The sequence below is a fragment of the Procambarus clarkii genome, chromosome 83 (assembly GCF_040958095.1).
Source record: "Procambarus clarkii isolate CNS0578487 chromosome 83, FALCON_Pclarkii_2.0, whole genome shotgun sequence".
NCBI classification, from domain to species: domain Eukaryota; kingdom Metazoa; phylum Arthropoda; class Malacostraca; order Decapoda; family Cambaridae; genus Procambarus; species Procambarus clarkii.
Window position 1 is genome coordinate 3,153,172 of NC_091232.1, and position 72,089 is coordinate 3,225,260.

General features: G+C 41.0%; 1 protein-coding gene and 2 long non-coding RNA genes across 12 annotated transcripts; 2 read left to right on the forward strand and 1 right to left on the reverse strand.

Moving 5' to 3' along the window:
• The first annotated feature begins 2,425 nt into the window (after positions 1-2,425).
• On the forward strand, positions 2,426-16,429 carry LOC138358429 (uncharacterized). 2 transcript variants are annotated; one of them, XR_011225361.1, is made up of 4 exons: positions 2,426-2,762; positions 5,647-5,810; positions 7,057-7,155; positions 16,331-16,429. It is a non-coding gene; the product is annotated as an uncharacterized lncRNA (long non-coding RNA). The 2 variants fall into 2 exon arrangements; XR_011225362.1 differs by having other exon boundaries at positions 2,428-2,758.
• LOC138358430 (uncharacterized) lies at positions 16,255-35,878 on the reverse strand. 2 transcript variants are annotated; one of them, XR_011225363.1, is made up of 4 exons: positions 35,766-35,878; positions 18,046-18,266; positions 16,959-17,034; positions 16,255-16,398 (listed from the first exon to the last, which is right to left on the reverse strand). It is a non-coding gene; the product is annotated as an uncharacterized lncRNA (long non-coding RNA). The 2 variants fall into 2 exon arrangements; XR_011225364.1 differs by lacking the exon at positions 35,766-35,878 and adding an exon at positions 18,373-18,729.
• LOC123768756 (SAC3 domain-containing protein 1) lies at positions 31,599-51,951 on the forward strand. Of its 8 annotated transcripts, XM_069316277.1 has the most exons (9): positions 36,018-36,185; positions 36,479-36,605; positions 38,169-38,257; positions 38,514-38,702; positions 43,214-43,375; positions 44,072-44,620; positions 45,038-45,178; positions 45,696-45,885; positions 47,986-51,951. In XM_069316277.1, the coding sequence occupies exons 3-9, from the start codon at positions 38,172-38,174 to the stop codon at positions 48,073-48,075; spliced, it is 1,407 nt and encodes a 468-aa protein (XP_069172378.1). In that variant the 5' UTR covers positions 36,018-36,185; positions 36,479-36,605; positions 38,169-38,171; the 3' UTR covers positions 48,076-51,951. The 8 variants fall into 8 exon arrangements, with proteins under 8 accessions (XP_045615481.1, XP_045615482.1, XP_069172378.1 ...); XM_045759525.2 differs by lacking the exons at positions 36,018-36,185; positions 36,479-36,605 and adding an exon at positions 31,599-31,756; XM_045759522.2 differs by lacking the exon at positions 36,479-36,605.
• The last annotated feature ends 20,138 nt before the right edge of the window (positions 51,952-72,089 follow it).

Genomic DNA, 72,089 nt, shown 5'->3' on the forward strand with positions numbered 1-72,089 from the left:
ACTGCCTTATATCTTTCAGCCCGGGGGAGGTGAGCTACGCGACAAAAAATCGACGCACGCTCCGACTGGACCAGGTATCGCTTACATGGTCAGGAATCAACACTCTTCGGATCCTACAAGCACAGATCCTACAAGCGCTCCTGTCACCAGGCGAGATTTCTCCAGGATCCTACGCGCTGCCCTCTCGGCGCTAGGCTTGACTTCAGATGACTACGCTCCGCACCCAGCTGTCTCGGGACGGGCTCGCCACATCAGAAATAATGGCAAACGGCAGGCGGAAGAGTAGTGCTCACATCCTACGTCAGACGGGACGTTGTTGCTCTGCTACATTGAGTGCCTCACGCGGCCAGCTGGCACTCGCCCTTCGGGGGGGGGGTCCGGCCGCTGGCCTGCGGTGGGGGTGCAGCGCCGGTCCCCAAGTGTCCCGCTGTCCGCAGCTAATACTTTGCCCAGTCTAGGTGCTAGTAAGCCCTACTTGTAGTCACACCCCCTTCTCCTTATCCATTAGGTCTTTTACGGCCTCTTGGCCGGGTACATTACGTGTTATGTGGTCTCTCACTTATTAGTTATTCTTTGTGTCCTGCCTGTTATATCCTAGTGTTATATAATTACTACACATTTGCACTCGGCCTTAATTCTAGTACCAGTTAACCTTTAGGTTTCTGCAGAATTAGTTTCCATGTCACTATAGGCTAAGGTCTCATACTTACTACGGGTGTACCTTTTAAGTTAAATCTAGTCCTTGGAATTGTTACTGTTAATTCTTACTTTATATATTTACTTTATATATTTACTTTATATATTTTAATATAAACGTTATATATTCCTTAAATTATATTTGAAACTTTGTATATTTACATGTTCAATATTAAGTTTTATATAATATCAACTTTGTTAAGTCTATAATATAAACCGTGTTTAATATAAACTTTATATAATTACTTACTTTATGTGAACTTTATATATTTACATGTTCTGCAGAATTTAATCTTCAATAAACTGTAACGCCCCATACTGCCAGTATCTTTCTCCCCCTGGTCAGAAAATGGTCACTGCTTGCATCACAAGCGGGGATGTTTCTGGCGGGGGAGAAAGAAACAATTGCGCAGCGCGTCCCGCGGCGTTGCGCGGGCAGTTTGGGGCCGTATAAATACGGGCGCACAACGGGGCTCCGCCTCACTCCGCTTGCCCTCGCCGCTGCCCTCGCAAAACCCCACCCTCCCCCCCTTTTGCAAGCGGCTGCTTTTGTACCCCCGTCATGCTTTGCACAGTTGTCCCGATTGTCTCCCCACTGCATGTGGGAAGGGGGGTGCAGCGCCGGTCCCCAAGTGTCCCGCTGTCCGCAGCTAATACTTTGCCCAGTCTAGGTGCTAGTAAGCCCTACTTGTAGTCACACCCCCTTCTCCTTATCCATTAGGTCTTTTACGGCCTCTTGGCCGGGTACATTACGTGTTATGTGGTCTCTCACTTATTAGTTATTCTTTGTGTCCTGCCTGTTATATCCTAGTGTTATATAATTACTACACATTTGCACTCGGCCTTAATTCTAGTACCAGTTAACCTTTAGGTTTCTGCAGAATTAGTTTCCATGTCACTATAGGCTAAGGTCTCATACTTACTACGGGTGTACCTTTTAAGTTAAATCTAGTCCTTGGAATTGTTACTGTTAATTCTTACTTTATATATTTACTTTATATATTTACTTTATATATTTTAATATAAACGTTATATATTCCTTAAATTATATTTGAAACTTTGTATATTTACATGTTCAATATTAAGTTTTATATAATATCAACTTTGTTAAGTCTATAATATAAACCGTGTTTAATATAAACTTTATATAATTACTTACTTTATGTGAACTTTATATATTTACATGTTCTGCAGAATTTAATCTTCAATAAACTGTAACGCCCCATACTGCCAGTATCTTTCTCCCCCTGGTCAGAAAATATGCATTTGATACTGTACAGTTTCTTGATGGCTTGCTCTAAGAGTGTGAAGCCCTTCACACCAGCCTATAAATTGTGTAATTTATTTCCATATATGCTAATTAACCTTAAAATCTATATGTCAGAAGGAAGGAAGATGTAGACGTTAATGTGACAACATTTCAAGAAATATCTCTCTCTTTAAAGTTAAATAATACAATCCTATCGCCGGTGTCCGGACACATGAAAGCTACTTAGGTATCAGTGGCCAGCCAGGTGGAGATCACAGGCTGTACAATACTGATAAATTATGTAATTCACAGAGATACGTTGATAAATATTAATGTTTTATATTTTATTAAAAATACAGATATATACTTTGTTTCATACGTTAAATGTAACAATATTTCAGTATATATTATATAAGCATAGTATATATAATTCAGTATATACAATATATAATAAGAGTGTCAGACCACGGAGGAAGAATTGAAACAGGAATTTCCTTTAGTACTTTCTTATATTAATACATCTTCAGAGCGAACCATTCCTTCTGAAGATGTATTAATATACGAAAGTACTTAGAGCATTCTATTGTGGTTTTAATATTGAACAATTATACATATACGAAACAGACAAATCTGGTGTCCGAAATAGTAAAAATATTAGTGTGCGATGTGAGCAATGTAAGGGGGATATTGGGTGTGCCTCGTATCCCCTACAACAACAAGAAGTTCGAGAGCGATGAGGCCGCCACCTACTAGCTTCAGGATGTCGTCGAATCTAAATCAACAATATACTACCGCCGCTACTTTCTCGGAAACGTAAGTACCTGCCGCTTTACTTCTCTCACCCTGCCTAGCCTGGCCTGGCCTGACCTGGCCTAGCCAGACCTGACCAGACCTGACCTGGCCTAGCCTTACCTAGCCTAGTCTGACCTGACCTGGCCTAGCCTTACCCAACACTAATCACCACACGTGACAGCCCAAACGAATCGCAAATAAGTACACATAACAAGTCATATGCCCAGACACTCTTTCACCTTGGGGACTGAGTGGTAACTATTGTATAGAAGAGCCGGCTCCCTGAGAGTGGTAAGAGGGCGTGATAAGAGGCTAACGTGTGGTCTTGAAGGAAGTCGATAAAGCAGACAATTTTCAAAAGGAAAGGCAGCATAACGAGCAGACAGGAATGGACAGACAGTCGGTTATCCCATAATGTGTAATACGCCCCGCACAGCATGGGTGGAGTGGGGGGGGGGGTTGTAGCAGGGCACAGTATGGTGATGGTGCGGGTGAAGTACACACCCACTGAATTCCTGCCATCAATAATTGTTTTCATAACCATTAGAACAATGGCATCCCTCCAGCCACCATCCTTCCACTGACCCCCTCCTCTGGTCCTCCACCTCAGACAATAACCCCCCACACCCCCTCTCCCTTCCAGACATCAGCATGTCAAAATCAGTACCATAATGTGTTTAAACTATTTAAACTAAGTCATTGTGTATCTCAAGGTATCTTAATTCATTTGAAAGTGTACATGTGCATTCGTTCATATACTCGCCTAATTGTGCTTGCTGGGGTTGAGCTCTGGCTCTTTAGTTCCACCTCTCAACCGTCAATCAACAGGTGTACAGGTTTCTGAGCCTATTGGGCTCTATCATATCTACACTTGAACCTGTGTATGGAGTCAGCCTCCACCACATCACTTACTAATGCATTCCATTAGATATAATCATATATGATTACACATAATCATAATCATTCTATACACATAATCATATATGTGTACGTCAACGTATACATACATGCGTATATATACCTCATATTAAAATACTGATAAACGAATGACCATGAACAAATTAATTTATAATTGTAGCATTTTATATAATTTTAATAGACTAATTACGTGTTTATACATTTGAATGGTCCAGACAGGTGGCCAGCCTTGGACATATACACTTCTGGTAGGCACAATGACCTCATGTTAGACCCTTGATAGATTATGTGAGAGAGAGAGAGAGAGCTGGGGCAGGGAGGTGCGTGCCCCAGGGAGATAATCCATGCCCATGCCCCGCCTCGAGGTCAGTTCTCGAGTCACACCAAGAATAACAATCGAGCAAGTTGTCCTGACCAGGATGTGGCATATTAGGGAGGGTTGAGGAATAGGAAGCCTGTCTGATAGGGCTCTTGGCAAGCAGCTCTCCCTCAGTCTACCTATCTATATGGAAGAAATGTATCTAGGCCCTCCTCCCCCCTGCCTATTCTCTCTCCCCCACCTTTCTTCCTTCATTTCCTCCCTCCTTCCCTCCCCCTCACTGGTGAGAGAGTAGGAGTGTGAGAGTAGTTAGAGAACTCGTAGTTCTCACGCTCGTGAAATTGTCTGCGACCCTGGAGGAGTAGAGCGGAGGGGGGGGGGTGAAAGTAGGTGACGATGGAGGAGTAGAGGGGAGCATTATATGCAGTGAACGTAGGTGTCTATGGAAGAGTACATCATAGAGGAGGGTGAAAGGAAGGTGACGATGGAGGAGGAGAAGGGACGGGGTGTGAAGGTAGGTGATGATGGAGGAGTAGAGGGGAAAAGGGGGGCAAAGGTAGGTGTCTATGGAAGAGTACATCATAGAGGGGGGTGAAGGTAGGTGGCGATGGAGTAGAGCAAAAGGGGTGGGGGTTGAAAGTAATCCTGAGTTTAATTTTTTAGTTATATATAGTGACACCTCGGCTTACGAATGAATATTTATGAACTTTTCGGGTTACGAGCCTAATTTCTTCGAAAAATTTTAATCAGGTTACAAACTTTGCCTCGGGAAAGGAGTTCGTTGATATACGTATGGGCTGACCTAGCGCGTGGTGGCATGGTGATCGCGCCTCAGTTTACCAGTGTCTCCTGCCTAGTAAGTATCGCGCCTGAATTCTTTGTAAAGCATTACATTTGTTTGGGGATTTTTGGCTATTTGAACATAAAATTTGTTATGATATATCTTGCCATGAGTCCCAAGAAAGCCAGTGGTAAGGTTCAAGCCAAGAAAACACATGTGAGAATGACCATAGAGGAAAAACAAGAGAGCATTCATAAACATCAAAATGGTGCACAGGTTGTTGAACTAGCTAGGCAGTACAACAAATCTATGTCAACAATATGCACTGTACTTGCTAAGAAAAAGGACATTATGAACATTAAAGTGGCAAAAGGCATATCAACAATCCCGAAACAAAGAACACAAACACTTGAGGATGTTAAAAAGTTTTTATTAATTTGGATACACAACAAGGAGTTAGCAGGTGATAGCATTTCAGAGGCCATCATTTGTGAGAAACCAAGGCATTTGCATGAAGACCTTTTAAAGAAAACCCCTGGAACGAGGGGGGGGGGGGGGGGGGAAAGATGAATCAAGTTTGAAAATGTGAAAAATTTGTGTGACAATAGAGCCTCGTGGAAAACTTTTGCTGTGGTCATTACCTGGTGGAATGCACCCAGGATGCAGTATTAGGGATATACATCTTTTAAATCATAAAAGTAATAAACATTTCCCATCAACCTTACAAACAATATTAACCTATTTTCATGTATTTCCCCCATGTGCATTTTAACAAAGTTGCTAAATTGCCTTTATCATTCTGTAAAATTTCAATTACAGTACTGTATGTATAATTTTGTTAGTATAAATGGACTGAATATTCTGAAATTGCTATTAATTTTACAATTTCAGATTCAAAGATGATCTGGACACCCAATTTGGTCAGACAGGTGAAGAGAGCATTTAGGATAGTTCAAAGAGATGAAGATGATCACAATTGTGTTTGAAGAGGCAAACGCCCCCCTTTGCTCCTGACATTATGTTCAGCCTATTGACCCCTGCACACCTAACACAAGGTAGGTTGAAAACTCCTCCTTCATGTCATTGGTTCATTAGCCAGAAACTTAGGGCCCATGCAGGAATATCCCTAAAAAAAAAAAAGTGGTCCCAACAATGCATCCTCCAAGTCTGGAGGATGAGCAGGAGCATTGTCGAGAAGCAGGCCCTTTAGTGTCAAACTTTTCTCTTGCAGATATTTTTTGATGGCAGGGCAAACCACTCTACATCACAGTTTTTCTGCACGTTATATATTTTTTAAAACTCTTGGATTTTCGGAATGATACAGGAGCAAGGGTTTAATTTTCAAATCGCCACACAGCACAAGAGTTAGCCTATCCTGACACAAGTTAGCCCAAGTTAGCTTGTGTCCGGGCAGTGACGTCTCCTCTTGGGTGATGTATGTCCTCTTCGGCAATTTTTTCCAGAATAGCCATGTCTCCTCACAATTAAACACTTGTTGTGGAATATATCCATCAATACAGTATCTACAAAATCTTTAAAATCACGAACAAATCTTTCAGCCCCTACTTTGTCTGAGCTGGCACCCTCACCATGCCTCACAACACTATGAATACCACGTCTTTTTTCAAAATTTCTCAAACCATCCCCTACTCACCTTAAACTCTTTCGTATCTGCAAAACTCGTTCTAGGGGTTTTCTTTATAAGGTCTTGCATGAAGATTTCATTGTTGACCAAACCACACACTGGAAATTGAATAGACGACGACATTTCGATCCGTCCTGGGCCATTATAAAGTCGATTGTGATGAGATGAGGGAAGCAAGAGCATTAAGTAGGCAAGAGAGAGAGGTGAGGAGATGGCAAGTATGTACGTATGTACATGAATAAAACATGTACATACTTATACATAACGTGTGTAAATAGTGTAATAAACACAATAACAGTATTTTGGGAGGAGGAATGTTGGCGAGTAATGTGTTGGAGGAGGGAGGGAGGACTGGCAGGGTGTGGCAGCTCACTCATGTTTTTTGGGCTCACCATACCAACATAGTGGATCGTTATGGTGAATACATATGTAGATGGGTATATACAATGTGTGTATATAGTGTAATAACAGCAAAAACACTGTTTGATTGTAGAATATGTCGCATATATGAGGCCCATAATTTTGAGCATAGCGATGTTCTATACTTTGAATTATATATATTCCACAAATTACACACTTTTAAATAATATTACAGCAAAAAAAAAGAAGAAATGAATGAGAAACTTCAAAATAATTGCGCAACATTTTATTCGCAGCAACTGCCGTCGCATGGGGTGGCGGGGCCGACAGACCCCCATCGCTCCAACGCTCAGCACCCATAATTTGCTCAACTTCCCAGCTCCATCGCAGCTAAAGTAAGTCACATACAATATTTTTTGTTTAGTTTCCCCATGATCAGACTGCATTTTAACAATATAAGAAGAGAAAAAAAATTTTTGGAAAGAATTTATTTCTTGTGCACCAGGGTGTTATTTGGAGACAAAGCAGTTCAGTGGTTAACTATTAAATTTTTTTTTCTCCCACACACGCACCCCCCTAGGAAGCAGCCTGTAACAGCTAACTCCCAGATACCTATTTACTGTTAGGTAACAGGGGTCATCCCCTTTTGTACAAAGAATCTGCTAAAGCTTTTAGGGCTAATCTTTGACACTCGTTTGTCTTTGTCGCCCCATATTTTTTACGTCCGAGTTGAATGCTCTAAGGCCCTTAACTAACTTTAGGTCATGTCCCATATTTCTTGGGGAGCTAATCGACACTGCTCCTCTCTTTACATTCCTCTCTCGTTCTGTCTAAACTCGATTATGGCCCTGTTTACTCGTCTGCTTCTCCTTCTACCCTTCACCATCTGGACACACTGCATCATACTGGGTTACGGCTCAGCTCTGGTACCTTTCCTTCGACACCTACCCTAAGCCTGTATGTTGAAACTGGCGTCCTGTTTCTACAGGATCGCCATGATCGCTACTGTCTTCTCCATCTTGCACGGTCCTTACAGCACCCTCACTCTTGCTTATGTCATGCCTTGACCTTTACCCATCCTGTGGTTCCTGTTCCCCTTCACCACCTATCTCTTTCTGTACGGTTGTCTCTCTTACAAAATACTCTTTCAGTTTGTGTTACCAATATTTCCCCTCGTGTCATTCCGTCTTTGCCCCTATGGAGGGGTCCCCGTTCCTAAATTCTGTAAGCCTTGACCCACATGACTAAAACTTTTACCCCTCCTACAGTTCTAAATCACCTTTTCCTTGAACACTTTTCTTCACACTTCTACTCTATTTCCGTCTTCACCAATGGGTCTTAAGTCTGCAGACGGTGTAGGCTACTCTGTTGTTTTTCCTGACTGCACCTTTGTGCCTCCTGCCTCCGGAGACTAGCATCTTCATGGCAGAACTTTATGCTATTCTCTATGCTCTTCATCAACTCTTTTCTCGCTGTCAATCCTCCTCTGTGTTTGTAGTTGACACTTGCAGAGCCCTCATGGCTCTAGAATCCTTTAATCCAATCCATTTTTTGGTAGTTGAAATTCAACATTGGCTGTTTCTTATCTCCAGTAGATTTAAGACAGTGGAATTTCGCTGGATTCCCACCCATGTTGGTGTGTTCTTAAATGAGCGTACGGACACTGCCGCTAAGGAAGCTATCCGCACCTGTCCCATCTCCCGTAAAGGTATTCCTTATTATGACTTTTACCCAGTTATTCATTTCCCCATTCTTGCCCGTTGTCAGGGTTGTTGGTCTTCTGTTACTGGTAACAAATTGCGTGCTCTTAAGAGTAGTGTGTTCCCGTGGCCTTCCTCCTACCACCGTAACCAGTGGTGGGAAACGGCTCTGGCGAGGTTGTATATTGGTCATACACGTTTAACTCACGGGCACTTAATGGAGCGCTGCCCTGCTTCTTATTGTCCAAACCGTTGTCTCTACATGTCCTGACTTCCAGGACTTACGTGTCTTGCTTCCCGACCATCCCTCACTGTCAATTGTCCCTCGATACAATTCTTGGTAAATTCAATACCTTTGATATTGTTCACCGTATGCGTTTTTGTTCTTGTATTGGCGACGTTAGTGATATTTAGCGCACTATGATTATCCCACACATTTGATGGTTTGATAATTACTGTACTGTACAGTACTTTGGTTTGTAATGTATCAAATAAAGTTGTTTCATGTATTCAAATGTGTGAGAAAATCCACTGGGGCTGTGAGATGAAGCGAACCTGTAACAAAGGCATTGCCAGTTGCATACTCTACCACCACTGATGGTAAAAGTCTTACAACTGGATATCTTGTGTGACGGGTTATGGTATCACAGCTATACTGAACCAAGATGGTATGGCTCTCCCTCACATAAATGAAAGAAATGCTGCTATTGGCCTTGCAGTGTGTAAGTTGCAGGTGGAAACAAATGAAAATTATCAAATAAATAATTAAACAATTTACTGAAATAGTAATGAACAAAAATAACACATGACAATACTTGACTATCATGTAATGCAAAGGTGAACAAGTTAGTATGACCTTAAATGCAAAAAATAAACTATAAGCAATGAATAAAAGTATGAAGATATACTGGTGTTCTGAAGACAGCTACCATACCACCATGGCATCAGTCACACGATGTTGGCTGGAAGTGGACGACGGGTTAGAGACACCAAGGTGATCCTAGAGCACTAAGGGAGAGAGTGCCTCTCCAGGGAGGCAGCGCTCTTTATATAGTCCGGCGGTGATGACTCATCCAGTGTCAACACGAGGTGGACATCTGGTCAACTAGCAAACTGCTCGTTGTGGCTGGCGGTGCCTTTGTGTTGAGCTGTACCACTGTCAGTTGAAGGCGGCTAACTGCTTGTTTGTGGGGACAAACTGCCAGTTAGCAGTGGCGCCCGGCTTGCCTCTGAGTCGTACCAGGCCGTGCCAGGCCCTGGGGGGTATGGAGAGGTGGCAGGACTGATGACTCTTCTGGGCTGGTGTAGATGTATACTTCCAGTCCAGAGGCATTGAAGGTGAAAGGAAAAGGCAGTTTCACTGCTATGCAGGGGATTCACGTGACACTTGTGAAGCCACAGAAAGTCTGGAGGCCCTACTGAAGCCAGTCCAAGTATTAAATAAAACCCCTGAAGTACGCCGGTGAAGGGTAAAGTGAAAGGTGAAGCAAGACCGTATGCCCCAACTACAGGCACACACAGAAAATCACGTTTTGGTCCCGCCTGTGTATTTGAAGTTGGGGCGTATGGTGTTGAACTGCTTCAGCCTTCACCCGAGTGCTTGTAGGTCTTACGTAAGACGTTGACTCAAGGAGGGGCCTCAAAACTTGCTGTGATTTATGGGGAAATCCGGTTGTAAGACTTTTAGAAAGTCAGTAATATACTGTGGTAGAATATGCAGCTGCCAGTGCCTTGGGCAAGGGTTTACGTCGCCTCACAGCTCCAGTGGATTTTCTGCTTGGTGTATATCAGGTTGTGATTTTGTGTGTGTACCGTATTGTTATGATCGCCGTCTGATAAGTCCTTTCTGGCCTCAAGAGTCATTTTTACCCACCTAGAAAGATTGCAGATGGCCAAAGCAGTTATTTAAGTTAAGAAGGGACAAGTCTTAAACAGAATTTTGCATAATATTTGACTGTAAAGGGGTAAATTGAGGTAGATTGAAAAACAAAATGGTGAACCGGGCAGGCGGTACTCACAATTAGGCGAGTACACTCGGGAAGTTTTAAAGTGCAACCAAACATGCTTTAGGCTCTCACAACAAGAGGTGAGTGGTGGTGGCTCAGGTGCTCAGCCAATCAGAGCACCTAAGGAGGGAGGGCAGGAGTGAGAGGGGGGTGGTATGTGGAAGTTTGGTGACAGTTGTGTGTAGTTTGTTCATCTTCATTGTAAGTTTCATGGCTTGGTGTGCATTTCCCTAGTAAATTTAATTAGGGAAAATTCAGGTGTTTGATTTTTTAAATCAACTTTTTAAATGTTGAGTTGTTAAAGCCTCAAAGTGCATGGAGTTGGTTTGGGAGTATGGCATCCTCATGCTGTTGCGTGCTCGCGTGAGGTAGCAAAGGTGATGTAAAGTTGTGGGGTGTACATGCTTGGGACGTCCTCTCTCGGGATGGCTGGTGTTAGACCTGCGTGTTTGTCGGTTGTTGAAAAGCCGTCATCCTTTGCTGTTGTGGTATTGATTTTACATTGTTCATCTTGTAATTAATACTATAGTGCGATATCTAGGGCTACCATTTGTAGGTTTAAAATGTCTAATACAAACAGTTGTCCAATGAGTTTTAATAGGAAATATCATCCACCAAGCACCATTGTACAATTATATTAATTGATAGTATATGGATTGTGCAGAACTGCTTAGAATGATCTTTAACACTTGGCAATATTGGTCATGTCAAATACCTGCACGGTGAATGCTCAAAGACCCTTTCTTTATTCAGTGTTGTCACATACCTCATGGGGGTATAGATAGGCAAACACTCATTCGGTTAAACTTGCCTTGTTGTACTTTCAGAGCTCAGTAATTTGGAATCTGGTTAGCACTTTCCAAATAAATTGACCTTTAAAGTAAATTCCTATTTAGGTTTAAAACATTATACCGAATGAGAAACTCGGATTATATAGCCGAACACCAGAAATGTTGTTATTCAATTTGGTTGCCTAAAGCACATTCAAGGACTACACATTACATGGCATTCCAGGATTCCTCTATACCTTGCCTTATGCTGTAAACATTGCCACAACCCTGTGTTTTATTGATTTAAATGGCCACAGGGAGGCATACAACACTGCAGATTATGATGTCATTAGTTATCCACTGTGCTGACAAGTGGGCTGACTGATGTTCGTTGACACCTGTATCGTGCTTCAATTTAATCGCCAGGAGATCACCCTCTCACTAGACTCGTCTGTAGGAAGTACAGTATAGTATCTCAAATTACCTTGGATCATAAATAGCATAAGACTTGGGGGTAGGAGAGGGGTTGCAGTGTTTGTCATGGCTCTCAGTTGTTCCTGGTATTAGGCAATTTAGTTCTGGAATCATTTTTGTTGGCCAATGTTAAACTTTTTCGAAAGTAGATGTTTTTCTGAAAGGGAAGGGGGGGGGGAACCTCTATGCTTGGATACAGTTATCTAAGTGAATACTTAGATTTATACAGTAGAATAACTACCTTCTTTTCCTTAGTCAAAAAGGTTGCTTGTTTATTTCTAGGGACTTGTATTTTCTTTTATTTTTAACTGCAGCAACTTTCAGTGAATGATAGATTCTTACTGAAAGGACCTTTACTTCATTGTTGTTGCTTTATAGTCATCTCATTGTGTACAGGGATTCCGCGAAGCTTTTGAGGTTAGTCTTTGACACTCGTTTGTCTTGGTCAGCCCATATCTCTTGCCTCCGAGTTGAATGCTCTAAGGCCCTTAACCTCCTTAACCCTTACACTGCTCAGGGGTCCTTGGGACATTTACACCCCTGTGCACAAGAAAAAAAAAAATTCAAAAATTTTTTTTCGTCTTCTAAACATGTTAATTTGTGTCCCCTGAGCACGGAAAAAATAAAAAAAAATCGTAGGTGACATATTTTGGGCGCAATTGACCGAGGAAGTCTGGCAAAAAGTGGGCGTTGACAGAGCGGTCGTCAGACCCGGTCAGCGTCACCCGCGTTGACAGATGGGAGTTGCCACAAAGATATTATTACCTAATTGTTTCAATGTCTCCGATTGATTTTTTCTTAGTTTTTTTGCAGTAATATTATTCAATAGTGTGTATTGTAATATATTTATATAATAAAAGTGGTTAATAATCGCTATACTCAAAAGTATGATGTGCATATTAGTGATTCAATTATTATGTTTATAAAACTATAAACAAATAGTTTTGCTGCTATTACACTCTATACACAGGTTATATATAAGTATTGGCATGTTTTGGTCACCATAACGAACCACTAAGTTGGTATTGAGTCGAAAAGCAACGAGGAGTTACCGCCACACACCAGCCAGCCACTCGCTGCCACTCCCTCAACACACGCACTAAACTTTCTCCCCCAACAATACCATTTGTGGTGTTATTACACTATATACAGACGTTATATATAAGTATGTATATATTTTGTTCACCACAACTGTACAGCTAAGCTGATATAGTTAGTTCAGGCACTAAGAGTCGTCGCTATACACAGATGGCGGCTGGCGGCTCCCTCACTCTTTCAAGGTCACACGCACTAAACTTTCTCCCCCAACAATACCTTTTGCAGTGTTATTACCCTATATACACATATTATATATAAATATCTACATGTTTTATGCACCGTAACTGTACACCTAAGCTTGTAGTGCGCTCAAAGAGCATAGTGGCCACCCTCTAAACAGCTAGACAAATCATGCAGACGACGTCACCTCCGTCACCCATATGGCTCCTCCCAGCATAATCCTTTTGCTGTTATTACACTAATACACACATTATATATAAGTATCTACATTTGTGTTCACCATAGAGAACCACTGACCTGGTATGGTGAATGCAAACAATAACAGGTGGCCACACAGTCAGTAAACGATGCTGTCTCCCTCCGTCTCTCAGCATCACTCCTCCCACAGCACTAATTATTACAACAATCCTGCTATTATCACAACCCTGGTTATTTATATCACAGTCATGGGTCATCTGTAATATTGTCATCGCTAAATAATAACAATTATATATTTATTTTGACATTTTTCGGCGATGCTGTGGTCACAAGCTGAACATCAATGCTGTTCGCTCATGCTGCGTGCGCCGGCCTTGGTTGCTCCAACAGTACTGTGCCTCTCACACTTGAGAATATTGCCCACGATTTTTTTTTTAAATGACATCTGTTTACAAGAGCCCTGAGGAAGCTACTGTGAACCCCGTGTAGCCGCGGGCCATTTGAATCAGGCCTGGCACCCTATGGCGCATATATACGCCATGCGCACCATGGGACATGTTACTCAGGGCGTATATATACGCCATGCGCAGTTTAAGGGTTAATGTTTTGTCCCATACTTCTTGGGGAGCGGATAGGCACACGCTCCTCTATTTGCACTCCTCTCTCGTCCTGTCTAAACTCAATTATGGTTGCCCTGCATACTCTTCTGCTTCTCCTTCTACTCTTCGCCATCTTGATGCTTTGCACCATACTGGGTTGCATCTCGGCTCTGGTGGCTTTCGTTCGACTCCCGCCCTTAATTTGTATGTTGACACTGGCTTTCTCTCTCTTCAGGACTGCCGTGATCGCTACTGTCTTCGCTATCTTGCGCGGTCCTTCCAACATCCTTCCTCTCGCCTCTGTCGTGCATTGACTTTTCCTCCTCCTGTGGTTCCTGTTCCTCTTCATTGTCTCCCACTTTCTGTCCAGTTATCTCGCTTACAGGATTCTCTTTCTGTTCATATTTCTAATGTTTCTCCTCGTATTGTTCCTTCATTACCTCCGTGGAGAGTCCCCCTTCCCAAGTTTTCTACGTCCTTGACTTGTATTACTAAAGCCTTTACCCCTCCTACAATTCTGAAAAGCCTCTTCCTTGAGCACTTTTCTTCGCACTCCCACTCTATTTCCATCTTCCCTGATGGGTCTAAGTCTGCGGATGGTGTGGGCTACTCTGTTGTTTTTTCCTGACCGTACTTACATGTGTCGCCTCCCTTCGGAGGCTAGCGTCTTTACGGCAGAACTTTATGCTATTCTCTATGCTCTTCGTCTCTTGCTTTCTCATTCTCATTCCTCCTTTGTGGTTGTAGTTGATTCTCGTAGTGCCCTCATGGCTCTAGGGTCCTTTAATCCTGTCCATCCGGTGGTCATTGAGATTCAACATTGGCTGTTTCTTATTTCTAGTAAATTTAAATCAGTAGAGTTTTGCTGGGTTCCCAGCCATATTGGTGTTTCAATGAGCGTGCGGATGCTGCCGCTAAGAAAGCTATCCGTTCTTGTCCCATCTCCCGTAAAGGTATTCCTTATTCCGACTTTTATCCTGTTATTCATTCTTCCCCGTTGGCAGGGTTGTTGGTCCTCTGTGGTTGGTAACAAGCTGCGTACTCTCAAACTTAGTGTGTCCCCGTGGCCTTCCTCCTACCACCGTAACCGGCGGTGGGACACTGCTTCGGCACGGCTGTGGGTTGGTCATACTCGCTTAACCCACGGTCACTTAATGGAGCGCCGCCCTGCTCGTTATTGTCCGAATTGCGTTGTCCCTCTTACAGTTGTGCATATCCATGTTGAATGTCCTGACTTCCAGGACGAGCGTGTGTCTTGCTTTCCGACCGTCCCTCGCAGTCACTTGTCCCTCGATAGAATTCTAGGTGAATCGGATACTTTTGATATCGTTCGCCTTATGCGTTTTTGTTCTCGTATTGGCATTCTTGGTGATATTTAACGCCCTCTGATTATTTCGCACTTTGGTGCCTTCTTTTGGTAATTACCTTACCTTCATTGTTGTTTCATTTTAATGTGGTAGTTGTGATATGGATTGTTCTGGCTCACGTGTAAGGTCTTGGATTTTTTTCTGTTTTATAATAAGAAATTGCCAGTCTTGTTACTATTTGTAGTTAGAGAGCTGCATTAAGGCCTCAATATTATATTCTTTATAACATGTTATCAGCAATTTTTGTGGTTGGTAATATTTAGATTAATGTCAGTGATGTATATGACAAGGGTTAAGACCACTTGTGGTATGACAGCATTTTTCCCAGTCATTTCTTTAACAAATGAAAGGGTCCTCGTAACCATTCTTTTGTCCTTTCTACCATGTACCTGTTTGTTGCTTCTTGGTCTTTCATTTGGTACTTTGGCTATTAAAACAATGGCCTTTGGTAATGTTGCAATTACCATTTATAAAAAAAATGAGCAGGTTCATTAGGCAGGGTTTGTTTTTAGCAAACAAAGTTTTACAAAAAAAATTCCATTCCTTCAGGACCTTGCAGATGTTAGGTCAAACTAATTGACAGTAATCTGTTTTGCCCTTTCAAACAATGATGGTTTTAATCTAGGTAAAATATTTCAGAATATCTGAAGTTTGGCAGACAAATCATTTAAGAGCTTTGATTAAATTTAAGTTACCAAAGACTTTGTGAAAACCATGTTGTATAGATGCTTCAGTGTCACTTTTCTAATGTTTTGTAAATTTAACAATGATCTTTAGTTAATTTAATCAATTTGTACAAAGCTTAGGTGTTGCATAGCTTTAAATTTACTTTCAAATATGAAGACTAAAATATTGATTAAAGTTTCTTCCACTTTAATATTTCAGACTAATTTGCAATATTTGTTAGTTTATGTAAATTGAGTAGGTAGTACACTTTTACATCTTTTCAATGCATTTTGCATGCACCTATGTAACAAGTTACAAATAGGTGTAAATTTTACCAAGTATTTATTTTCAAAGTAAAAATTTCAGATGTTTAAACATTGCATCAATAGTAGTAAACAATAATTTCCAGCATAATTTCAGGATAAGGTATATAAAGTTTCATTAAAATTGTTTTATTTAATAAGTTTTACATATAGTATTTATAATACATCTAATATTTATTACTGTTTCAGGTTGTGAGACAGGTGCTCCTAGATGAACAGAAGATCCAAAAGGCCAAGACAACTCCAGAGACAATCACCTGTAAAAGAAAAATAAACATTAAACAGGGACACTACTTTTATTATCACCAATGCCAAATAATAAGCCCCAAAAATCCTAACAGCCTATCTTTTAAAATAGGCTCAGCAGGCCTATCCCTTCCTCTGATTTCAGTGCAGAGCTTGTTCCCTGAATGGGTGCATTACATCCACCACTTTAGTGCCATCAACACATTGTACATACACTTTACTGAAAGCACTGTAAAATGCATACCAGGCACTAAAGTTGTGGAGGCATCCACCCATTCAGCAAACAAGCCCTGTGAGAATTAACAATGTAACCATTGTTAAGGGTCCCTAAACCTATGCAAATCTAGTCCATTTATTAGATGGGTAGTAGAGCAAAGCTCTGAAAAAGCCAAGCCAGGGAAATCTGCAGGACTGCCTGATCCCCTTTTATGAAATGGAGTAGGATCAGTACAAACTGCATCATCCCCTGTGGGTTGTAACAGTAGGACATGGTTACACACCTATAAATGGACTAGATAAGAGAATTACAATTAGGTCATTGATATAGCTAAAACATCAAATTCAAACTCACCCACTTTTGTAGATTTTCTTTTGCAGAGTAAAGGAGCCTCACTCCAAGCCAGTCCATGCATCATAATCACTTTCACCTGAAAAATATTTCAACAAATTAATTTCAGATTTAAAGCCAATCTTGCTTTACTTTTCAAATTAGCATTCATTACTTTAAAAATTCAGATGGAAAAAATTTCTAACAAATTTACCTTTCCTACATATTCTAGTAGCAGTAGTAAAGATCTAATTTAGCAATATAAATATATATGGCATCAATTTGCAAAGTTTCAGTAAATGTCATTTGAGAAACTATCCACAACTGCACTTCAATGGCAATTTACATTTATCTTTAGCCAATGCTATATTGTTTAAGTTATTACTATATTTTTACTTTTATGCAAATCTATTCAGATTAACCTTTACTACAACTCGCCTGATTCTGTTTAACTCTTCCAACTGACAGAGGGACTTCTGGACTTTCCAAACCCCATTCTGGAAAACTATATAAATTTAAAACCAAGCTAAAGTAAACATTGAATATTTTTTTTTTACTTTCAAGGGAAAAATACCATCACTTAGAACAAAAATTTTCCTGCCATTAACTTTATTTGACTCATGATTACCCTTAACAGTGTTATACCTTTATAGATTAAAGCTTATTTAACAAACATTTAATGTTAACTAAACAAGATTTTACATTTCATTAAAATTATTAATAAAACACCCTCAACTATGCTGTTTAAGATCTAATGCCCCACATTACAATTTTCACAATTTCAACATACCATTCTATTCAATACATTCCTGAAAGGACTAAACTTGCAGATATGGTACCCACTAGCCTAAGCCTAGACTTCCATACCCTAATATTTAATAGGTTTTTAGCAATTAACTTCTACCCTCCAATTCCAATGTACACAACACTACTTTATTCTATACTTCATTCTATATACTTTATATATTCTATACTTTATTCTATACTTTATTATTATTTAAAAGATTCTGTAGCAATAGAACTATAAGCCACACTTTCTCCCCCCCCCCTTCCTCCCAACTGTTCAGTGTCAAAAGGGTGGGGGGGGGGGTCCATTTACTGTACCACTTACATTTTAGTGTGGGCTTCATCCACTATTCTGATGTTAGCTGGAACATTTGTGCCAGCTGCTGGTTTGAAAGGGAGGCATACCATGTGCCAATTCAGGAAGCTTTCCACGTTCCTCACTGCATGTCAGCTCAGGACCTCACTACCATGTTGGGAGGCAGTTGAAGACTAACCAATCAACATCCCAGGCTGGAGAGCAGTGCCAGCTCAGGGAGAATTTACCACCTGCAAAAAATTTAATACTCTTAACAATCTACACCATCTATCTCATCTTTACCTAGCCCCCAAACCTTACATTTGTCAGCATTAAACTGCATCTGGTAGTACCTACTCCTCTAGTGAAGCCAAATATGTGTTTATGAAGGTCTCCAGTCTTCCACAGTAGCCTATTTAAGACCATCCGTTCTGCAGTTTTACTAACGCATGATGTTAATGAAATGGGTCTGTAATTGCCAGGTTCTTTCGGCTTAGGAATCGGTATGATGTCTGCTTTCTTCCAAGAGGTTGGTAGTGTGCCTTGCTGCCAAGATGCATTGATGACGTCCAATATTCCTTGTTCTCCAGCAGGACCTGCATGTGCGATCATTGAGTATGTAATGTTATCAGCACCTGGTGCAGTGTCCTTACCACCTTTTTTGGCTCTGATTAGTTCCTGTTTGGTGAAGGGACAGTCACATTCGTCAGGTATAGCTATGCCCTCATGAATGACTGTCATCCTCCACTATCAACTGGCTGGTCAACAGTGGCCATAAGATACAGCTTACGCCATCTGTTGACATCAAATTACACTTATAACAAATTACCCCACAAAATACAACTAGCGCCATCTCTTTTTTTTCCAACGCACTATAAATAGCCAAACAGCAACCCATAAGGTGGGTTGTTGTGCTCGGGTAGGAGGTTCCAAGCTCCGCCCACAGATGGTATGGGGTGCATAATAAATGGCATATCATTGGTAGAAACTCTTTGTTGACATTCTCACAATAGCCAATCATAGGAAGGGATCAGCTAAAGGCTCCATCCACTTAATAAATCACCTTTATTCAGCACACCATCCTTACTTATGACATTCTGCTTCAACTTTAATCTACATAAAAAGTGAAGGGTTAAGTATTTAAAAGCATTAATAAAGTGATAAATAAATACTGCAGGATGTAACGAGTGTTACAGAAACATGGGCTGGCTACCTAGCTTGTGACGTCATCAGTGGGGGTTGCCTTTCGCAAATAATATCGATGATACAATGCTCCGTTCTCTTACTGACGCGATTATTCAGTTAGATGGAAGTTTCTATCTTGTACAAAACAAAGAGGTTGTGTTTGAAATAAAGATATTGTTGTGCAAAAAGACGTATTTCTTAGTTTGCATTTAATTATAGAAAGAATGTTGGCATTCCCAGCAACAGCCAATCACAGGAAGGTATTTGCTAAAAGTTCGTCTCCTTACTGACGTCTTCAGGAGCGACACACAGATCTAGCTTATGACTTTCTGTTTCATCTCTTGTATATAAAAAATATGAATATTTCGGTTACTATGATTATTAAAGGGATGAGATTATAACAGTTGTGACAAAAATGGCTAAATTTTGCCATCAAAAAGAGCTCATAGTGGATTTTGTAATAGTTTTATGGAAAGCGTTGTTAGTCTAGGTCACTTATTATGCACCCCATACCCATCCTGTGGGCGGTAGTGGAAAGGGTTACAGAGGCACATAATGGGCTCAGGGACTGAACCCCACAATTCATTTAGCTAAGCAAGTTACAGTCTTGATGAGCTAGTTACAAAATTCAGTATAAGTCGTCATATCATTAATGGGTTCGAGATCGATCACAAGTACAGTTTCTAAATTAAGCAACTGACATATGTGGAGAGCTAGTGTCACAATTGACATGTTTGTCCTGCACACCGCCCCCCATCCAATGGGCAGCGGTGGATAGGCTACTATCACTTAGTTACTACCTACAAATGGAAAACGGTTCCTAATGGAAAGCGTATTACACAATTTTTCTAAATATCTTCTGATATGGGTGTTGATTTCTCAATTCGTGTACCTAATACTTGAAGGCTTTTCTACAGTTCCTTGTAGATTTTATACCAGTCAGGACAATGAGTAAGGGCTCTGAGTATAGTTGTGTTTAATACACTATTCTTATATCTGTCTGACCATTAATACACATTCCAGTGTTGGTGGGTTTAGTATAATCTTCTGTGGTGAAAGTTGTCTTAGGTCCTCACGTAGACATGGAGGAAAGGGAGAGTACCATCGATGCCTAGTTAATGGGTAAAGTTAAGCACTGAGTTGCGGATAAGTAGATCCTTTAATCGCGACAATTCCAGGAGGGTTTTCACACATACAAATATGTCATCGCTGTATCTTCAATAGATGCGATGTTTCCCTATGGTATTTTTGTGTTTTTAATACAACAAAAATTAATTTGTAGCGAGTAGATTATCCCAATAATATACTCGCTCCAAATATAGTGTTAATATTCCTGTCAACCTTTGGAGATGAATGAGGTGAGGCGTTGCCCGGGCAACACGGTGAGGTGTTGCCCGAGCAATATAAGCAACAAGAATAGCAAACATTAACTAGTCTACTTTCAAGTGTGGTCTAGAGCAGACACTTGCGAGATACTGTACCAACGCTCAGTGCGCTCAACTCACACCAACGTATCACCTGTGTACTTCTGTATATTCGACCAAATATATATATAGTATCTTAGTGTTAGTATATTAGATATTAAGTATATTAGATATTAAGTCACTGCACATTCTCTCATGTGTATTATACATATATAAAACGCTAAACTATAATGCCAATCCTGATCTTAAAAGCTTCATAGAAGGTTGTAACAGAACCCATGAGCACCACACCAGAAATAAATACAGTTTTGATATTCCTAGAGTACGTCTTAATCAAACTAGAAATGCTCTGCAAATCAAGGGGCCCAGAATGTGGAATGACCTTCCCAACCATGTTAAAGACTGTACCTCTCTCAACCAGTTTAAGATAAAAACTAAACACTACCTAATAAATTCCCTGTAATCTACCTCACTCCTCTATTGTCAACCCATGTCTGTTATTTTCTTTTTTTTTTTAATCAACACTGTTTGTCAACCTATTGTATTTGTGCTGCTTTTTCAGTCATGTTCCCCCTTTTTTTATCTTTATTTGTATTTGTTCTCAACACTTTTTATTTTTTATGCTCAATTAGTATTAAGTTCTAGATATTAATGTTTTTCTTGCCCGAAACGCATTGCGTAATAGTGGCTTTAGGCATTGTATGTACTAGCTCTATCTATATATCAATCCATTAATGTAACATCACTTGTATGTATATACCTTACCTGAATAAACATCTGAATCTGAATCTGAGTGTCTGTGTTTATTTGTCACCATACTTTACGTAACAATAGAACCGTTACAAATTATTATAATGTTTCGATTATTTCCGAGTGGGCCCAAAAATTTATTCCCCTAAATAAATGCACATTATTATCATTATGATTGACTAAATCTAGTCCTTGCAGGCGAGATCAGTTGTGAACGCTAGCTAGCGCACAAGTACAAGAGCGCCCAAAATTAACACACAAGATATGTAGCGACAGGCGTGTAGCTTCTGACTTTGCTTTTATTATTATTACATGTTAAGCGTTTACTCTTAATACATATTATTATATACAAGTATAACTATTACACAGTAAATGTAAAGGAGTCCACCCAAAAATTGGCCACATTCAAGTATTTTGTGCGTTCGATCATGTTTGTGGGCCTGTCGGCAGAGGAGAACACTATCAACTGGCTGGTCAACAGTGGCCATAAGGTACAGCTTACGCCATCTGTTGACATCAAATTACACTTATAACAAATTACCCCACAAAATACAACTAGCGCCATCTAGTTTTTTTCCAACGCACTACAAATAGCCAAACAGCAACCCATAAGGCGGGTTGTTGTGCTCGGGTAGGAGGTTCCAAGCTCCGCCCACAGATGGTATGGGGTGCATAATAAATGGCATATCATTTGGTAGAAACTCTTTGTTGACATTCACACAACAGCCAATCACAGGAAGGGATCAGCTAAAGGCTCCATCCACTTAATAAATCACCTTTATTCCGCACACCATCCTTGCTTATGACATTCTGCTTCAACTTTAATCTACATAAAAAGTAAAGGGTTAAGTATTTAAAAGCGTTAATAAAGTGATAATTAAATACTGCAGGATGTAACGAGTGTTACAGAAACATGGGCTGGCTACCTAGCTTGTGACGTCATCAGTGAGGGTTGCCTGACGCGAATAATATCGATGATACAATGCTTCGTTCTCTTACTGGACGCGATTATTCAGTTAGATGGAAATTTCTATCTTGTACAAAACGAAGAGGTTGTGTTTGAATAAAGATATTGTTGTGCAAAAAAGACGTATTTCTTAGTTTGCATTTAATTATAGAAAGAATGTTGGCATTCCCAGCAACAGCCAATCACAGGAAGGTATTTGCTAAAAGTTCGTCTCCTTACTGACGTCTTCAGGAGCGACACACAGATCTAGCTTATGACTTTCTGTTTCATCTCTTGTATATAAAAAATATGAATATTTCGGTTACTATGATTATTAAAGGGATGAGATTATAACAGTTGTGACAAAAATGGCTAAATTTTGCATCAAAAAGAGCTCATAGTGGATTTTGTAATAGTTTTATGGAAAGCGTTGTTAGTCTAGGTCACTTATTATGCACCCCATACCCATCCTGTGGGCGGTAGTGGAAAGGGTTACAGAGGCACATAATGGGCTCAGGGACTGAACCCCACAATTCATTTAGCTAAGCAAGTTACAGTCTTGATGAGCTAGTTACAAAATTCAGTATAAGTCGTCATATCATTAATGGGTTCGAGATCGATCACAAGTACAGTTTCTAAATTAAGCAACTGACTTATGTGGAGAGCTAGTGTCACAATTGACATGTTTGTCCTGCACACCGCCCCCCATCCAATGGGCAGCGGTGGATAGGCTACTATCACTTAGTTACTACCTACAAATGGAAAACGATTCCTAATGGAAAGCGTATTACACAATTTTTCTAAACAACAGTCTTACCTGGGACGCGGTCGGGTCAAGATACCTGCTCCGCACCTTCCCCCCCCCCTCCCCCCATGCTGGGTACTGAGATGGAGACTCAGTCACCAGAAGACATGGCTACTTCTCACGGCGTTATTAACATGGACTCTGAAAGCAGCCAGTCAGACGAGGAGGGCGAGTATCTAGAAGTTCTGACAAGGAATAAGAAGAAACGAAGAAGACAGGATGCAAGGCGTAGTGTGGACAGTAATGGTACACTGAACGGAAATGACAAAAGAATGAAGAACGACGCCGAGACTGATGCAGACAAACGGACGGAACGATGTGAGGAAGGTGAGGGTCAGCGGAGGTGGAGGCTTCTCTTCCCTGCCTCATGCACGCTGGCTTGTCATCAGAAGCTGCTGTGGACAGTCACACTTGGAAGAGAACACCGCAAGTTCGAGCCCCTGCTGAAGGAAGGTGTAAACAGACCTTACTTAACGGTAGGTTCTATGGAGGCAGTGATGTTTCTTAGCCAGCAAGGATATGATGGAATTGTTATGGAAATACCGGAGGGGAACGAGAAGCTGACAAAGGTAATTATTTACAAATACCCTCAGATTCTAGACCCCGAGTTCATCCTCGACGACCAACGATTTGTGTGGGCCAAGCGTCACCTTATTAAAGGTGAAGCTAGGAGTCAGGTGGTGGCTCTAGTGAGAGGTGAAGTTCCCGAGAAAGTGTTCATCACCGGGGCTGGCTACAGGCATGTAGCAAAGTATGTGGAAGAGCCCATAATATGCCTGAAATGCTGCAGATGGGGCCATAAATCCTGGAGCTGTCAAAATGATCCACGATGTCGGTTCTGCGGAAAGTCTCACCTCTCTAATGTGTGTAGAAGCAGACTTAATCTGGGGGAGAAAATAGTTCCCAGATGCTGCAACTGTGGAGGTGTTCACAATGCCAGCTCGGCTGTGTGTAGCAAGAGGCCGAGTATGGGTGTTATCCGCCCGGTGAATGTTACAGAGCAAGCAAGAGCTCTTACACAGACACCGGGAGCACAGCAAAACAGTCTGAACCAAACAGTGCCAGTGAACCGGACGAATGCGTGGGTAAAGGAGTCACCTTTACTTAGGCAGGCTCCAGCAACAAGCAGCCACGCCACCACTCAGGACTCCGGCAGGGACAGTGTAACGGTGAGTGAAGTGGCTACTGTGGCTCAGAAAGAGGGCCATAATGATACGGTCAAGGAAGTGTGGGCTGAACTCAGAAAAGTTGGTGAGTTCCTCCGACATCTTGGGCAGAGAATCGAGTCCATCGAGGCGAAATTGAACGTTCAGGAGGTCAAGGAAAATCGCAGAACGGTGAAGGATAATCAGGATATAGTGGTTGAGGACAAGAATGAAATATTGAGTGATGAAATGAAGGAAAGTGAAGTGTGTGTGAATGATGATAGTCGTAGTGAAAGGAAGAACCCTATAATTACACATAAAATGAAGGAATCATTTGGGCCAATAATGGACGTCTCAGGGCTGAAAAAATCTCTTGAGAATCGCAATGTCGCTTTTACTGGTGAACTTGGGAGGAGGTGGGAGATGTTATACAAGGTATGGCTATCATTTAGTGAACTTATTGGGGATGACTTAAACAGTGAATTGATTAATAATGGATCACCCTAGACTGAAAGTGTTGTCATGGAATGTTAATGGTTTAAGAAACAGGGTTACAGATGTTCATTGTTATGTGATGGGAAATGATATTGATGTTGTAGCTCTCCAGGAGACAGGGGATAGGAATGAAGGATTATTGAAATTAAATGGCTATAAAGGGTTTGACCTCTTCGCCGCAAATAACGTCAGAGGCACGTCGATTTATGTTAAGAACTCCATACCAGCAGAGTTAGTAGAACCGCCATCAAAAACGCAAGGTATAGAGAGTGTCTGTGTTAAATTATCATTAAGGGAAGGGGAATTTATTGTAGTTAATTTGTATGTATCCAGGAACTGCTTCGACGCTAACTATTTACCTGACTGCATTTATACTAATCCTTCACTGGTCATTGGGGACCTTAATGCTCGGCACACAAGCCTTGGGACAGTGGGTAGTATTAATACTAATGGGGTCAAGTGGTTACAGTTTCTACAAGATCATCCAGATACCTGTCTCTTGGGAAACAATGAACCAACTCACATCAGGGGAGGACGGCTTGACTATGCCTGCCTTTTAAACTCTCAGGGGATTATGGGGGAGGCTCGGGTTGTTCGGGACCTACTTAGTGACCACTTTGCCTTGAACGTGGAATTACCACTGGGGAAAAAACAAGTCCACTTTCAAAGGAAAAGGCTACATATTAATAAAGATATGAAAACTTATTTTATTCAAAATATGGGAGATTGGTATCAACATTACATGCCGCTCTGCGTTGATAGTTTTTACGAGGACATGGTCGAGAACATAGAGAAATTAGTACAGAGGGAAAATAACGGGGGCAGGGGAAGCAAGACGCATGGACCTAAGAAATTTAAATATTCCAATGATCAGCAAGTCAAGGGGTGGGAGAGAATGCTACGGAGTGCACATAAAGAATGGTTAAAATATGGAATGAGGGATGAAGAGAAAAATACAATGTTGGAAGTGGCTAGGGAATGCAGTCAGGTGAGGAAGGAGGCGCGGGACAGATACTGGCAAGACTGCTCAGTCCATTGGTAATACTAAGAACCTTAAAGACATATGGAGAGCAGTAAACAAAGTCAGGGGTTGTAAGACCAAATTCATTGCTCACTCAGATCCAGGGAAAGTTGCTAACGAGTTAGTAGATAAATGGGCAAGTGCTGCTGGTATGGAGTCCTTACCTGCAGACACGAGAGTCACCATTGAGTCATGGGAAAATATTAGAAATGGAGTAACTTTATGTGCCTTAAATACAAGATCTATAACATGCACTGAGATAACTCACGATGAGCTACTGGATGCTATAAAAAGTGGCAGCTCTACTGCTCCGGGAAAAGATGGAGTAACGTATGACATACTTAATTATTTAGCCGGTATGAAACCTAGTCCCTTACTTGATTTGTTTAATATGAGTTATAGAGAGGGAAAGTTACCAAGAAAATGGAAAGAGGCTGTCATCATTCCTATCCCTAAGTCTAACGGAGGCTACAGACCTGTCTCCTTAATATCCTGCTTTTGTAAAATGATGGAAAGGATTTTGTTAAATAGGCTACTCTACCTTATAGGTGATAACATGTCCAGTAATCTCTTTGGTTTTATCAAAGGCAAAAGTACTGCGGATTGTCTCTTAAAGTGTTTGTCTAATGTGGATGACAATTGTAGAGTTTTTGTTGATCTACAAGGAGCATTTGATAAAGCCAATGGGGAAGTAATCTTATACGAATTAGCCAATCTGGGAATAACAGGGAGATTGCTACACTGGATAAGGGATTATCTACAAGGCAGAAAAGGTCAGGTGTATTACCAGGGTTACATGTCTGAGGAACGGAGGTTTCAGTTAGGTACCCCACAAGGGGGAGTATTAAGTCCCACCTTATTCAATGTATTAATGAACAGATTAGCATCAGAGATGTATCCTCCAGGGGTCACGACGATCATATATGCTGATGACATTCTTATACAAGGCACTTCTGGGAACAAAATTCAAACTGCTCTTAACATACTTGGTACAACCTGTCACAAGTTAGGCTTAGTTATAAATGCAGATAAAACCAAATACGAGTATAGGAAACGAAGAAATATAACACTTACTCTAAATGGTGTGGAACTGAGCCGTGTGCAGAAGTACAAGTATCTGGGCATGTATGTTGGATACACATGTGAGAGTAAAAATGCTGAAATAAATCATATCAGCACCTTATGTAAAGCCCGTCTGCATCCTCTGAAAGCACTGGCTTTTTCTGGTAAAGGTGTTGGGGTACCTATCTTGCGGATGTTATAAATAAGTACTGTTCGGTCCCTGATAGACTACGCAGCACCCGTATTGTCTTACACAGGCCAAGGCAGAATTCAAAAAATAGAGCTGATACAGAACGAGGCTATGAGGATTATTCTTGGATGTCAAAGAAATGCAATGATTGAAATAATGAGAATGGAATTAAATTTACAGAGTGTGTGTGATAGAGTCCGTGACATTAACACTAGAGTATCTATTCGTTTCATGCGGAGAAAAGGAGGGGATAAGCTGTTTGAGAGCGTTCAGACCTGCTTGAGTGACGTACACACTTCCAGGAAACTGAGGGAGACACGCTACACGAGGGGATTAGCTCATGACCTCAGGGAATACGACGTACTTGACTGCTGTAAACCCTCTCGACAGTGTAATATGTCTGCTCCCTGGAAAGTACAGAAAATAGACGTCGAAATTGTACCCCTCAAGGCGAAAAAGATTCATCATGAACCGGGACAATTACGGTGTTTGTATGGAAGCATGATATCTCGGTTACCAAGAGGCAACAGTTTACATGTATATTGCGACGGGTCGGTGGCGGAGGATGGCAGGGCCGGGTGTGGTGTCCTAATAAGGGATTATACGGAGTTTGGGACTGTGGACAGGATAATTGAACTCCGGCTTAGTAATTATATATCATCCACACAAGCTGAACTGCAGGCCATTCTGGCGTGTTTGGAGGAAGTACGTCATAACGACAAAAATGTTTTTGTATTTGTCGATAGCCGAGGAGCACTGGAGTCCTTAAACAGTCGAAACCCAGTCTTCATGTCTATAGTTGAGGACTGTAAGAGAAGAATAACTGAGATACAGCTGAAAGGTTATAGTGTGAAATTCATGTGGATTCCATCTCATGTTGGAATAGTGCTCAACGAGGTGGCGGATGACTTGGCCAAACGTGCCACATCAAAACCACAAGTTGACATTGAATGTGAATTCACAATGAGACAAATAAGAAGCAAAATCAGAAATATTCAGGCACAGGCGGGAGTGGAGAGGAGAGAGATAATGTATGAGAGTAGTCAAACCATGCAACACTACATGTATGTGAGTCAAAACACCCATTTCACTTATGGTAATAGGAGAAATGCTTGGAGTGACTCTGTGTACATGCGGCTCAGGCTTGGGTACAAATATTACTGGGAATATGGGATAGATGTTCATGATAATGACACGAAGTGTAAACTATGTGGTATGTTAAGGTCTCACACCCTGGCCCATTATGTTCTTGATTGTCCGTTGATTAATGTATTTAGAAACACTGAGATAAGGACTGTTCCTGAACAAATAGCCTGGATGTGTCACAACGGAAAGGTTGATGATATTCTTGAGAGACATAAGAATTTTGCACCAAGATTGTAATATTTTGTTGAATTATCTGCATGTCTCTTGCAAATTGTCTATACAGTATACCTAGGTCATAAAAGTATTTGTGTCTACGTCTGATAACATACTCCTTGTGAAGGAGGAAATGTATATGTTTACCTCTCAGAATGTTTGGCAATATGTTTATTTGTGATGTGTGTCTATGTATATATTAACACGTTGTACTGAATGGGGTGAGAATAGCTTGAGCTACCTCATCCCTTTGTGTGTATTTTACCTCAATAAACTTATTTCAATTTCAATTTCATACAATGCCTAAAGCCACTATTACGCAAAGCGTTTCGGGCATGATAAACTTAAATGACAAGCTTAATACTAATTGAGCATAATGAGTAGAATGAAAACAAGAAATGAAAACATAGATGACAAAGCAGCACAAATACAATTATGTCGACAAACAGCGCTCTTTAAAGAAAAACAGACATTGGTTGACAATAGAAGGGTAAGGTAGGTTACAGGGAATTTATTAGGTATAGCTTCGTTTTTAACTTAAACTGGTTGAGAGAGGTACAGTCTTTAACATGGTTGGGAAGGTCATTCCACATTCTGGGCCCCTTGATTTGTAGAGCATTTCTGGTTTGATTAAGTCGTACTCTAGGGATATCAAAACTGTATTTATTTCTGGTGTGGTGCTCATGGGTTCTGTTACAACCTTCTATGAAGCTTTTGAGATCAGGATTGGCATTATAGTTTAGCGTTTTATATATGTATAATACACATGAGAGAATGTGCAGTGACTTAATGTCTAACATATTCAGAGATTTGAGTAGGGGTACCGAGTGATGTCTGGGGCCAGAATTGGATAGTGTCCTAATAGCAGCTTTGTGTTGAGTAATTAGAGGACGTAGGTGATTTTGGGTAGTACAGCCCCAAGCACAAATACCATAGTTGAGATATGGATAGATAAGGGAGTAATAGAGAGTCACCAGGGCAGGGCGTGGTACATAATATCTGATAGTTATATTTATGACAAGGGATTTAAAATTTGCCTATATTTCTGCTTCTCTGATGACATTAAAAACTTTCGTTTATTACACTATCTACATAAAATTAACATTTATCTTCATTAGGTTGTAGTTCTCATCAATAGGGAGAGCGTCGGTAAAAAAAAAAAATTGTTTAAATATAAATATCTTTCCTCTCTCAATAATATGCCCGAAACGCTATGCGTACTAGTGGCTTTAGGTATTGTATGTACTAGCTCTATCTATAAATCCAATATTATGTTTATAAATCGACTATTTATGTACTTTCCTGAATAAAATGAACTTTACTTTACTAATATCTAATCTCTGTGACTAAAACGTAAGAACGACTTTATCTATGCCTTTTTGATAACATACAATTATAAGCTTTATTAGTGAATCTCTATTAATTAAACAATATATCAGAGAGTGTGTAAGGTTTGGTGTTCCATGTGCGAAGAGACATGGGAGATTTTACATCAGTACAGTAAATGTTTTAAGTAGCGAACGCATACTAACGAATAACGATTAGTATAGACCAACACTATTGTTCTATGAAGTCGATTTAACTCCCAGACATGTATTTTTCAATAAGTCTTAAATATTTTCTGGCTAGTTATGTTAGATATTATTAGAAATACGTATTCTACTTGTTAATATAATAAACTAAATTTGCGATCATTTAAGGAGAGAAGTGCGACGACTGGATCACTATGTACAGAAGGTTGATATGCCAACAAACACTTTCCAGACAACAATATATCTTGGATAAGTCGCTCCACAACATTGACACCTGGACCGTTGACTTCCTATGAGGCCACATATTTACTTATTTCATAATGGAAGTATATTATTTTATAGTAAATATATGTTTTCTCGTGTTCTGCATTAAGCACCAACATTATAGTGAATAAATATACCATATTTCTTCATTATTTAAGTAATGCTAGGAGGCTTTGGGTCATTAGGTGAACAGAATCTCCAATAGATGGGGCGAGAGTCGCGCTATCTCTCGCCCGAGCGAGTCGAAACTTATTTTAGAATTGATATATCTTTGTCCTCCAACAAGATATATTTCCTTTGGTGCACTCACAATATCGAGCATATCTCTGTCTTTCTGAAGGCATATAATATTTTAGGCTTTATAAGCGTATCTCTGTTAATTACACACTATATTGGCAAGTGCGTAGGCTTCTGCATTCCATGACCGACAAGCGGGTCCATAGAATTACCCAAATCGGCCCAAAACTACACAAATCGTCCTAGCATTACGTAAGTAATGAAGAAATATGGTATATTTACTTACTATAATGTTGGTGCTACACGTAGAACATGATCAAACCTATTTTTACTCTGAAATAATCTAATTTCATAACGAAATGAGACGTAAATATGTGAGAGGTGACGCCATAGGAAGTCGACTGTCCAAGCGACAATTTTGTGGAGCGACTTATCCAAGATATATGGTCGCCTGGAGAGTGTTTGCTGCCATAACAGCCTCCTGTACACAGTGATCCAGTCGTCGTATTTCATGGCTCAAATTGTCGCTAATTTAATTGGTAATATTAACAAGTAGAATGTGTATTTATAATAATATTTTTCATAAACAGCCACAAAATATTTAATATTTATTAAAAAAAAGTGTCTGGAAGTTAAATCAATTCCACATGACAATAAATTTGTTATATAGATACTAGCGTTATTCGTTGGTATGCGTTCGCTATTTAAACTACTCCAGTCCTTTTCGTTCATAGAACACCGAACCCTACACGCTCTCTGATATATTGCTTAATTAACAAATATTCACAAATAAAGATTATATTTATATATGTTATCAGAAAGGCAGATATAAAATAGTTTGTGTTCATGCATCACAGAGATTATACCTTATTAGAGAGGAAAAATATTCATATTTTAAACGAGGCTTCTTGGCCGACGTTCTCCCTTTCGATGGGAACTATGACCTTTTGAAAATCAATGTTAATTGAATCTAGATATTGTAAAAAACGAAGTTTTTTATGTCATCAGAAAGACATATAAGCTGCATGTTAATACTTTGGAATAAATATAACTGAAGTGAAAGTGAAGATATATGCCTTTTTATAGTTATTTGATGGCTCGCTCAGGGAGTGTGAAGGCCTGCACACAAGCCAATCCATTTTATAATTAATGTACATATATGCAAAGTAACGTCAAAGGTTTTTATTTCAGAATAAAGACAGATGTAGACGATAATGTAAATACATTTCAAGGAAAACATATCTTAAATGAAAGCAAAGATATGGTCAAATAAATAGGCAATACCACACCATCGCCAGTGTCCGGACACATGAATATTCGCATTAGGTAGGTGAAAGGAAATGTACCCAACCATTTCCATTTACGCGACCAGTTTCCGTTCTTATGTTCTTACTTACATTTATTGAAATTTATCATCATCATCATTTACAGAAATAAATTAACATAAAAATGTAGTAATTTTAATACACAAAACAGAAGTAGATATGTATGTAAATTATGTCGCAGGATAGGATCACTATTGCAGAACTATTCGCATACTTTGCGTCATTATATACAGTACTGGAATTTAAAAAAAATCGCGGAATTCAGAGATAACACCATCATTGGTGTCCAAGAAAAGTGTAAGTACTTCATTTATAATGATGTGCTGCCCAAAATCTTAGTGAAGTATCTAAAATTTGCTTACTGTAAGTAATTCATGCAAATGATTGTAAAGCTGCCGCCCAGTTGGGTGGGTGTGGAGCACATGACTGTAAAGCTGCCGCCCAGTTGGGTGGGTGTGGAGCACATGACTGTTAAGCTGCCGCCCAGTTGGTTGGGTGTGGAGCACATGACTGTAAAGCTGCCGCCCAGTTGGGTGGGTGTAGAGCACATGACTGTTAAGCTGCCGCCCAGTTGGTTGGGTGTGGAGCACATGACTGTAAAGCTGCCGCCCAGTTGGGTAGGTGTGGAGCACATGACTGTTAAGCTGCCGCCCAGTTGGGTGGGTGTGGAGCACATGACTGTTAAGCTGCCGCCCAGTTGGGTGGGTGTGGAGCACATGACTGTAAAGCTGCCGCCCAGTTGGGTGGGTGTGGAGCACATGACTGTTAAGCTGCCGCCCAGTTGGTTGGGTGTGGAGCACATGACTGTTAAGCTGCCGCCCAGTTGGGTGGGTGTGGAGCACATGACTGTAAAGCTGTCGCCCAGTTGGGTGGGTGTAGAGCACATGACTGTTAAGCTGCCGCCCAGTTGGGTGGGTGTAGCGCAAGACTAGTAATTGGACGACTCACCATAGATGTAAAGTGCCTAGTATAGTGACTTGTGAGCCTCTTGTTGAATCACTTGTGATACAAAGATTATTGATGTGTGTATTTGTGTGGGTGATTGAATATGTATGTGAATGTATTTGTATGTGAATGTATTTGTATGTATATGTATATATGCAATTGACGATCACGAAACAATAATCATTTGTATGCGGAAAATTCCATATTTCATTTCTCTGGATCTACAGCATATGTATATATATATATATGTACATGTATGTATGATTATGTGTACATGTATATATATAACATTAATAAGAAGAAATGAAGATGAAGAAATGATAAAAAGAATGGCAATAGTGGATAGTAGTAACACACTTAAGAATTATTCAGTAATAAACACAAACTCGTCCTTCACCTATGGTAACGGAAAGTCAACTTGGAAGGATTCAATTTACATGAGATTAAGATTAGGATACAAATATATCTGGCAATACGGTGTTGATGTCAGTGAAAAAGATAAGGAGTGTAAATTATGTAGTATGCCGTACGCCCACACCTTAGAACATTATGTATTAGAGTGTCACCTTATTGAAAAATATAGAAATAAGGAAATAAATAGTGTACCACATCAAATTGTTTGGATGTGTGATAATGGTATAATAGACAGTATACTTAGGAGCTACAAGAATTTTGCCCCAAGAATGTAACAATTATATGCTGTACTTGCTGTATGCAATGTTAAATGAGATTCTTGTACTGTTATATGTCTATTTGTACTCACTGAATTTGTGCGCCCCTTGAGGGACTTGAAGTAGAGGGGGGTAGAAATAGCCTAAGCTACTCTATCCCTTTGAGATGTATTTATTGCTTATCTCAATAAACATACTTGAACTTGTAAAACTGTAAATTGAAAAGTGAATTGAAAAACTGTAAAACCTTTGCCTTATTTAAAAGCAAAACCAAAAAGTACCTAACTTCATCTTCTTAGTTTCCTACACTGAGCTTTAAATTTGCTCTGTACCTAGTGTTACCCAATCTCCTAATTTTTATGTAATATCAAACAATTAACCTTATCATTGTGTTCATTGCTGTCTTCTTTTATGTGCTAGCCATATGCTGTATTGTGACTACCAATTTTTGTCAACTACCATTCAAGCTGTCATTGCAATCAATCTTATATTGTTTCTGCTGTATTGTGCCTACCAATTTTTGTCAACTACCATTCAAGCTGTCATTGCAATCAATCTTAGCTACCTATGTGCTTTAATATACTGTACCTACAATTTTCTCTCATCTTCTTTTTTCATTTCATGTAACTGTTATCATTTTTTGTCTATAAATTTTGCAAGTATTTACCTCCTTAAAATTTTCTTAGATTAAGGACCTGCCCGAAACGCTGCGCGTGCTAGTGGCTTTACAAGACTGTAATTACCATATTTGTATCATCACATTCCTTATGTACATTCTTGTATATGCATAAATAAATAAATAAACTTGAACTTGATATCGCGCAGAGGATGAATATGGAGAGCAAAGTAAACAAAGATTCACACGATGAGAAAGGGTTGCGCAATGTCCTATGACTCACAGGATGAGTATTAGCTGCACAATAAACTACAGGTCACAGGATAAGTATGGGTTGCACAATAAATTACAGGTCACAGGATGGGTATGGGCTGCACAAACTACCGGTAACAGGATGAGTATGGGATGCACAATAAATTACGGGTCACAGGATGAGTATGGGTTGCACAAACTACTGGTAACAAGATGAGTATGGGGTGCACAATAAATTACCGCACAGAGGATGAGTATAGGGTGCACAAACTGGTTGGGTAAATGGAAATGGTTGGGTACATTTCCTTTCACCTAATGCGACTATTCATGTGTCCGGACACCGGCGATTGTGTGGTATTGGCTATTTATTTAACCATAACTTTGCATTCATTTAATAATTATATTAAGATATGTTTTCCTTGAAATGTAGTTACATTATCGTCTACATGTCTTTATTCTGACATAAAGACCTATGGCGTTACTTTGCATATATGCAAAGTAATTATAAAATTATAATAATTATAAAATTATATAATTATTTGCAGTCTCCGTGGTGTAGTGGTAAGACACTCACCTGGCGTTCCGCGAGCGCTATGTCATGGGTTCGTATCCTGGCCGGGGAGGATTTACTGGGCGCAATTCCTTAACTGTAGCCTCTGTTTAACGCAACAGTAAAATGTGTACTTGGATGAAAAAACGATTCTTCGCGGCAGGGGATCGTATTCCAGGGACCGTAGGCTTAAGGACTTGCCCGAAACGCTACGCGTACTAGTGGCTGTACAAGAATGTAACAACTCTTGTATATATCTCAAAAAAAAAAAAAAAAAAAAAAAAAAAAAAAAAAAAAAAAAAATTGATTGGCTTGTGTGGAGGCCTTCACACTCCCTGAGTGAGCCATCAAGTAACTATAAAAAGGCATATATCTTCACTTTCACTTCAGTTATATTTATGCCAAAGTATTAACATGCAGCTTATATTTATGTCTTTATGATGACATAGAAAACTTCGTTTATTACAATATCTAGATTAAATTAACATTGATCTTCGGAAGGTCATAGTTCCCATATCGGTAAGGAGAGCGTCGGCCATGAAGCCTTGTTTAAAGTATGAATATTTTTCCTCTCTAATAAGGTATAATCTCTGTGATGGATTCACAAAAACTATTTTATATCTGCCTTTCTGATAACATATACAAATATAATCTTTATTTGTGAATATTTGTTAATTAAGCAATATATCAGAGGGCGTGTAGGGTTCGGTGTTCTATAAACGAAAAGGACTGGATCACTGTATACAGGAGGCTGATATGGCAGCAAACACTCTCCAGGCGACCATATATCTTGGATAAGTCGCTCCACACAATTGTCGCTTGGACCGTCGACTTCCTATGGCGTCACCTCTTACATATTTACGTCTCATTTCGTTATGATATTAGATTATTTCAGAGTAAAAATAGGTTTGATCATGTTCTACGTGTAGCACCAACATTATAGTAAGTAAATATACCATATTTCTTCATTACTTACGTAATGCTAGGACGATTTGTGTAGTTTTGGGCCGATTTGGGTAATTCTATGGACCGCTGTCGGGTAGTCTGTGCGGGGTCGGAGCTTGGCGATTATTAAAACACATGTAATCCACATTATATATATCTTTATTAATCCACATTATATCCACATTATATATATCCACATTATATATATCTTTATTATTATATATCTCATATTATATATATCACATTATATATATCTATGGTAAAGTATTTAAAATGAAGCTTATATTTCTATCTTTCTCAGCACATATAAAAACATTTGCGTTTATTAACGAATTTACGTGAAATAAGCATTGTTCTGAGAGTGTTACTCCGTTGCTCGATCTGTGCGGGATCGGAGCTCGCCGATTAGAAAAATACACGTATCTTCGCTTTAAATACAAATATGCCCATGGTAAGGCATTTAAAATGAAGATTATGTTTCTATCTTTCTTGAGACGTATAAAAATCTTACGTTTATTAACGATTCTGTGTGAAATAAACATTGTTCTGAGATGAATATTGCGGATTTCCGGCTCTACGACCAATGAAAAATGCAACTTTTATACAACTACAAATATCTTTAGTTTTACTTTAAATTTTGTCCTGAAAGAGTTTTCATATATAGATCCAGTTTCTGCCGTTCTTCTGACATAAAAAGACCTTTGGTTTAATAAGTTATTAAGATGTTTTCAACAATATTACTAGGGCGTTCACCGATTCTAACATGGGCGACCCTTTTGGAAACGCAACACATGGGTTGACCTGATTGATATATGGGTCAGATTCCATTAAGGTTCGGAACATAGTCAAGAATTCTTACTAAACAGAAAAGGTAAAATATTAAGCTTAATTGTATATAACATATTAGTTAGTCTGTTCTATGTTAATCAGATGGTTTAGTTTTTAGCCAGAAATATAGTAATTTTTGTTATACATGATAAAGCAGTGTGTTCTCCGCATCTTGGAAAAGAGCACATGGCTTAAAGTTTTTCATGGAATTAATTGGATAATTGCCTGAATAATAAACCTTTATAAAGGCCTAACACAAGATTTGTTCGGGTTACATTATTGGGTATCCTAATTCTCATGAGCTAGTATCCTAATGGTGCATCGACTGATGGACCTGCGTCCAAATAGCTCATCATTGCATGGGTGCGTTAACTAATACAGGTACAGTACTCTACTGTAATACAATACTCTATGGCCCTTTATTATAGTGCAGCACCCAATGTATTTAGGTGTATGGTCAAATCATACATAGGCATTCTGACAAAGCTCGTTTTCTAATTGTGGTAACCAACACATATCGTTAAGTTACTCACTGTTAGCTAGGGCGAGACTGTTATGTTCATTTGAGCTAGATTGAGTTATGTTGGGTTAGGTTAGGTTAAGTTAAGTTGGATAAGGTTAAATAGGTTTTAAAATTAGTTATAAAAACAATTTGCCAGCTAATTTTACAATTTGGTACAATTGATACCAAGTTGTAAAGTCTCTTGGTACAATTTGACTTGTATCCATAATTTAAGTACAGTATCAAATAGTGATCTTCTTATACTGTGTTTCTCACCATTTTTCCTCTGAAAGTAACAAATGATCAATGATAATACATATAACATGTATGATAATGTATGTTTGTATATGTAAATAATATATGGGTGTGTAAATATGCACTACGCTGCATTTGACATTTACTGTTAGGGAAAAACAAAAAACCTGTGAATAAATTTTGAAAAATTACATAAATTCAGTTCAATAGAAACTTAGAAAACTCATAGCTGGTCCAATCTCAAATATAGTAGTCCATTTTATTGAGATTATACTTCATAACCTGAGGCTGAGTTCAGTATTCGTGTAGAGCAAAGCTTGGGTATATTTTTAAAAGGATATACTTAAGTTACGTTTGCTTTAGATTGAATAAACTGTTTTTTAGATGCAGATGTGTTGGCCTATGCAAAGTAAAGACAAAACATGTACACTAATTACATTTTCTCTCTTTTTATTTTGTTTTTACCATTATAACATTTAGGTTTTGTTATATATGTTTAATATGGATCTTATTTTGTAAGCACATGTCCTTGGTGAGTATAATAGTCTTTAACAATGTTTCCTTTGAAAATTATAATTGCAGTTTGTAACTCAAAACATTGCTCAACTCAACTCAATGGGCAGAGTTTCTTTCCTGTGCCCTTGTTACCTAGCAGTAAAATAGGTACCTGGGTGTTAGTCAGCTGATACGGGCTGCTTCCTGGGGATGGAGGCCTGGTCGAGAACCGGGCCGCGGGGACACTAAAAAAGCCCCGAAATCATTTCAAGATAACCTCAAGAAATTGGCTGTATGTACTATTTGTTGGCTCTAATCCTTTGTCAAGTGCTCTTATCAGAGTCTAATTTGCAGATAATGGCTACTGACAAAAAAAAGGAGGATACGCCAAGGTTCCTGGTGGGAGCATGCCTAGGAATGTGTCCTTATGCAGAAGTTCGACTGTGAGTTGTCTTGAACACTGTTCCTGTGCTCTAGAATAATATGGGATAATATTTTTATTTTTATGTCATGACTATATGAGTAGCTTTTAGTTTTTCATGTGCAGACCATATCTATAGGATAACCCATTGAATTAGTTTGAGATTTTAGGCAATTGTGCAATTCCAAATGAGCTTTTAAAATTGAATTTGCTCTTCCATGAAATTTGATACATTCAGTACATAATTAAGAATTCTATATAGTTTTTATTCTCTGCAGTCGGCAACGAGAAAACTTGGTTCATCCTTTGGAAATGGCAGTTGATTCCAATGGTGGAAGGCTGAATTACGTTCAGCCTAGAGCAATGGTTAAAGAGTTTTCTCGCTCAGCAGCTGGTCATGAGATAAAGGCATCTGATATTCGCCCTTTACCTGTGTTGATAAAAACCATGAAATATTTGTTAACTAGGTAAGTACATCATTAATTTAGTCCATTACCCTAGTAGGTAGCACTGTATAAGCTGTTCCAATTTTTATGCATGTACAATGTACTGTACAGGTATTTTACTTTTTTTTTGGGTCATCCATACAGTGCTTAAAGGGATCATATTTCAAGCTAAGAATGCCTTTATTTATCACCACAGAAATACTAAAAATGTCAAGCACAACTCTTAGGTGCCTTACAGAAATTTGACAGATATGTATAAGATAAATATCTTTAATAAATCTTTATAAATGAGGTGGTGACCTGAGTCAATTGATTGTGTGTATCTAAAAGATTATGGAATATTTGTAATCAGTATAGCTGGGATGGAGTGTGCTGGATTTAATAAATTTATCATCATTATTTTTGGCATCTGTGATTAAGGTGGATTATACTTCAACTTTCGAGCAACTATTCCTAAAATTTGTACGTGAATGAGGTTCTGTGGGCTCTTCCCAAGCTCGGCCTCGAGGCTTGACTCATGAGAGCTTGTACAACAGGCTGTTGCTTGGAGTATCCTGCAGTCCCACATAATCACTACAGCCTGGTTGGTCTGGCACTTCTTGCAAAATGAGTGTCCAGTTTTTTCCTGAAGACTTCCACTTTTGTTTTTGACAATATTTCTTATACTGTACTTGCTGGGAGGATATTGAACAACTTTGGGCCTCTGATGTTCATACAGTGTTCTCTGATTGTGCTTATGGCACCTCTACTCTTCACTGACTCTCTTCTGCATTTTCTTCTATATTATTCACTCCAGTATATTGTTATTTTGCTGAGTAAGTTTGGGACCTGTCACTCCAGTAATTTCCCAATCCAATAATTTAGGTGTTTGACCCATGTTTAAATTATTTGATACCTCTCTCATCTCCTTTCTAGAGAGTACATTTTGAAAGTTTTGAAACGATCCCAATAATTTAGGTGTTTGATCATGGCTGAACTCCTATGACTAATGCACTGGTCTAATGAATTGCATATTAGCCCGATAGCTCCAGGGAGCCTCCAGAGCTCACCCAGAAAATGGTGTTTCATTACATTCAACTTTGGTTTTTTATAAATACCTGTACAAACGAAACAGGAGTTGAAATTCAAGAAATGGCTTTATCATTTTAATCACAGAAATACATTTTCTTAGATAAATGATTATATGACAGAAATAAAGATTTTGGTAGAACATTTAGGTTCATTCTCAACTTGGGATCCCGGTTTGAGTCCCAGTTGGGACAGATATAGTTCTGTTCATTTACAACCAGAAGTTCGGAACATTTCCTATCACCTAATGCCTTTGTTCACCAAGCAGTAAATAGGCACCTGGGAGCTAGTTGGCTTGTTGTGGAGTTGCATCCTGGGGAGGGGATCAGTAGTTTGACCTGGCGGAGGGGGCCTTGATATAAGCCTGGACCATTATCAGGGCCAGCTGTATCAAACAAATTGATAATGGTTCAGGATGGACTGAAACTTCATTACTATTTTTATTTATAGATATGGCTTGGGGGTGTAATTTTCAGCCATGCTTTTTGTGGCTTATTGTCTGCATTTATTAATTGTACTGTAGAAGTTCGCTTATCCGGACTGCTGTATATGGGAAGGACTCCGTGCCAGATGAGCACATTTTCCAGATTAACTGATTTTTTCACCCCAGAAGCCCAAAAGTGAACATTTCAAACAATTTTTATACCACAAACAACATAATTTGAATTGCCACATATAATTATAAAATATTCAACCAGACACCTTGACTTACCTTGTTGTAGTTCATCTTCTTGATTGATACTACACATGTTGAAATTTAGAATTCTTGACAATTTACGTAACTTATTTTAACACAACACTAAAATTAACACTTAAAATTACTGTACCGTTCATGAGACAAGGTCAGTTTTGACTGCCAACTGCTAAAGCCTCACTCGTTGATGGTGCTTGGACTGCCTGTGAGGCAGTAACTGGTTGAAGGCGCTTGGGTTGCCTGTGAGACCTCACTGGTTGAAGGCTTTTGGACTGCCTGTGAGGCTTCACTGGTTGATGGGCCTTTAGTTGCTTTTCTTACAAATTAAGAATCAAGTTTAGCTTGCCTTCTGTGTTCATTGGCATCTTTTATGATCAGCTCTTTGGTTTGCCTCAGGCACTGATACATGTTTCCAACTTCTGGATTAGCACAGTTGGAGGAAAAATTAATTAATATGTCAACAGAAGACATGAGTAAACTGTATTTTGTTGTCTGTGGTGTTGGTTCCTCACTGCCTTTTTCATCCTCTGCCTCTTTGTCGACCTCACCAGTAATAGACTGGAGAATCTCTTCTTCATTCATCACACCATATTCTGGGTCATTAGCATATCTTTCAAGCTAATCAACCACATCCTGTCTTTCTAAAATTTTTACAGCAAGTCTGAACATTCCATGGATTTCAGCTGTAAATCCTTCAAAATTCATTTCTTCATCCTCCTCATTGTTGACCGTACATGTGAGGAGTTTTTTCCGGGAATTCTTCGAAGTCAAGTTCTTTACTTCTCTCCACATCTTAGCCCAGTTATAGATGGCTTCCTTGATGGAATAGTTCTTCAAATTCTCAAGGGTTCTTTTAGCCCTGTTATTCATGCCAAGTTTCACAGCTTCCTCTAGAAGCAAAATCACCAAAACTTCGCTGATCATCTTTTTGGTGTACAACCTCTTCGTGGCACAGATAACTCCCTGATCCATAGACTGGGTAAGAGAGGTTGTATTAGGAGGAAGTGCCATACACATTATCTTGCCATCATGTGAGGTTAACGTGTCAATTCTGGGGTGGGCAGGTGCATTATCGAGCTTCAGCAAAGCCCAAAGTTTGCTTGACCTCACTTTGAGTTTCTTAACTTGATGGTCACAAACTTCCTTGCAGAACCATCATGAAACCAAGAAAGATCTCCTGTGTAAACCATGCATTCTTTGAGTTATAATATTTTACAGGCAGTCTGACCAAGCAATGCTGCAAGGCTCTTGGTTTCTTTGACTTACCAACAATTGCACACGTGATTCTGACTGTGTCATCAGCATTGGCATACATCGTGGCCGACAGCCTGTTCTTGTTAACCTTACGCCCTGGCACACAACCCTCTTCATAGCTAAAGTTTTTTCAGGTAAATTCCTCCAATACAGCCCAGTTTCTTCAGTGTTATACATTTTATAAGAATATAAATTATTTGACAAAATGTATTTTCTTAATTCATGTTTAAATGGTTCTACACTGCTTGTATCTGCAGTCAATTTTTCACCAACAATTTTCCTCTTCACAATATTGTGCCTCACTTTGAACCTTGCAACCCACCCATCACTTGCTTGGAAATCCTTTATTTCAAGGCTTGTTGCAAACCTACTTGCAGCATTTCTTATTTCTGGGCCACGAATTGTCACCCCAGCTGTGCAGTGCTGAGCAAACCACTTGTATACAGCCTCATCCAACTGTACATGCTTTGAAGGCTTCAAAGTTCTTCCACCACACCCTCTGCTGGTGCATGCACCTTCACTCTCACTGGTTGAAATATATTTCAGGTATTGCTCTTTTTGTTTCCTTATATCAGAAACAGTACTAGGTCCTATACACGTATTTAAGTCCTTGGTAACACTCGAAGTCGACCAGCCACTTTCACAACGTTTTATAACACGTAACTTGTCTTTAATTGTTAGGACAACCTTCTTCCTCTTAACACCTCCAGAACAATTGATGCTGCTACCAGACATAATCTTGGCCAAAAATGTTCAAAGTTACTATGAAAACAAAAAATTATTTAAACAATTATTTCACTAATGGCATGGCACTGTGATATAACATGAGGGTTGGCAGCACATGGGTTGTTTGGCTTGACCAGGCCTCAACGGGTCTACATGGGGCAGGCAGGAACGTTATGTAGGCCGCCAGGTGAAAAAATATTTTAGGAGCAAACTTCAGCCTGTGCAAATTGTTTTTAGGAAACTTGTATATTTGTTATAATACAGTATTATTTAATATTTATTTTGTTTTTGACTGTGATGAATTGTTCTAAAATTATTAGTAATTACTGTACTGTATAGGCCTCTTATCCCCCAGGCAGTCCCTCCCAATGCTTCCCTCTCTCCCGACACCACCCATCTTCCTCCTCCCCTACACCATGCACCTCGAGCCACAACCGTATGGAATTAATACGGTAAGGCCCGATGCCTGCCTTTCTGATTCTGAATAATCTCCACTTGTCCAGCTTACTGTCCTGATTGGGCAGCATCGGTAGCAAGTTAACCATCTCAGATTTCAACTTTCTAACAGTAAATGCTGATCCGGCCAAGTGTCAGCTAGTCCGACTTCTATGGACATTTTGGCCAGATAGGGAGATAACTTTATCCGGCCACGATTTTTGCCGGATTAGGGCATTTTTCGGATCGGCGTGCCCTAGAATTATCGAGCTGCTACAGTACTTCAGTTCTTTGTTAATGTGAATACACCGCTTAACATATTTTCATTTGAATTGCCTAGCTTTATTTATTTCAGTGTATGCCAGAGACAAGATGTGTCTTGGGCTGTAGTATACCAGTTCATTAGTGATCGACTGCGAGCTGTTCGACAAGACTTGTGTGTTCAGGGACTCAAGAATTTCACATGTATACAGCTTTATCTTGCTGCTGTTAGATTCTACACATATGCTCACTATAGGTATGTTGTTTGTTAAGATGCCATTACCATTCACAAGATCACCATTAATGAAGAAAGCATTTGTTGAACTAAAAAATAGTAGTTATTTCTAGGTTCTAGACTATATAATGCAATAAAATTTTCCATGTCTTTAATTTTACTTTCAGAACAGGATTTTATTTTTTGCTGCTATAGTAAATATATATATATATATATATATATATATATATATATACTGTTATATATATATACATATGCTGTTCTGTATGTCAATGGTCTTTTGTGTAAAACTTGTCAAGAATGACAATACTGTAGTAGTTGTAATTACAATATTTATGGTTGTCCTGCTAAAACTGTAAAAGTTTAATTAAAATGTTATTGGCTGCATTAATTAGAAGATGTGCTTGGAAATATTCATTTAAAGTTATTCCCTATTTGTCTTAATAATATAATATTGTTTATGATTAAAGATTGAACCTCGCATGAAAGGCTTGGAAGGCTTAAAGGACGGTTTATTTCTGTGGATAAAATGATTTTATATTTTAGGTAAGATTTACCTATTACAGTCTTTGGTGTTTAGTATGGGGAATAAAAATTGACAATTTTAATTCTAATGGGCTTTGGTGGGTTTTGTTTTATTTCTTGCCTCGACAAATTTGTTTTATGGAAGACAACCCATTAATTGTTATTTATTTATATATAGTCTTCTGTTTTCAGAACTTGCGAACATGACTTGAATGACTTTGATCCATATCTCAATAAGAAACACCTTATTGAAACATTAACACTAGTTATCTCACTCTTCCAAGACCAAGACACCGAAGAAAGAGAACATAAGATAAATAATGCAAGTTTTAGAGATGATGAACTATTTTCTAACAATTGGGACGACAGTGATGAAGAGGAACTTTGGAGTAATGGCAGTGAGGATACTAGTGAGAGCAAGATTGTTCAGGATGCAAAAATAAGTGAAAAGAATAGTATCCCCAAGAGAACAGAAACAGAAGAGTCGCAAAGCCAAAGCCAAAGCTCAGAGGCAGACATAGAGGAAGTAGTAAGAGATTTGAATGGAGCTGGGATTTCAAAAAGTTCTACGGATACTGAACAAGCATCATCATCACTATCAACAGATAGAAGAGAAGAGCGTGAACATATTATGATTTCTGGTTATTCATCAAGAGAAGAAGCTGAGGCATTATATTTATTGGTAAACTTTGGCAATGAAGAAGTTCTGAAACATGCAATTGAACTTCGAAAAGATATAAGGTAATATTACTATTTATCTTACTTAGCAATTAATAGCTATTTAATTAATTTCACTTCTTTTATTAATTTTGCATTTATTATCTGCATAATTTTAATTACACTCCTCATACTGTATCAAGAATTACTTTTAAGCAGCTTTACTTGTGCTTAATCTTTCGATATATTATGTACACCATGCTGCCACCTACATGATTAAATTGTTCTATGGTGGAATGAGATGTTTACAACTTATTTATCTATGATAGAAATTTTAAATTCAATTATTGCTATTATTTCTCTGAAAATTAAATGATAAATTAATGTTAATTTAGCATATGAGATTGAATTATATTTTATTTATTGTTGATATAGCATGGTTTACATATTTTTTTGGGCTATGGGTAATCTCGGGAGTTAGTGTTAGTTGTTATATTACAGGTGTTCAGAACTCGTCTCTCTAGCAATCAAGATGAATATTGCATGGATCTCCTGTAATTACTGCCGTGTTCTCCAGCTTTCCACATCTCTACCGCCATTATTCCTTTGCGCCTTCCACGCACACATGACCATGATACAGAGGTATGCTTCATATTAATAGCACGAACCAAATTTGATGAAACGTTAATCCTTCATTACTGTTTTAACTAATTTGTTTACAGAATGTTTACTATCATACTTCTATTTTCTCAAGTTATTCTCTTGTTATCTACAGACTCTTTTGTTTACATTTTTATTTTGTGCGCTTGCCATGTTCTTATTCCACCAAGCAGTTACAGTGGTTTTATTATAAAATTCTAAGTCTCTGAGATGTAAGATGTAGGCAGATAAAATATACATATGTATGGAAGCAAATTTATGGATTTCCACTTAGGGTGGACGGTAGAGCAACGATCTCACTTCATACAGGTCGGCATTCAATCCCCAACTGTCCAAGTGGTTGGGCACTATTCCTTTCCCTCTGTCCCATCCCAAATCCTTATCCTGATCCCTTCCAAGTGCTATATAGTCGTAATGACTTGGCGCTTTTTCCTGATAGCTCCCTCCCCCTTCCGAAGCAGAGAAGGAAAATGTTTATAGAGTATTGTTTTCTCTACAGAACAGCACTTGGCATATTAAGTAAAGCTCATAGCAGTAAAGGACTGGTGTATAAACAAGAAGACCTTGCTGCTCTCCTGTACTTTCCCAGCACACGGGAACTAAAGGAAGCTTGCAGACATTATGGCCTCACTGTGACTGACGAAGGCGTCATTTTCGTGAAATCAGCATTTAACTGGAATACACCAATGGTAAGAAAGTGCAGAAAATGCTTGACATTATTTTAATTTTTGTACAGTATTGAAATTTAAAATCAAGAGTTTCTTTTGATTTCTTCATCATCATAATTACTTGCCACTGTCTTATGGTGGGGTGTTATCATCCTTGAGGTAATAAAAGGATAATCGACCTTTTATGATGAGAAGACTGGCAAAAAGCATTTGCCAGTCTTCTGACCATTTGTGGAGTTTATGTAGATCTTTGTAAGGCTTCAATACAGTATCGTTATCATTTCCCACTTTACCATAAATCTTTGTGTCATCTGCAAATTTGATGATGTTGTTTGTAATATTCTCATGTGTTATTGATGTATGTGACAAAAAAGGTTAGGTTCCAAAATGGACCCCTTGTGACACCCCACTTATCACATTTCTCCATTCAGATTTGTTTCCATTTAGCATGACCCTTTGTTTTCTTTCCTTCAACCATTGTTTTATCCATTCTAATATTGTACCATTTATTCCATGGGCCTGTAATTTCCTTGCCAGTCTTTCATGTGGTACCTTATCAAAAGCTTTAGCAAAATCCATGTATACTACATCCACCAGAAGGCCTTTGTCTGAGTAGCTGGTTACCTTTTCCAAAAATGTGAGCAAATTTGTAAGGCAGGATCTGTTTTTAACAAATTGATGTTGTGTCAATTGTTCAAGGTTGTTCACTGAAAGACGGTGAACGAGTCCCCCCTGGGGACTCTCTCCATGAGCTTGCAGATGTGTGATGTCAAGCTGATTGGCCGGTAGTTTTCTGCTGAGCTCTTTCTGCTTTTTTTTTTTAAATATGGGTAACATTTGCATATTTCCAATATAGAAGGCCTAACCCCCCCTTGGTCCAGAGTTTTTGTGAAAAATAATTTCAGTGGCAGACATAGTTCTTCTGCCAGTTCCTTTAAGACCCAATGTGTGGATTCCATCCACACCTTGGGTTTTGAGTCTTTTAGTTTGTCAATGTTCTTTCTAATTATTTTGCATGTTACGGGTATATCCCTAAATTCATTCTCCTCCCCTCCTTCAAATATTTGTGTGGGTGATGGGATGTCATCCAACCTTTCGAATGTGAACACTGCTGTAAAATAATCATTTAGAGTGCGACCCTTTTATCGTCCATTATAGCTTGGTTAATCTAATCTGTTAAGGGGCCAACTGAGTCCTTTGTTTTGGTTTTATCTTTTTTATTGGTATAGAACTATTTTGGATCTTTCTTTATGTTTTGGTCTGATCTTCTGAGTGGCCAAGTTTAGTGCCCTTTTGTATAACTTGTAATCAGTGATGTCCATCGGGGATTTATACATTCTCCAGATGTTCCTCTCATTCCCAATGCCCATTTTACGACCTGTGTCATCCATTAAGTTCCATTTCTTGTGTTTCTTCTTTTCAGCACATATTTTTGAACGGGTTACGTGATGACTCTTAAAATTTTGCTATGATGCTTCTATGCCATGTTTGACCATCAGCTCCCTCCAAGAGATGGTTTTGCAGTTCCTCTCCCATTCCTTGATAGTCTCCTCACTGGTAATCTAGAAATTCATCACCCTTGACCTTTATGAGGGTTTCTATATTCATAGTCCATCTTAAAATATGGTGGTCACATGAAGGGGTTAGTTAATTTTTCTCCCACATGAATTTGATCAGTCATACCCTCTTCCGTCATCAGCACAAGATCTAGTCTGAATTTTTGTAGACATTTATGCTTTTAGACTCTTCTTAAAGCACATTTTCTCTTAACCAGCATATAAGTCTTCTGTTTACTATGTGTGCTTCTCCTTCATGTAACATTATTACTGTTTTTCATGGCCTCACATTTTCATTTGCTTCCTATTCATGTGACATTTAAAAAGCTGACAAATTGATAAACAGATATCTCCTTTTTTATATACTGTATAGGTATTATTTTTACAGTGGAAAATTAAGTATCTTTCAGATTAAATTTGCAATAAGTGTTTTTTTCTATTCAAAACTATAAGATTAAGTGGTAGGTTTTCATTGTTTTGTTTTGTTTTTATTTCATTTGCTGTTCTAATTTTATAGTAGATCCTATATAGCATCTTAAAAGTACTAATTCAGATTTTTTAACAGATGAAACCAATGCGTGTTAAGAGGATAGAAGATAAGTTGACCAACATACAGCTGTCTGAACTCTTGCTTCCAAATGGTCTTGTTCTGTAGTGTTATTTATGAAACTGTTGCATCATTGTAGTGTTACAGTTGACTTCTGCATGCAGGTAATATTGGAGATTACAAATTTGTAAAGCTCGTGTTTGAATTCCCGGACCTGGATTTTACCTGGATGGGGTTCTGGGAGTTCCTCTACTTCCCAAGCCCATCCCGTGTTTGAATTCCGGACCTGGATTGTACCTGAATGGGGGTTCTGGGAGTTCCTCTACTTCCCAAGCCCAGCCCGGGGCCAGGCTTGACTTGTGAGAGCTTGGTCTAACAGTTCCTCAAGTGCCATTGTGATGCAATGGGTTGCTGTTGTTGCAGTCTATCTTGCAATTAGACTAGTAAGCATATGTACAAAATTTGAACAGTTGTTCATAGGAAATGTTCAAATTTTTTCAAGCGTAGGTTAGACGTATATATGAATAAGTTTCTATAGATAGAAATAGGAGCGGCCTCGTATGGGCCAATAGGCCTTTTGCAGTTACTTTGATTCTTTTGTTATTGTGTTCTTACATGGTCAAGATTTTATATTACTGATAATTTTAGAGTAGCTAAACATAATAAACTAAAAGAGTGATAATTTTGATTAAAAAAAATTGTTCTCTCAGAAAAATGACTGACATTCTGTAATTGTTCAATGAATGATACCAGCCCAAGGCAGGCAGCATGATGGCAGTGTTGTGGCAGATAGGATCATAACAGTAAGGTTAAAATCCTTGGTTTATGTCTCTAAGTAGTACAGTAATTAGAGACTACTTCCTTAACTATTGTTTTGTTATACAGTAGTTGTGTTATGTATGCAAGGGAACTGTGCAAGATCATTTCATTTACAGTGCTGAAATAGAGTATATTAGATTACTGGAACTGAATACAGATTGTCCTGTATACTGTAAGTACAAACTGCATACTTAAATGTATGGTTCTTATTATTTTCCTGTTAGCTTTTTCATAGATTTAAATCTTTTAAAATGTAATATTTGACCCAACTTTATTTCTATGTAAAAGGCAGTGTTAGTGTTTTAGAAAAAAAATTCAGGATTTTAGCACAATTATGTATTGCTACTGTTTGTACTGGGTGTTAAATTAGATTGTATGTATCTTCACAGCCTCTGAATGTACGTGAAACGAAGTAACAGATCCTGTCTTCTGAGCATTTGCATTCAGTGGCCCCAAAGAAAGTAAGATTTGCTGCGTCCTTTATACAGGACTAAGGCAGATGACATTCTAGACACCTTTGCTACAAACCTTTTCTATCAGTGCTTACAAGGTCAATAAAGGTGGTAGGGGTCACAGGAGATTAGCTAAGTCTACAATGACACATGTGCATTTGTAGAACTGAAAGCCCAGTAAGAGTTCTTTTATATGATGAAAGGTAATGGTCCAATAAGGTCTTCGCCTAACAGGTTATTACAATATCGTCCTGACGACTAGGTAGCATTGGGTCCATGTAATTACCCAAAGCCACAACATTGTCACTTGGATCATCGACTTCCTGTGGTTTTTACTTCCTTCCTGTGATTTTACACCTGCTACTTAGTTTTGTCTAATTTTACTATAAAATGATATTATTTCAGAGGAGAAATATGTTTTTTCATGTTCTACATTCAACACCAACATTATAGTGAGTAAATATATCATAGTTCTTCATTACAGTACTTACATAATGCTGGGAAGCTTTGGTTAATTAGACGGACTGATAGCATCACCACCACAACGTGGTCCAAAAACCCTCATAAAGATTATGGCAAGGTTGGCAGGCTGGGACAAGAGTGTGTGACTTATTTCTAATGAGTGATGGCGAGTTATTAATTATATTCAGTGTTTATTGTCTGTCTGTGCTTCATATATACGTCTCTTCAGGTAGGTTTGTTCTTGTAAGTATTTATTAGAATTTGTGGTGGAGCACAGCTGTGGCTCAATGTTTGGTGTCATTCCCACTTCACTCACATTACTCCTGTGCAATATCAGTGACCTTGTTGTTGTGATCTGTTGTGATGTTTCCCAGTGTAACATTGAACACAAAGGAAAACTTCCTTCTTTTGGAGTGCCTGAGAGCAACAAATAAGCCACCATTAGCCAAGAGCAATCAAGAACTCGGTACTGCAACTGAACTTCAATTGAGATGGGTCCAGTTTTGAAGAGCAGTCTGCTACACAACATAGGGTGCAAAAATGGACTATCTGTTGCTGTACCATGTTGTGTAGCACATGGACTGTTTAGGGATCAAAGGCTTTTGGACTTATCTTTCCTACCCTGAAGGCACAAAGCTTTTCCACTTAACCCTTAAACTGCTAAGCTTTTTAAAAGTCCTGTCATGGTGCATATTGAAGAAAGATATGAAGACCTATAAATAAATAAGGAAAAAGTAAGGATCAATCACATGCGGAAATTTGCGTACGGAAGGAAATTACTGATAGTGACTTCAGCTCTTGTATTGGGGGGTTAAATTTAATTAGCCCCAGGCCTATTCTAGAGTTCATAACATTTGCATATTTGCATTTAATAAGTGTTTGTTCTTTGCTATGGCTTGTGGTCAGATCCATGTCCAAGGCATTTGGAGGAGAAACAAGTGGCTGCAGAGAAATCTCTCAAAAACTCCCTTCCAATGTTGGAGGTGTTTGGATGCCTATTTTCCTATTAGCTCCTCAACAGTTTCCAATTGTGCCACAGTCTTCTGCTTTTAGATGAGACTCCCATGTCTTTTCCTTTTTCATTTACAAATGTGCGACACCTCAAGGTAACTACATAAATGTAAAATAGCTCAGAAATAACTCGGTAAATATAAATATCTTTTCTGGACAATGACTTTTGGTTGGGCCTGGTTTGTTTGGATCTGGTTTAGTTGAACCTGGTTTAGTTGAACCTGGTTTAGTTGGACCTGGTTTGGTTAGACGTGTCTCTGCAGCATGTGCTGCATGTACATCAGGAAGACTGTTTAGTTGGGGTCTGGATACCATGTGGTAATATATCTGCTATCTAGAGACAGCTGGAAGGTACTCTCTCTTCTGAGACAGCTTCAAAGAGTTTCCCACAGAATCCTTTTGCTTGTCCAATCCTTAGAATCCTTTCCTAAAGAACACATAGGATACAGACGATGCTTCATAATAACGTGGCTGAAGATATGATGACCAAACTGCAAATCAGAAAATGAAGAAAAGATAACATTTCCACCGGTCCTGGACCATTATCTAGTCTTGAACGAGATTGAAACTACTTGATAATGGTCCAGGACAGACTGAAACAAGAGTTTCTTCAGTTTCTGATATGTGGTTTGGTCATCGACATATTGGATCTCGTTATACCTCGTGGGGCAATCTAATGACTTTGATCAGAAAGGATTTTTTTCCATATTTACTTAGTTTCCCCTTTGAATTAGAATTTTCCTACTTCTAGCTAATCAAGGTGTGTTATGCTTGTCCAATGTCCTTTTAGTAAGAATCTTCAAAATATTTCATTCATACTCTAGCTATGCTAGTACATAAGTGGGAGAAGATGCATCAAAATAAAGTTGGCATTGTACTCTCATTCACAGATTCTTTTAGGAAAAATTGTAGTGTGTTAGTTATATTTTAATTATAGTTTATCAAATGTGAGTGCTTGTCTTATTAAGCTATGTTACGGGTCATGCTGTTTATCCATAATATTGGTAATAGCACCAATATATGTATTAAAATGTTAATCTGTGCATCTGGTATTGAAAACAGTTTAACGTGCCATACGATAGTAATGTATGTGATATCCTGTCCCCTGTGGCATGGAGATCATATAAATATTACCGTACATCACAAATTTTAAGGAATTCATGTTTTATGTCCACTAACAACACATACAAATTTGTGTGCCAATGAATGTATTTTTAATACAAGTACCTGTATTGATGAATCATGTTTTATTTTATGTACATCCACATCCAGGCAAAACTTTAATTTTTCTAAATATTTTTCACACTGCTATCTTGTTTTATCATTTAAGGGAAAATGAACAGTTTTAAATGCAAGTTATTATCTGTATGTTTTGGAGTTAAAACACCTTGGCATTTCTCCAGTCCAATACATTGCCTCTGATTACTGCCCTCAATTTTGTCAGAAAATTTTTCATCCATGTTAGGAGCCTACCGGTCATGTCACATGATATTACAAGTTGTTGTTTTAGATTCAGCTACTCTAAACCAAAAGTTCCAAGCAGCACGGGTTATGGTGAGCCTGTCATACTCACCTGGCACAGGAGATGTGGGGATATTACAAGTTGTTGATTTAGATTCAGCTACACAGAACAAAAAGTTCCAAGCAGCATGGGCTATGGTGAGCCTATAGTGGACTTACCTGGCACATGAGCGGGGCTGTAACTGAGTCTGGCTTACAAGCTTATAGGGTGGGGTGGTGAATATATAGGCAGGAATGAGATGAGGTGAAAACAATGTATTTTTTCACAAACATAAGAGGAAACTGCAGAAGGTTCAATGACTCATACATGTGAGTTCCAGGAATAATAATGAGTCCCATCAGCCCCCCCCGTCTTGTGTGAAATTTACATACCATTTTGCATCCTATTCCAATAGGATGCATAGGCTCCATCCTATTTTTATTTTTTATTATTATTATTATTATTATATACCGTATGTGCAAGAGTTCTTACATTCTTGTACTGCCACTAGCATGCATGGCGTTTCGGGCAAGTCTTTAATCCTATGTTCCCCAGAATACAACCCCCCGCCAAATTGTTTAACAACCAGGTACTCATTTTACTGTTGGGTAAACAGAGGCTACAATTAAGGATTGAGGCCCAGTAAATCCTCCCCGGCCTGGATATGCTGGATACGAACCCAGGACAAAGCACTCTCGAAATGCCAGGCAAGTGTCTTACCACTACACCATGGGTACTGATTGTGGGTAAGTAGTGAAACTAAAACATCTTGGTAGTTCTTAGTAAATTAAAATAATTATTAATTATTATCTGTAACAATTTCAATTGGCACCAAGTAATATATATAATAGCCTATGCTTTTAATAAATTAAAGAGAATAGATGGTACATAGAGTATTATAGAAAACGAATAGGGTAAGGTACACTACAGTTCATGGGATAGGTATGGGGTCCATTAGACCCACAGGATGGGTATGGGGTAATATACAAGTAAAAATATTATTAATAATTAACAGAGTAATGAATTTATTATACAGTTCGTGCATCCTGGAGAAGGTCAGTAATTCTTCCTTGTTGAGCTTGAATCAGTTGCTCCTTGTTAATGCACCCTGGGAATGGTCAGTAATTCAACCTAACACAGGAAACAGAGGATGGGACAGAGACTTTGTGGGACGGAGCACAGAGTGCTCCAAAGTTAGCCAAATCATTTTCTCGTAAAGAGGGAATTGATTATCATATTTTATTGTCTTTCAGCAGCCTACGGGCATCAATATTCTCGGAAAAGCAAGAAAATCTAGTAGACTTGAGGTTAGTTTTGTTCATTTATTATGCACCCCATACCCATCTTGTGGGCAGTAGTGGAAAGGGTTACAGAGGCACACAATGGGCTCAGGCACTGCGACCCACAGTTCATTTAGCTAAGCAAGTTACAATCTTGATGAGTTAGTTATAAAATTTAATGCACATCGTCACATCAACAATGGGCTCAAGACCGACCACAAGTACAGTTTCTAATTCATGTTAATTAATTCTAATCCATTTCTCCACTTGTAGACCTCTATCATGTCACCCCTAGCTCTTCGCCTTTCCAGTGAATGCAATTTGAGCTTTGTTAGTCTATCTTCATATGAGAGGTTTCTAATTTGGGGGATTAACTTTGTCATCCTTGTAACAGTTGTCGAGGTGACTTGTGTGTTTGGTGTATTCAAGTGTATTCTGATGACTGGACGCCGGTAAGCTGTATATATATATATGAGCCAATGACATCAGATGGTGCGAATTTCTAGAGAAGCTGACAATTAAACAAGCAGTTAGCATCTGGTCGACCGGCGAGTGGGGTCTGGGCCCCTGCCCAGACAGCAGGTGTCTCGGGTGGTGGAAGGAGGAGGGGGGGTCTGTAAGACACCCCATACGTTTTGAGCACGTATTGTTATTGTCATTGATGTTGAAGCATGCAGGTACGTTGGCGAATAGGCGGTATAAGAAACAGGTAAGGATCTACTGCCTAAGCAGGAAATTACCTTAACAGAGTTGTCTGAATTCACGTATCTTTTTGCACTCCATCACATAGTGACAGGGTGTGCGAATAATTTTGTTGACAGTTTACATTTGGTCTTGAGGCGAAGTTAAATTCACACTAGTTTCACTATCTGTCATTGTTTTATTATGCAGGAAGACGAACAGTTCCTCTTGTAGTTTGCACCACCTACTGATGTAGACTTTACTAAATGTAAACTGTCAGCAGAAATATTCACATATTTTACGTCATTATATAAATGTGAAAAAATCGCAGAATTCAGAGATAACCCCATCATTGCCATTCAAGAAATGAGTATTTAATTCATAATGATGTAATTATGACTATAAGTCTGCCGTCCAGTTGGATGGCTTTGGAGCAGGATTAGTAACTGTGTAACTTAACTCATCGCAGATATAAACTGTCTTGTATATAGATTGTTGTAGACCACTTCTTGAATCACTTGTTATTTATAAATACTATTGATATAGGTACTTGTGTTTGTGTAACTCACTTCACAAAATTGTTACTTGCTTAGCTAAATGAAATGTGGGATTCGGTTCCTGAAACCATGTGCCTCTAACCCGTTCCACCATGGCCCACGGGATGATTATGGGGTACGTAATAAATAACTCAATTAAGATTTCAGTGAAGTCTTCAGCGATGATGATAGCTGAATGCTCTTTTTTGTAAAATTTAAATAGTTATTAGGGTTTAATAAGTCTCGTGGATGGAGGAACTGATGTGAATTTAACTTTGCCTCGTCTACTAGATTTTCTTACTTTTCTCAGAATATTGCTGCCCTCAGGCTGCTGAAAGGCAGTCAAAGATCACCCACGTACTACAAATACAAATAATCGCCAACAGAACCTAAAAACCTAACCTGTGCACAATATGCTAATATATTATGTGACGATAGTCTAAAATAGAACAGTGGCTTTTCTGGCTGGTGTTGTGCCACTCGCACATTAAATAAAAAAGGTAAAACAAAGTAAATAAGACTGCTTTTGATCTCTACACTGTGAGAGCTGTGGGTAAAACAAAGAGAATAAACACTTAAAACATTTAATATAACAAAAATTACTTTAATAACAAACAAAACCCCCTTATCCACTTGGCTAAAACACAACATTATGAAAAGAAGTATAAACACGGGCGAGTGTTTACGTTAAGCAAAAGAGAGGTGCAAATTACCGTAGATTTTCTACTGACGGTAGAAGCTTTACGCATCTACCGTCTCCTAGGAGGGCGACAGTATATGTTACTGCTGAGAACACGAAGTATATTCTGAGGACTGGACGCCGATGAGCTCCTTTTATATGGGCCTAGGCCGGCATAGATGGCGTTAATGTTGGTAACCATTGGCCGGCAATTAAACAAGCAGTTAGTGGCTGGTCGACCGGCGAGTGACGCTGGGGCTCTGCTCAGACAGCAGGTGTCCAGGTGTCTTGGATACTAGAGGGTGGAGGGGGAGTGGTGTGTCTGTCTAGACACTGAGGCATCTGAGCATGTATTGTTGTTATTGATGTTGATTCCGTATGTTAGAGCATGCAGATACGTTGGTGAATAGGCGGTAAGGGGAACAGGCAGGATCTTCTGTCTAAGCAGGGGATTACCGTAACAATTATAATATTAATTTATACTTGAGAAAATTCCCGTTTTGAATGAACAGCATGTAAAAATTTATGAATGCATCTGTGGGGTCGACCGCTGCATGTAATGGACTAGAGTCGAAGAGGTGTTGCATAAACAGGTTAGGCGGGTGCATAGAATCATTTTTGGGTCTTTGTTTGGAGGACGAGATGCATAATCGGTTCAAGAACTGAACCCCATAGTTCGTTTAGCTAAGCAAGTGACAATCTTTTGAAGTTAGTTACACAATTGTTAACGTTACATCCACATATACATATATATATACATCCATGTACTCAAATTCACATACATATCAATAAGTTTTTTATAACAAATTATTCAACAAGAGGCTCACAAGTCACTATTTAAGGCACTTTACATCTATTGGTGAGTCACGCAGTTACTAGTCTTGCTCAACAGTCTCCCAACTGGGCGGCAGCTTTACAGTCATGTGCATGCTGCACCTACAATAAGCAAATTTTGGATACTTCGCTAGGATTCCTGTCAGTATATCATTATGAATGAAGTACTTACACATTTCTTGGACTCATTTTTTTCAGGAAAATTCCTGTGCGAGCCCTAAGCCTCTAGCTGGCCCACTAAGCGTTACTTTTTAATGTTTTACTTAGGCGGAGTATGAGTATTTATGACTTGTATGGTCGCTTCAGTAAGATTTTGTACCATATGTTTAACAACTTCTGCTCTGCTGAATATAAGTTGAAATCTTAATGGGTTTGTAACTGTGCACTGTGTTAGATAATATTCCAGTGGTCTGTCAGGCATCTATCCACGGTGCTGACATTTCCTCTCATCTGGAACCTGTAAGCCTATTTCCCACGCACATGGGTATCCAAGCCTGATGCGACGTAAGTGTACTAATGTTGTTCTACTGTGGACTCCATTGATGGTGTTATCTCTGAATTCCGCGATCCCGAACCTAAAAATTGCAGGGCACTGCTGAGCCTAGCATTGGTGACATTAAAAAGTCTGCTAACCTTATTGGATGACCCATAGACGTGCGGTTCATCCTGCATAATAGAATGATGATAGATAGAGCAACTGGTGGGAATTTCACATTGCCTCAAGTCTGCGAGATTTTGTTGATGTGCCCGGAATATTACTGCTCTCAGGCTGCTCAAAGGCAGTCCAAGATGGTAATCAATTCCCTCTTTATGATCAAAAGTTTTGGCTAACTCATCAGTTCTATCATGCATTCGGAGACCAATATGGGGAGACAAACTATAGACACCGGGCATTTTATTTTCACAATGTGGCAGGTGTGTCGCCTGGTGGTGGTACAGTTGTCGTACAGCATGGCAGGTGGGTCGCCTGTTAGTGGTGCAGTTGTCGTACAGCGTGGCGAGGTCGCCTCCTGGTAGTGATGCAGGAGTTAGTGTGAATGGCACGAGTGGCGGGTTGAGGTGTTGTGTTCCACAAGGCCGAGTTTTATGTACAGGAAAATATGTTCATTATTTGATTGATCTGTGAATTGCTATATATTATCGTTTATGCGTAGACCGTAGTGTGTTAGAGTTCTAATTATCCAGTGGTTGATATGTGGTACCATGTAACTGTATTGTTTATATAATAATATGCAAAGATATATAAACAGTCAGCCTATTTGTTGATAATTTGCAGTTAATATGTAATTGAAAAATAAGTTGTGTTCGTGAAATCGAGTTGATCTTGAAAATCCTTATTACTTTTGAGAAATAAAGGTGCGTGTGTTTTCGTGTGGAAATGAGAAATAGTGTGGGAGTCACATGGCGAGTTTTCTGTCAACACAATTGATGCCGAATACATCAAAATTCAGGGGAACCAATGCGAGAGATTTGCAAGTAGACGGACGTTGTCACATCGAAAACTTCTCGTGTGTTTTGGAATTGTAAACAATATGAAGTGTTGCAGCGGTGTGGACCCTGAAGACCCGTCACTGCTACAGGTGAGTGTTATATAGTTCGAGCAGCCCTCAGGACCGGCCCTCCTGCAGGTGTGTACACCAGTCACGGGAATTATTTAGAAATATTAAGGAAATGTACGGAGGAAAACGTCCAACACCTAAAAGACTTGATTGCCTTGTAAATTCAGGTCAGTTCATGTAGTATTTCTATGTGGCAGCACCTACCTCAGGCCTGTACTCTGGTAGGCTATTGTATGCAGTACCTTCCTGAGGCCTGTACTCGAGTAGGATACTGTATGCAGTACCTTCCTTACGGCTGTATTCGGGTAGGTTACTGTATCCAGCCCCGTTCTTAGGCCTGTACTCGAGTAGGTTACTGTCTGTAGCCTACCTGAGGCCTATACTCGAGGAGATTATGTAGCATCTACCTTACCAACATAAATAAAACTGTATATTTTGGGGTAAAGTGTGCTGGGCTTGGGACACGGTGGTGGCTGAACAAGGAAAGCAGAGATAAGGAAGCAGTGCGAAAGTGAGAGTTGGTAAGGGAGGAGGTTGAGGAAGTTCAACTCACCAAACCACTACTTGTTTCTCCTGATGACCCCGAGAGGCTGTTTCACGCGGTGAAATGTCCGGTTTGAGATGAGGTAAGGAGGCGATGATAGCAAGGAAAAACAGAGAAAGAGAGAGTCCAGTGAGGGATGGAGGTAAAATATAAACAAATGGGATATGTAAATCATTAAAATTAAATATATATCGAATACTAATGACCCAAAGTGGATAACAAAGGACCTGAAGATCCTTGTAGGTAAAAAGAGAGCGTGGTACAAAAAGGATTAAGAATGGGGAAGTCAGTTTAGAACAGGAATTCGTACAACTGGTTAGAAATGTTAAAAAAAAGGGATAAGGAGAGCAAAAAGAAACTATGAAATTCACATAGCAGGGTAAGCAAAGATAAATCCTAAAGAGTTTTTCAGTTATATCGAACTAAGATTAGGGAAAGGAGAGGTCCATTAAAAACTGAGACAGGTCAAATAACGGATAATGACGAAGAGATGAGTAGTATTTCTAATAAATATTTTATATCTGTATTTACTAAAGAGGAACCTAACAATATGCCTTTAGCCGAACAAGTCCATGTGGGTGGGGATGAGGACAGGTTGACTAGTTTAGCAGTTACCAGGGAGGATGTAATTAAACAAATAGTAAAACTAAGACCAAACAAATCCCCAAGGCCGGGTGCTTAAAGAATGCAAAGAGGAGCTTTGCGAGCCACTGTCTACCATATTTAATAAATCAATAGAGTCAGGCAGAGTGCCAGAGTCATGGGAAGGTTGCTAATGTGGTTCCAATTTTTAAGAAAGGAGATAGATCACTTGCGTTAGGCCAATTAGCCTAACGTCTATTGTGGGAAAGTGTCTTGAATCGATAATTGCAAATACAATTCGTCTTCATCTTGAAAAAAACATAAATTAATAACGAGTCGCAACATGGTTTTACAAATGGCCGTTCATGTTAAACATATTTGCTATCTTATTATTCCAGCATAGTTGAGGCAGTTGATAGTGATAAGGATTGTGATGTTGTGTACCTTGACTTTAGCAAAGCTTTTGATACAGTACCACATGAAAGACTGATTAAAAAGATAGTCTCATGGTATTGGGGGTGCTTTATTAAGTTGGATTAGGGCATGGCTATTCCAAAGTTAGTATAGAGAGTAGGCTATAGAGAGTTAGTATAAATGGGGTTAAGGCAGAGTGGGATAATGTTGTAAGTGGAGTGCCTCAAGGCTCTGTCCTGGGACCTCTGTTGTTTATAATATATATAAATGATTTAGATTCAGGTTTGAGTAGCAACATTTGCAAATTTGCCGATGATACAAAAATCGATAGGGAAATTAACACGGAAGAAGACTTACTATCACTTCAAATAGGGTTTTGAAATGGTCAAAAGATTGGCAGATGTAGTTTAATGCTGATAAATGTAAAGTTTTGAGGCTAGGTATTGATGATAGAGTTACAAGATACGAGCTAGATGGTGATGAGATTGCGAAGTCGGATTGCGAAAGGGATCTGGGAGTTATGATTAGTAAGAATTTAAAACAAAAGGATCAATGCATGAATGTTCGTAATAAGACAAATAGGACACTGGGATTTATTAATCGAAACGTTAGTAACAAGACATCTGGTGTTGTTCTTCAGCTATATCTTGCTCTGGTTAGGCCCCATTTAGATTTTGCAGTTCAGTTTTGGTCGCCGTACTATAGAATGGATATAAATTCACTTGAACGTGTCCAGCGTAGGATGACAAAGTTACGCATTCATTTGATGCATCACGCTATTGTGATTTCTGTGTGTAATGGGTTATCAATCTAAATGAGAAGTTGAAAATAGTGCAGAACTTGTGAAATGCCGTAAAACAAGATGTATGGAAATACGAAAAAGTTCAATGGAGAACAGATGTTAATATGTCTCGTTGAGGGAATGTTGTTTGTCCCTTTACATTGTTTCCTGTTTGAAGGGGACTATGGAAACCTGAGGAACACGAACAGCACAGTGGCAGTACAAATAAGGTTGTGCAGAGTCTTTTGTGGGTGAGACAACGTCGTACACAACAGTTCTATGATTTCGGTGAACGGGCAATTATACAAATGGAAACCATGTATCATATAGATGCCATTGTAAACGGTTTGTGTTTCTGATTCACCGACCTTGTTTGTGGGCCAGTCGGACAGATAGGTATGAACGCGCTGTTGTATGAAGTGTTTAGTCTCATTAACGCAGAGTAATCCTAATTTTCCCGGGAGTACGACCCCGCCAAATCGTTTAACAACCAGGTACCCGTTGACTGCTGGGTAAACAGAGGCTACAGTATTGGCACCTGGTCAATCTTCCACGGCCAGGATACGAACTCAGGCCAAAGCGCTCGCTAAGCGCCGGGCGAGTGTCTTACCACTGCGCCACGGGGACTGCATAACGGGTATCATTTGGAGGGGTGGGTGGATTGGAAGCAGCGCCCGTGACTTGCTGGCCATGGGCCTGACCAAGAGCGACCTTGATATTTTGCTCTGTCAAGGGCCTGACCTGGACCTAGTCCATCTACAGGATGTGGTCCACGAGTACGGAGCGGGCCCGCCCCACCTCAGGCCCCAGGATGATATGCACCCTGAGAGTTAGAGAGGGCTGACCCTTCGTGAGCAGCCAGACGACCACGTACAACACCGGTGAGTCTAATACACGGGTGCCGCTTCCCAACTTTCTCACCCATGGATGTACGACTTAACCGAAGCTGTGATGTTAGGAGGTCCGCCGGGCGGCACCTGGCTGGTTTCCCGCGCAATCCTCCTCGCTCTCGGGCAGAATGTAAAGAGCGGATTTACATATATATATAAATATAATATATATATATATAATTTATATATATAATATATATATATAACCATAATATCAACATTAGTAATTTATTGTGAGTATATTAATAAGTTTTGACCCAGAATTTAAAACAAGAACAGTCATAGTTGCTTGACACATTTTGAGCGTGAGAACCATAATAATGTTACTTTAATTACGCAACCGAAGGAACACTAACAACAAAAGTAACAAAACTATGGAACAATTTGGTGTGTTCCGGCTGGGTATTTTACTTGTAAATTCCTTCATTTCAGTATTTGTGTAGTTTGAGTATATTCTTCTGTTATTAAGCAAGGATTACCTTTTGTATCCCGAGTCTGTAATTAGCACGATAGATATAATTTAGTGCAGTAGCGTTCACATTAGCTCTTAAAAAACTCTCTTTTTTTTTTCTCTCTCTCTCTCTCTCTCTCTCTCTCTCTCTCTCTCTCTCTCTCTCTCTCTCTCTCTCTCTCTCTCTCTCTCTCTCTCTCTCTCTCTCTCTCTCTCTCTCCCTCGAAGATAAACCCCACTCAAGTGAAGCAATAAAATCCAGTCGATCAGACTCGCTTGGTTGGAATTAATTACTTGGGCTGGACGCTAGTGCGACAGTCTCGCTTCATGCAGGTCGGCGTTCAATCCCCGACCGTCCAAGTGGTTGGGCATCATTCCTCTATTTTAAGTTTCGATACCTAGATATCATTATTAAATCATATTCAACTTTCCTGTAGTTTACCTACAGTCGGTTTCGGGAGTTTCTCTTCCAGCTCTGTACTTAAAGCCGCATGAAACAATGTCTCCAGATTTCCCGCCACGTAGAACCCTATATGGTTCAAAAGTCAAATCAGGATCATTACCGAGAAAGATGGTGAAGAAGTGTCTTGTTTCAGTCTCCGGTGGTGACTCCGGAGTGTGCAGATCTATGAATCTGTTGACTTCCAAGTACTTCCAACCCCTGCACTGTGAGGGGCCAACTTGCCCTTGCTGGGAATCGTAGCCATAAAAAAAGTTTGATTACCCTGAAGGTGGCGACAGTGGGTAAAGATGGGGGATTGTTGCTTGCTGGTTCTTAGATGGTGGGTCTAACTCCTGGAGTGGGGTGGGTGGGTGGGTGATGAAGTGTCTCTCCTCGCCTGGAGTGGTTGTCTACAATAGTCTGCCCTGGCAACCAGTGGCCCTCGCTACGGACATTACATGCTCTGCTGATTCAGTTCTGGCAATAATTGTACAGCGTTAGACTTGCTGGGCAAGTTTTGGGCATCAGATCAGACGACAGTGAAAGTCTTGTTTGGCCTCGGGCGGTGTGATCGTGGCCCCCTGATTTTGGGAGGTCACGGGGTCGTGACCTTGGGGGTCAGGGGGTCGTGACCTTGGTACTCTTGTCTTGTCGATTAGTGTACCACTACTCTGCAAGACCTGGTCATTAAGGGAACATTAACACAAGGCAGTAGAGGCCCTCCAGTAGCAATAGGTGGAACCAGCGTGCAATAAACTCTGTGAATATCTTTCCGGTCACAAATGCAGTTACTGAGAAAGATGGCGAAGAAATACATGCATATTTAACTATACAAGCACCCTGGGAATCCATGTCAACAGAAGAATATAGAAACAAACGCAGTAACTGACAACTTCACATGCTATAATTACGGATCATTACTTAACAGAGACAAGCAACAGAAGCTGCAACTAAGGCAGGAAATCCAATAATTAGTTCTAGATTCCAACGGGCGCTCCACTTTACAAACAGAGATGATAATCATTAATAAAAAAAACTGTAAAATACGCTTTTGCTGAACACTGACGAGTAGTCGTCATACATATTCGAAAACTACCGCTGAAACCTTGCAACAAGGGTACGTATGTGTCCAAAACATATTGGATACAACGTTACTGAAAGGACGTTGGTGCAGATGAGAGACTGTCAACCGAGTATCGGTGGTGTTGCATGCATTTGCATGCATGGTCGTCCAACCTGAGCCTCACTCGCTGGATATTATCTGGTGTAGCAACATCTGAGTCATTTACTACGCCTTCACCCTCACTAATGACTTCCGCACCTCTTGGTGATCAGAGGATTGTTGAACACGGAGACACTCGCTTCTTTTCCCGCCATTTGTGCGTCTCGCGTCGGTCGGGGTCTCGCCTCGAGCACCATAGTCAAGTTTGAATCTGCAGGAGGAGTGAAGGGCCGGGAGTGAGAGGCAGTCACTCGAGGAAGAAGCAAGAGAGTGAGGTTAAGATACGAGGCGAGGATGAGGCGCCAGGCAGCGAGGCCAGGACGAGACGCCAGGCAGCGAGGCCAGGACGAGACGCCAGGCAGCGAGGCCAGGACGAGACGCCAGGCAGCGAGGCCAGGACGAGACGCCAGGCAGCGATTCCAGGATGGGGCGCCAGGCAGCGATTCCAGGATGAGGCGCCAGGCAGCGATTCCAGGATGAGGCGCCAGGCAGCGATTCCAGGATGAGGCGCCAGGCAGCGAGCCCAGGACGAGACGCCAGGCAGCGAGCCCAGGACGAGACGCCAGGCAGCGAGGCCAGGACGAGACGCCAGGCAGCGAGGCCAGGACGAGACGCCAGGCAGCGAGGCCAGGACGAGATGCCAGGCAGCGAGGCCAGGACGAGACGCCAGGCCGAGACGCCAGGCAGCGAGGCCAGGACGAGACGCCAGGCAGCGAGGCCAGGACGAGGCGCCAGGCAGCGAGGCCAGGACGAGACGCCAGGCAGCGAGGCCAGGACGAGACGCCAGGCAGCGAGGCCAGGACGAGGCGCCAGGCAGCGAGGCCAGGACGAGACGCCAGGCAGCGAGGCCAGGACGAGACGCCAGGCAGCGAGCCTAGGACGAGACGCCAGGCAGCGAGGCCAGGACGAGACGCCAGGCAGCGAGGCCAGGACGAGACGCCAGGCAGCGAGGCCAGGACGAGGCGCCAGGCAGCGAGGCCAGGACGAGGCGCCAGGCAGCGAGGCCAGGACGAGACGCCAGGCAGCGAGGCCAGGATGAGGCGCCAGGCAGCGAGGTACAACAGTCGTCAGCATCTCTACACCTTTGCTTGGAGCCAAAGGTGGCGGAAATCGTAATTAAAGAACTTTTTGTGACCACTTTTTTGGCGATGTCTGATAAATGTGACTTTGTCCTTGACGTATATAATTATGCACTTGCACGGTATATTAAGAAGCCACCTATATTATTATATGTGACCGTGCACAGAATATTTTAAAAAATCAATAATAAGTTGTGTAGATAATGTATGGGAAAAAAAGCAATAGAGGAATATGTGCAGAAGAGTATGTTTTTAAGTGCTTGATAGAAAATGACATTTCTGGACTTGATAATTTTGGAACAATTGCTTGTGATGGTGTGGATAGTGACTGCATAATACAGTATATTCCGTTACTGTACCAACTGATTAACCACTGTAACATGTTCGTATATTTTATAAATACAATTATTATCCAGGTTGGGCAAGGAGGGTGTATAGGGGAAGGAAGTGGGGTGGTACTGGCGGGCGGGGGAGGAAGTGAGGGATGGTACTTTAGGGGAGGGAGAGGAAGGTAGGTAGGAGGGGTAACAAGGGTCAAGGTAGTGGGAACCCACACACCTGCACCACTTGCACTACTCCATTCTCCGCACCACCAATTATCCTCATTACTGCACGCTCATTCGTCACCCAAGGTGAGACATTCACCGTTATGACTTGACGGTTAGTCTGGCTTATTATTATTATCATATCATTCACCTGGGTTCTAGGAGACTCGAACCACAGACGCATGTGAGGCAAAGGCTCTATCCACTCAGCTGTGAGTAGTCGCAATAAGGAAAGATTTCAGAAGCAACTACTGCAGCTATGCTGAAAGTTTCACCTTTCCCTGACTACTACTGAAGCTCAGAGGAATTACTCCCAGCTGAGTGGATAGATCCTCTGCCTCACACATGTGGGGGTCCGCGGTTCGAGTCTCCTAGAACCCCACGTGAATTAAATATTTATTTCCACGGTAATTAATAATATTATTATTATTATTAATGAGCAAACCACACATCAGAGGACGAGGAGACGACGATGTTTCTGACCTTCGTGGACCTTCGTATGTGCTCCCTCATAAGGTCATGAGGGAGCACATACGACTCTGACTTCATATCTTCCGCCACGTTGTTGTGACTCACCGTCATTATTATTGTTTAATACTTGTTTATTGCCATTTATTATTATAATTGTTGTTATTGATGTTATTTAATCGTATTAGTGTTATTTTGCGGGAAGTCCGCTTGAAGGATACCTGATGTATCGTGCTGGTAACTTTCACGTGTGTGGATAACTTGAGAATGGTATAACTAAGATCATGTGGATAAGTAAGTCAAGACATGGTATTGTCTTGGCTTTAATCATTGATGTGTGCTTCATAATATGATGCTTGCTGTCAAAACTGGGCAGTACAACTCGCATATATGGACCGTTTACAGACAGGGTGGGATAGGCGGCCTTGTCCGGATATATCAGGCGAGGGGCGACAAAGCTATCGTCTATCCTTACTGACGTGGGAGTTGTTGACGTGGGAAGGGTAGTTGTTGACGTGGGAGGGCCGGGTAGTCGTTGACATGGGAGGTGCCTATTGAACGATGCATGCATTCTGCAACCATTGATGACTCGTGACAGAGCGCATGTAGGTTGTATTGGCCGGTGGGTCTAGTGAGAGGGGTGGCAGGAAAGATGGATAACACACACTCAGAATGTATGATAGTTCGGGTCTTATAAGGAGCAGGGGGCAGCGTCCCAGCAAGAGACCCCGGCCACTTTAGATGTTAAGTGCGTGGTATTCGATGGTTGTAAGTATTTCCTTCTCTTCTGCCCCTCTGTTTCCATATTTTTTGTCTTTATTTTCAACTGTTTTAAGAGCCCATTCCACAATATTAGGTTAATTATTTGTATATGTGGACATTAACATAGTTTTTGCGGTCGTACAAGATGCCAGAGCTTGGATAAGACAACTGGATGAATGAATAACACCCAGACAAGAGGCTTGAAGTGCAAGCAGGGGAATAATAGTGGGGGGGGGGGGAGTTTTGAGTGTGAAGGCAGCAGCGTCCAACAGCCTGGTTGACCAGTCCAGCAAGCAACCAGGCCTAGTCGACGACCAGGCCGCGGGGACGCTAAGCCCCGGAAGCACCTCAAGGTAACCTCATGGTAAGGTAAGGTAAGGCAAAGTGCCAGGGCTTACTCTTCCTCAATCGATCAATCTTATCTCTTTGGTTAGGTTGGTCCTGGAAGAGTTAGAGTGGTGTTAGGCTGTGTTTAGTTAAATAACTGGGATGACGTAGAGTGTTGAGAATGTTCTCTGCTCTTAGACTCTACTCACAGTCTGCGACCGTTGCCTCTCTTGGTAATCGAATGTGACACCTTGGAAGTGGAGGCGTATTTATGATCATTATTCATCCTTTGTTTATATTGTGATGTTTGGTTGACGTTGAAATGTCACATTGATAGGTAGGTTGACAGTGACATATTGGTTGACAGGTTGCCAGGTCCTGTCACAGTACTTGACGAGTGTATCACAATGCTCTATAGCTTGGCAGTTGAGGAATTGTGCTTGGTAGGTTGCCATGTGTGCCATAGTGCTTGATAAGTTGCCAGGTGTTTCACAATGCTTGACAGGTAAGTTGTGGTGCATGACAGGTTGCCACAACCAAGTGAGTGACATCACTAAGGGTTATTACTGTGTTGTACTAGTGGTCTACATTCTTCCAGCCCACACTACACCATTCTTCTACTGCTACACTGACCATCACGAGTGTTCGTCTCTCCCTGATGGTGAATATATTCTTTGGGACACTGACCTGTGGTGCAGTGTGTGGCCTAACGTGTGGGTTGACCTGTGTTGGCGTGTGTGGGCGTGTGTGTGAGTGTGGGCTGGCGTGTGTGTGGGTTGGTGTGTGGGCTGGCCGCCGTGTGGGCAGCGTCTCCACTTGTGTGGTGACTGGTGGTGTCAGTCTAGACAGTCAACTGACCACCCCTAATGTAGCCTTATGTTTCTCCCTCTGTATCATCGCCCGCTGTTATCGTCAGTTTGTGCGGGCCTCGGCCCCTCTCTCCCACCGCGTGTCTGCAATCCTAACTCCATACCATCAACTCTCGCAGATGTTAACCAGATTTGAGGAAGTTTGGGGCAGGTGGTGCGGTTGGATAGCGAGGCAGGATAGCCACCATTGTAGCGGAGGAAGATGTTTGTCGTTTGTTATCGCCGCTAGGCCCAGGGGGGGCGGGGGCTGTCACGTGTAGGGTCCAATGTTTGTTTGGGGTAGTTAAACGAGGCTCCAGATAAGACATATCGAGTAGATTTGTAGTAGCCACCTTGGTATTGGAGTTCATTGGTAGGAAGTGTTGGGTGGTTTGGGTGGTGTTGGGTGAGGGGTGTCCACTTCGCGCTGGGCAGCCTTAGCCTCTTGACTCTCCTGGCATTAAACCTTCCAGGGAACGTGGTTTGTTGTGCAGCGGCTGACAAGTTTAGTCCTTGGCAAGTGTAACTGTCGCGCGTGTGCGTGCGTGCGTGTGTGTGTGTGTGTGTGTGTGTGTGTGTGTGTGTGTGTGTGTGTGTGTGTGTGTGTGTGTGTACTCACCAAATTGTGCTTGCGGGGGTTGAGCTCTGGCTCTTTGGTCCCGCCTCTCAACCGTCAATCAACTGGTGTACAGATTCCTGAGCCTACTGGGCTCTTATCATATCTACATGTGTGTGTGTGTGTGTGTGTGTGTGTGTGTGTGTGTGTGTGTGTGTGTGTGTGTGTGTGTGTCTAGAGCTATTTGTGCTTGCAGGATAGAGCTGCTTGCTCTTTGAACCGTGTCAATTTAAAAGTCGGTTCTCTAATGTAACTAATCCCCACGTATTTTTCCCGTCATATCAAATACATATAATTCTCTCTCTCTCTCTCTCTCTCTCTCTCTCTCTCTCTCTCTCTCTCTCTCTCTCTCTCTCTCTCTCTCTCTCTCTCTCTCTCTCTCTCTCTCTCTCTCTCTCCATAGTCACCAAACAAGGAAGCATCATGGGGAAGATCAGTAGTTTGCCGAGTAGGAATGGAGAAGGACCTACAAAGGCCAAACAGGCCAGTTGTACCCAACTATGCTGAAACAATAAAGGTCTTGTACAGTTGCATGTACCCCCATGTTGTCTACATGGCCCGTATGACCCAGGACGCTGGTTCGATCCCACCGACTGGCTCCAAAATGTTTTCTGAGATTACGATATTGGGATATTGTATTATACATGTGTAATGAGGATAGAGGTGTAGCTGTGATCCTTACCTGAGGGAGGCGCGGCCGTGGGGCCTGGCAAGCTTCATGACGTCTTCAGACGTCATGAAGACGTCTGCTGCTCTCAGAGGGGCAGCAGACGTCTTCATGACAATTAAATGTAAAAGGGCGGTGCTATAAATGTGTGGAGAGGTACAATTATCTGTTGTAAACACTCTCTTGCAATACTTGGAGGCCATAAATGGGCAGAGGACCAGTGATGGTTTGGGTGCTGGAGGCAGGTGTGGGCAGGGTGCTGGTGGCAGGTGTGGGCAGGGTGCTGGTGGCAGGTGTGGGCAGGGTGCTGGTGGCAGGTGTGGGCAGGGTGCTGGTGGCAGGTGTGGGCAGGGTGCTGGTGGCTGGTGTGGGCAGGGTGTTGGTGGCTGGTGTGGGCAGGGTGTTGGAGGCAGGTGTGGGCAGGGTGCTGGTGGCAGGTGTGGACATACAACTGGGGCGGGGGGGAGGGGGCAATAGTGTTGTTGGACACGTGGGCTTAGATATAACACCTGCAAATTTGTATTTAACACCTGAGGGTTTGAAAGTGACAAATGTCTAATGACAGGTGTGCCTATAACTGCCGGGAGCGTGGTCGTAACAGGTGTGTTCTCAGAGGTACACAGTCAAGAGGTGACACTTGTGAACTTGGCGTCGACGAACTACTGTGACGTGACACCTGTAGACCTGACAACACCTGTGTTCCTCACCTGTGTATATTTGGAGGCAAGAATCTCCATGCTCTCGAACGATCGTTATAGGGTAGCAACTGGCCGTTGCTGCGGGGGCGACGATATAACCAGTATAACCAGTATATATCGATGCCCATATAACCCTATATGAGCATCAATATTATGACGTCACAGTCACGTGTCAACCTCATATATAAAACACAATATTATCATATTATCGTTAGGCTTCGGGCAGGTTATATTAGGTTGCCTGACGTCATGGGGGCATGATAGCTGAGTGGACAGCGCTTCGGATTTTTAGTCCTGAAGTTCCGGGTTCGATCCCCGGTGGAGGTGGAAACAAATGGGAAGAGGGACGCATCTGTACTGGGGGACGCATCTGTGCTGGGGGTCACACCTGTGCTGGGGGTCACACCTGTGCTGGGGGTCACACCTGTGCTGGGGGTCACACCTGTGCTGGGGGTCACACCTGTGCTGGGGGTCACACATGTGCTGGGGGTCACACCTGTGCTGGGGGTCACACCTGTACTGGGGGTCACAACAGTGCTGGGGGGACACACCTGTGCTGGAGGACACACCTGTGCTGGGGGACACACCTGTGCTGGGGGATACATCTGTGCTGGGGGTCACACCTGTGCTGGGGGGACACACCTGTGCTGGGGGACACACCTGTGCTGGGGGACACATCTGTGCTGGAGGACACATCTGTGCTGGAGGACACACCTGTGCTGGGGGGCACACCTGTGCTGGGGGGACACACCTGTGCTGGGGGACACACCTATGCTGGGGGACACACCTGTGCTGGGGGGTCACACCTGTGCTGGGGGGACACACCTGTGCTGGGGGACACACCTGTGCTGGGGGGACACACCTGTGCTGGGGGGTCACACCTGTGCTGGGGGGACACACCTGTGCTGGGGGACACACCTGTGCTGGGGGGTCACACCTGTGCTGGGGGGACACACCTGTGCTGGGGGGACACACCTGTGCTGGGGGACACACCTGTGCTGGGGGGTCACACCTGTGCTGGGGGGACACACCTGTGCTGGGGGTCACACCTGTGCTGGGGGGTCACACCTGTGCTGGGGGACACACCTGTGCTGGAGGGTCACACCTGTGCTGGGGGGACACACCTGTGCTGGGGGGTCACACCTGTGCTGGGGGCGCACCTATGCTGGGGGACACACCTGTGCTGGGGGACACACCTGTGCTGGGGGGTCACACCTGTGCTGGGGGTGCACCTGTACTGGGGGGCGCACCTGTGCTGGGGGGACACACCTGTGCTGGGGGACACACCTGTGCTGGGGGGTCACACCTGTGCTGGGGGCGCACCTGTACTGGGGGGCGCACCTGTGCTGGGGGACACACCTGTGCTGGGGGACACACCTGTGCTGGGGGGTCACACCTGTGCTGGGGGCGCACCTGTACTGGGGGGCGCACCTGTGCTGGGGGGACACACCTGTGCTGGGGGACGCACCTGTGCAAGAGGTACACCTGCGCCCAGGTACACCTGTGCAGGTCAGACAGTTGAAGATCAACCCCGCCGTTAATACGATCTAAAACAAATGGAACATAATAATGTCTCTGGCCCTGATTGACCTAAATCTATTGCTTGTGGCTTGAATCCTGGTGTAGGGGGGCTGTCAATACCATCCACCCCCCCACCACCCCCCACACCCCCCTCACCAGCACGGGTCGTCGTCAGTGATTCATTTGACTGTGCTCGGGGCTGGTTACGGGACTGGTTGGGCTTTGTCAGCGTTGGGCGCTTAATATACCAGTGTGAAGTTGGGTCACGTAGTGTGTAACTGTGTCGTGTAGTGTGTCAGTGTGTAACTGTGTCGTGGAGTGTGTCAGTGTGTCATATATGGCATGCCACATGACACCACCTCACCGTAGAGATGAGCGGTGTCAGATATATAATTTTTGTGTTTTCTTGGGAGAGAGAGACAATGAGGGATATTGTGTCAGACACGAAGCCCACTTTGCTCCATTCTGTGAGAACTCCTCATGATTGTATGTTAATTTTTTTATTGCAGGCTGGAATAGGAGTAGGCGCCTTCTGACTCCTGTTAGCAGGCTGAGAGCTTCCATTTCTCATAGCTTCCCTACGCGTTATCTCTGGAACACGACTCACAAATCGGCTTTACTACCAAGTCTCTGATTATTGCTGGGTGAACAGGGGGGTGTATAGTTATGGGTTGGTCCCCAGTCAGTCTTCCTTGGGTTTTGTCATGGGGGGGGGAGTGAATTTATCATATGTGCGTTGCTGTGTTTGTGTTTGTGTGTAAATGTACACGCATGAACACAGAAGGGAATGTGTACATACATGAAAACATTCATGTATGTCGTGTACATACATGAATGTAAGAGTCACGCATTAGGACTATATGCGTGAGGGAAGTGCGTCAATAACAGTGACTATTGGAGTGAGTGCGTGTCCCGGGTGTGCTCGAGGAAGCACGGCCTCGTAACGCGTGTTGTGCGTGTGCATGGACCAAAAAAAAAAGGGGCGAGCGTGCTTGCATACACCCGCAAGCACAGTGTGTCGTGACTGACTAATAACAGCGTGCCGGTCTTAGACGAGTCTCAGGTGAAAATCCCATCCATCACCCGTTTTCTTTGCCCGCCACACCTCTCTACACGTTGTGGAAGGAGGCGACGGGCCCCAATTTTTTATATCTATATTCCTTTCTTAAAACCCTTACTGCGTATCTCTCGCCTGTCAGAAAGTAGATAGTAATGACTGTAAATCCACTAGATATACACATACATGTACATTCTTAAGGCATACATTCCACAACACACAAATATACACACTGTGCCTGGTGGATAGCGCACAGGTCTCGTAATTCTGTGGCGCGGGTTCGATTCCCGTACTAGGCAGAAACAAATGGGCACAGTTTCTTTCACTTTGAATGCCCCTGTTACCTAGCAGTAAATAGGTACCTGGGAGTTAGTCAGCTGTCACGGGCTGCTTC

Bases quoted from the DNA above. Each gene is read 5' to 3' on its own strand.
- LOC123768756 (XM_045759522.2), top strand. The intron at 38,258-38,513 runs GTGAGTTGTCTT...TATTCTCTGCAG, and splicing joins CCTTATGCAGAAGTTCGACT to TCGGCAACGAGAAAACTTGG. The intron at 44,621-45,037 runs GTAATATTACTA...GTTATATTACAG, and splicing joins GAACTTCGAAAAGATATAAG to GTGTTCAGAACTCGTCTCTC.